Source organism: Anabrus simplex, chromosome 1, assembly GCF_040414725.1.
Source record: "Anabrus simplex isolate iqAnaSimp1 chromosome 1, ASM4041472v1, whole genome shotgun sequence".
NCBI lineage: Eukaryota > Metazoa > Arthropoda > Insecta > Orthoptera > Tettigoniidae > Anabrus > Anabrus simplex.
This window is the reverse complement of record NC_090265.1, coordinates 1,760,163,012-1,760,235,100: the sequence shown is the minus strand read 5'-3', so window position 1 is coordinate 1,760,235,100 and position 72,089 is coordinate 1,760,163,012.

Sequence of the window (72,089 nt, the reverse complement as noted above, 5' to 3'; positions counted from 1 at the left end):
TAAGGTACAGCAAAGAAACATACTACACTGGGATTATATCTCCATACAGGGTTGGCGTCAGGAAGGACATCCGGCCTGTAAAACTAGGCCAAGTGAATATCTGTACCTACACCAAAATATTGAGAACAATGCTATGGAGATAAAACATTTTTTGTTAATTTAAGCCTAAACTCATAAAAGGTTTTTTGCGACGGTAGGATGGGTAAAGGGCTACGATTGGAAAGGTAGTGGCCGAGGCCTCAATTAGGGTAGAGCCTTCGAATTTGCCTGATGTAAACATGGGAAAACCGGGCGAGTTGGCCGTGCGGTCAAGGGCACGCGGCTGTGAGCTTGCATCCGGGAGATAGTCGGTTCGAATCCCACTGTCGGCAGCCCTAAAGATGGTTTTCCGTGGTTTCCCATTTTCACACCAGGAAAATGCTGGGGCTGTACTTTAATTAAGGCCATGGCCGCTTCCTTCCAACTCCTAAGACTTTCCTATCCCATCGTCGCCATAAGACCTATCTGTGTCGGTGCGACGTAAAGCAACTAACAAAAAATGGGAAACAACGGAAAATCATCTTCAGAGCTGCCGCCGGTGGGAAGAAGAAGGAAGAATCCGCTGTATTAGCTGCGACATGCCCCCAACTTTTCGTATATTTTAATTGTGTTCGACAAATATACAGAAAAGTATTCACCTTCGGGAATGACTGCCTTCTGTTATTGCTCATTTTTGCTGATATACAGAGGAAGTCCAGTTTCACAAGGACCAAAAGACGTGCAATAATCGCCGGCAACAGCGCGTCTCTGAATTGCAGGTGCCTTTAAGGCAGAAAAAACCGCGATTCGGCTTCGCTTCGTGTATCCTGGTGGTTCGAGACATTCACCTTCACATCATAGCAGTCCTCTCTCGTCATGAGAGTAGTACACCACTACAGATGACGAAGAATGTTTCGTTTTGACGTAGACATACGTTTATCGACAACGGGTACATGGAAAAGAAAATTTTAAGGCGCTTTTAGTATTTGGGTAAAACGCGTATATCACAGAAAGTATTTAGCTAACAATTATGTTCAATATCTCAATAGACAGATATAATAGGAAGCAACCTGTTTTAAAAAAAGAAAATCTGAAAGGTTGTTTTCGTAAAATAGCGCTTCAAAATAAGACAAATTTGTGCTAAATATCTGACGTCACGCGCCTACTATGTTATAAGATGGCGCTTTGTTGACTCGCACGCTCGCTGTAGTTTAGTTGTCCTTGTGAATACATTGTGATCAGTTCTGTGGAATAATAAATTTAATAATGGAAAAAAAATATTTGAATTCGTCGAAAAAGCGCAAAGGAAGGTACGATTATGAAACCTTCAAAACTCTGCGGTCGTTAACACAGTCTACCGTCAGTCTTTTATTATGCTTCGAATTCCTTTCAAATGTATTCATAATACATAACACTCTCCACTTCATCCCAGGCTTTGAATATTAAATGTTTATTTGAATATGTATTTGTCTTACAACACAGGCCTACGCTCAACTTTTTATGAAACGATCCATAACAAAATTACACAACGCCTAAAACAAGAATCAATAGACTGAGAACCGAGTGTTATGACAGACATGATGGCAATAACCCGTCACACACACGGAGACTGCCGAGGGAAGCACACCCGCAGGCGATTTCAGCTCATTGTTTCTATTTCTCACGCCACAGCCGGCGAATCTCCCACCAAAAACAAGACTCAGCCGCCAGATGTCATCGTCGGCAATTATAGCGCGTATTGTGGTCCGTGTGAAACCGCCCGAAGGTTCTCGTTCGGAACGCGCCTACTTATCAAGTCCATGTGACGTCACGAGGAAAAACAGGCCATACCTCGATCTTGTCGTCGATACTGCTCGATTCCTGATACTGGAGGCCACTCTGTAGCCTAGTTTGCTGCACGTTACGATGAGTCACACATTCACAATGCATAGTACGGAAAAAATTATTGATTCGGAACTGCAATTTAGTGGTCAAGGTTATAAACGAACAAACAACTACTTTAGGCGCGGATTTAAGTGATTTCTAAAATAATGTGATAATTAATGTCTTGTACAACATCTGTGTCACCGATCTATTAGGCTCTGTCAGCAGAGGATTTTTTCCACAATAAGACTTCATTTAATATAAAATCATAAAGAAATCGTAGAATAGCTGTAACGTTCATTGGTGTGTATAACACCAGTTGTGGAGATGGGAGAGGAAGGGGTGCGGGGAATGTTAACTGCCTGTGACTAAATATTATTTAAAAAATGCAATTTGTATAAAACCTGTTGTCTTATCGGCTGATTATTTCCTTTAACTTATTTAATTATTTGCATTTGTACCCGTTATTCACGCGGGAATTTGCAGTGGATTACACGTTACCTTCAGAAATTAATGCGAATTAACATGGCCCTATTCACACATGTTAACATGATATTTTCCTAAGAAAGCGCGCGGCAGTAACGTATATAATGAAGATGAACAAAGTCGAGAACGAATGTTGACGATTACCTAATTTATTGTACGGTACAGTTCCACGTCTGAAGTTGTGCGAAATTCTCCATGGTTCTCAGGTTGTGTATTGCGTCTTCGAACACTGGCGTGTCTCTATGACATTGATGATACCTTCCTTAATACCTGTCCTATCCAACAGATTAAAATGGCTCTTTACTTTTCCCAATGCTCTCCCTGAAGTGACATGCACGACATGTCTCTTTGGACTTGGACTAAAAATCCAATTTTTCGTAATCATCTGCCTTATTATCCGTCGAACGATAAATAGGTACTTGTCTTAAAGGAACGGATTTAACATATTCTTGATCATTTGTTGTATGGAGTCTTTTGATAGACCTAATTTTAACGAAAATATTTGAGATTAATCTTCCCTTAATTACCAGCTCCATGTGATTACCATGACATCATATGCATCGGATAACACAATTCTGAGTAGAAACGTGAAATAAGTCCAGTAGTGCTTCACTTTTAGAAATATACAAACAGATAGATAACCACACAGACAGACCGACAGGCAGGCACCAAAGGATAAAGTTCTATCTTATAGGTTATTAACTCGGTGTTCAGATACATTATGAGGGGGTAAATTTAATCCCTTGGTAGCTGAATGCATTTTATGGATCCCTCAGATAACTGTACGTCTGCGAGGATGCCCGTCAATGGCTGCAGAGCATGAAGCCCGTAGAAAATAGTAATTTTCTCCGTCATTTGAAGAGTAAGCGAAATTATATACATAACAAAATGTATTTACAATGAAGGAGTATTTAACATATAGTCTACAGATTTTACATATAATCAATAATGTAAGAGAAAATTGAAAGAGTACTCATTCAGCTTAGAAAAAAGAGAATAGAAGCTTTTGAAATGTGGTGTTACAGGAGAATTCTGAAGGTGAGATGGGTGGGTCGAACCACGAAGGAAGATATATTGAATCGAATTAGTGAGAAGACAATTTTGGAAATTTTATGAGAAAAAGAGATAGAATATTAGGACACATCTTAAGACACTCATGGCTTGTACAGTTCGTTTTTGAGGGAAGTGTATGTGATGGTAGCAGTAGTCCAAGGCATGAGTATGACGAACACATTAGAGCAGATGTAGGATGCAGCAGTTATGTAGAAAAGAAAAAGGTTAGCTCAAGATAAGCCGGAATGGAATGCTGCATCAAAACAGTCCATGGACTGATGACTCAAACGACAACAACAACGACAACATTATTATTCCATTGGTGGAAAGTTTTAATTATTGCATAGTATTAAATATAAATTTCAAGAATCTATTATTGCTGCATTTAAGTGTAGAGCGTGAACTCCCACGTTACTACGAAGACTGACACTGTGGGGAAGACAGCTTCTGACTGCTGGGGTGCAGCATTCAACCAGCCAGTAATAATAATAATAATAATAATAATGATAATAATAATAATGATAATAATAATAATAATAATAATAATAATAATAATAATAATAATAATAATAATAATAATAATAATAATAATAATAATAATAATAATAATATAAGAACGTGACGGGACCAAACAGAACGAAGAAGGCTCTTAATAACGTGAAACCAATCCCTTGTTAGCTGAAAACCATTTTGGTTAACCTTCGTAGCCCATAGTTGGCTCATTCGAAGAAGGAAAGAAAGAAAGGAAGAAAGAAGGAAAGAAAGAATGATAATCATTTTATTGGCTTTATGTCCCACTAACTACTTCTACAGTTTTCGGAGACAACGAGGTGCCGAAATTTAGTCCCATATCAGTTATTTTACGCGCCAGTAAAGGGGCTGACGTATTTAAGCACCTTCAAGTACCATCGAATTGAGTCAGAATCGCACCTGCCAAGTTGGGTGAGAAGTCCAGCGCCTCAAACGCCTGAGCCACTCAGCCCGGCCCAGTAAATCATAACAAGCGAATAATGTTTCGTTAGTTGACGATACTAGAGGTTTCGATAATGCTAACATTGGAACTGTCATTCCGCGGAGTAACTTGCCAAGTTCTATTATATACGTTTTCAATCTTTTTGAGATCTTTGAGCAGCAAGACAACTTCATAGCGAGATAAGACACTGTATTTTACGTTTATTATTACTTCAAGAGTGATTCTGCTGTTGAAATAATTTCCACTACCGTACTGCTGTAAGTCCGGTTTATTCATTCATGAATAATATGAAAGAACTTGTAGTAATCATTTTTGACTGAGTCATGATGCTTATGTTATCATTTTTTATATTTCGTGCAGATGGTCGACAATGCAGTTCCTTCAACATCACGAGGTCCACGCAATAAATGGCGCGCTTCGACAGAAGAAATGGCGCCTTGGCAGTTGGCAATTTTGCAATGATGAAGACATTGTGGCGTAAAATTGTATAATAGGGAAGTGTAAATGTGAATATAATTATGTTTATAATCATCCTTGTGCAATTGTTTGTTATCTTCGGTAAAAAATGCACACACTACCGGACGAGTTGTCCGTGCTGTTGGGGGCGCGCAGCTGTGAGCTTGAATCCAGGAGATAGTGGGTAAGAACGCCACTGTCGACAGCCCTGAAGATGGTTTTTCGTGGCTTCCCGTTTTCACAACAAGCAAATGCTGGGGCTGTACCTTAATTAAAGCCACGGCCGCTTCCTTCCCATCCCTAAGCCTTCCCTATCCCATCGTCGCCAAAAGACCTATCTGTGTCGGTGCGACGTAAAGCAAATAGAAAATAAAAATAAAAATAATAATAATAATAATAATAATAATAATAATAATAATAATATAATAATAATGCACAGTAATCTACTCACGCACATGGCGCGTGAACCGCCCGATGACCAGTATTACTTCTCGATTTCGAGCACCGTGCGGGTCACGTATCAGGCGCGTGGGTTGGATAAGTTGATAGATTGACGTACCGACGTTCAAAAATTCAAATGATTACAATTTTGAAAGAGTTCCATACAAACATCTTGCTCATGTTGATGGGTATGGCATGCTCTACAAATACGCATTATTTTTTGACATTTATTATCTTACACAAAGTTAAGATCTTCATAGATATTACATAAACTGATCAGCATTTCAAATCTGAATGCAAGAATGAACAGCCTGTGTCGTGAATAACCTAGCTACTGCGCCGTGTGTGTATTCCTGAGGGTGAATAAGGAACGAGTTCACGCAGATGGTTTGGGAGATATCTCAGCTCAAGTCCTCTCATCTTGACTCGCGCTATACGACAGCCGTGCATGCGTTATCATGAAGATGGCTCCATCTCTCAAGTGCTTACACTACACGCCTCGTCGTCGTGTCTCTTAAAGCTGAACTGGAGCCTAACGAGGGCTCCGCCAAACGAAATGCGAAAGTAACGAGCTTGTAGATTGACGAGCCTGTTGATATTCTGTTCACAGCCACAAAACTTCCATTTTTTCGAGGAAACCGAGAAACCGAAAGGTGAATTTTAATTTATAGAAATCCACTTGAATTGACTGAGATTCGAACCATGGTTATGTCAATGGGCTATCACGACCATTCTTCTTCCTTTCCTGTCGCTTTTTCCACACTTGTAGGGACGCGGGTGCGAAATGCGCCGCACATGTGGACTTGGCCCTGTTTTATGGCCGGATGCCTTTCCTGATGCCAAACCTGCGTGTTGCTGTGGTGGTTGGTAGTATGGTGTGTTGTCCCCGAGCCAGATGAATTAATCAAACGCGATTAAAGTCCCCGACCCGGCCGGAAATCGAGCTCGGGAGCCTCTGAACCGAAGGCCTCAGCGCTGACCATTCAGCCAAGGATTCGGACAATCGGTTATCACGACATTTAGGAACAATATAGGCCTATAAATATTGACCAAGTTACTTTACACACTTAATAAGAGAGGGAGCACTAAAACTAAGCAATATTGATGCTCATAAATTTAGTTTCCTTCTTTAGAATTTGCTTTACGTCGCAACCACACAGATACGTCTTATGGCGACGATGGGATAACACCAGTCTAGGAATGGGAAGGAAGCGCCTTGGACTTCATTAAGATGCAGCCCCAGCATTTGCCTGGTGTGTTAATGGGAACCCACGCAAAACCACCACCAGGGCATAAATTTATATCCCCAAAATGATTTAAAATATTCCTAATTAAATCAAATTACTCCATTTTTGCCACGCTTGTAAATTAATCTCCTTATTCGAAGACGATCTAGTATATAAAGGTATGGTTTACATTAGGGATGGGACAAACGGAGCAAAAGACGACTTCGCTTGGTTGACCAGAGTGCAGAACCCCACTCCTTGATTTGCAGCAATAGTGCTGTCTCTCTCTTTCCGCACGCCTGTCTCGCGCGCTCACCCTGTCTCCCTCTTTCTTACTTGCTCCGTAGCACTCCAAATCCGAGCTGAGTTGAACCGAGTTGAGCCGAGCATAACCGAGTAGCCGAGAGACGAAGCGTTGGTCCGAGCCGAGCCGAGCGGGACCGATGCACTGTTCACAGGAACTCTGCACCACTGTTTGCACACGTGAGATTTTGGGCGTTTCAGGGGCCCTGTATTACGGTATTAAGGTATAAGGGGCGGTCAATTTCCGTTCCACGGCCGTACAATCTTGAATCGGGATCCCAATCAGCCAAAATCGCCGCCAGCATTGAGGCACTCATTCCAGCGTCGCACCAGGTTGAAGATCCCCGTGTAGTAAAACACCGTGCCCTGCTGCGTGAAGAAGTCCGTAACCGCTTGCTGCACTTCCTCGTCCGATAGGACGCGTCAAGCCTTCAAGGACTCTGAGGGGACCGAAGGCGTGATAATCCTATGGAGAGGGATCAGGAGTATAGGTTAAGCTCCGATCCGCCCTAATCGCCACATCTACCGCCCGCTTGGTGTTATCCTTAATGGATGAGACTGGCCTCCTAGATCGGCAGGTGTCTTGTGTCGAAACGCGACCGGCCCGGAACTAGGTGCACCCTCCCCAACGGCGATTTTTGTCAAACATGCTACCCCATACAAATTCTTCATTCTCCGAGGGATGTCCACCGGTCCTTGTTGTTCGGCAGCCAAGAGCAAAAAAACAGCACATTAGTCCTGTTTGGACGTATTTGGTAATAACGTTGCCATAGTTCACGAGGCCGCGTTTAACGCACGCACCTCGGTTCAAAACGACTGCCACACAAATTCGTTTGTCTACGGAAACTTATATAAGATATATAAATTTAACATAATACAAGTCGCAGTTCATCTTTTGGGATAACTCTTGTTGTAAAGCTACCTTCTGTACGTTGCAGCCCCTAGCTGCACCTCACAATATATCCACACAGAAGCACTGTTTCTCCATCTCACTTTCTTCAATCCCACTGTTCCTTTAACCACATCTTCACTCACATCCTTAACTAGTACATTTCTTTATTTTTGCGAAGACCTACTTACGTTCCCAGAACTCATTTTACAATTTGCTTTACGTCGCACCGACACAGATAGGTCTTATCCTGACGATGGGACAGAAAGGCGCTAAGAGTGGGAAGGCATGGACCGTGGCCTTGATTTGCCTGGTGTTGAAATGGGAAACCACGGAATACTATCTTCAGGGCTACTGACAATGGAATTCGAACCCACTGCCTACGTCAAGGCCTCTCAAACGCCCAAAACCTCACGCGTGTAAATCGAGGCGCAAGAGCTCCGCGCACTGTGCATCGGTCGCGCTCGGCTTCGTTCGGACCAACGCTTCGTCTCTGGACTACTCGGCTAAGCTCGGCTAAGCTCGGCTCTACTCGACGCAACTCAGCTCGGATTTGGAGCACTACGGAGCAAGTGTGGAACAGGGAGACAGGGGGAGCGAGCAAGACAGGCGTGAGGAAAGAGAGAGTAAGCGCTATTGCTCCAAATCGAGGAGTGGGGGGTCTGCACTCTGGTCAACCAAGCGAAGTCGTCTTTTGCACCGTGCACCAAGCGCATGCACCCTGAAAGGCCCTGACCTACGTTATCAAAACAGTGCAGCCAGTCGCTGACCCGGAACTACTACTTCGAAATATTCATTTGTTATCACATGTTTAAATTTGATTTCGCTATATAGCACGCTTAAGAGATAGTGAGATAGTAAAACACAGAAAAGCATATCTTTCTGTAATACTAGTAAAATTTACGAAGTCCAACTTCTTGGCTGAATGCTCAGCGTTGAGGCCTTCTGTTCAGAGTGTTCTGGGTTCGATTCTGGACAAGGTCGGGGATTCTAATCAAATCTAATTAATTATTCTGGCTCGGAGACTGGATGTTTGTGCTTGTTCCAACACATTCCTCTTCATATTCGGACAACACACTCCACTATTAACCACCGCAGGAATACGCGGTAGTTTCTGAATCTCTCCATATATAGGATTGGCGTCGGAAAGGGCATCCTGCTGTAAAACAGTGCCAGATCCATATTTGTGACAAAGTTCGCACCGCAACCCCACAAATGTGGGAAAAGTTGTGGAAGAATAACAAGAATAAATATGAGAATTAAAAAGGCTGCCTCCTTAGCTGAATGGTCAGCGTTGAGGCCTTCGGTTCAGAGGGTCCGGTGATGAATTGCCGGCTGGGTCGGGGATTTTAATAGTGTCTGATTAATTCCTCTTGTTAAGGAACCAGGTGTTTGTGTTCGTCCTAATACACATCTCTTCACGCACAACATATCACTCTAACAAGGACTAGAGGTAGCAGAATTAGCGTCAGGAAGGACATCCGGCCGTAAATCTGTACAACATACATTTCAAGTGCCGGACCCAATATATTGTTAGAAGATTACTAATACGAAGTTGTAGGCGAAGAAGAAAACCTCGAAGGTATGAAAATTAGTTTAGATTTATGAAATCAAATATCTTCAATAACATTTTTTTAACTAATTCTGATTAGGTACTTTATTTTGACACTATCTCATGCGTATTGTACTTCAAAACGTGATTTCGACACAGCCTGGAACGATTTTCTTTTAACGTCGATATTGTTAGGGTTCGAGGTCTCTCTAGAATTAGCGTAAGCAATTTATCTTCGACAAAATTCCAACACAGTAACCAGGCAACCAGGGTACGTGATATGGAGGAACGACTTCATTTTGGTGGACGGAGATGAATGATTTGGAAGATGTTGATGTCGTCTATTAGACCTATAAAGAGGGCGGCTCCTTGGCTAAATAGTCAGCGTTCTAGCCTTTGCTCTAACGGGTCTCGGGTTCAATTCCCAGCGGAGTTTGGAATTTTAACACTCATTCGTTAATTCCGATGGCTCGTGTCCTGGATGTATGTGTGCCATCTTACTTAACTTACCGCTTGGCGCTATAGCCCCTGTAGGGCCTTGGAGTCCTGGACAATCTCAACCCGCCCTTATCTGTTGACTGCTTCGGTTCTCTATCTTCTACCCCGCCCCCCATCCTTCTCAAATCCTCTTCCGTTGCATTGGTAGTACCTGCGGGAGGTGTGTGTGACGCCTTCATCATTACATTTCATTCTAGGCACCGCCCCTCCTTACAGACGCGCAGGAAGCCTATACGTTGTCAGCTCGAAATACCTGAACCAAGCCACTCCGAAGGCCACACGCCTTTATTTATTATTATAACCTACAAAAAGAGGTTGTAAATAAAACAAGGGAGAATCATGTTAACGGGACAACATAAAATAAAATTCTGAACACTGCCGAGAAAAAAAGAAAAATATTTATATATTTCGAATTACCGGAACTCTTGACCTCCCCGGTGCGTGGATTCAAGTGATGCATTCATTATCTGCGTGTGGCTTCATGCCAAATGGTTAGTGTGCTGGGCTTTGCTGACAGCGGTCCCGAGATCGATTCCCGGCAGAGGCGGGAATTTTAAACCACAGTGGTTAATTTCGCTGGCACGGGACCTGTCTGTATTACGTCTTCATCATAATTTCATCCTCATCACGACGCGCAGGCTGCCTACGGGAAAACCTGCACCTGGCGAGCCGAACACGACACTCCCGGCACTAAAAGCCGTACGCCATTTCATTATGTGTACCCCTACATGTCGTAAGAGGCTACTAAGAGGGGAGTAACCAAATAATCGGTACTCTCTCGTCTTCTATGCCGTAAAATATATCAGTAGTAGGGCAAGGGGGATTGAGGGACAATGGGAGCTGAGTCATAATTTTCCCGCGAGGTCACTGACCCCGGCCTAGGCCATTGACAACATGACGTCAATACCAAATGTCCGCGACGACGCATTGTTTACAAACAAGGCCACGTGCTTGACCAAGTGCTTTTGACAGTTGTCAAGATGACAGCCGTCATCTTGACGGACACTAACATCACTTTTTTAGACAAAAGAACGTCGCTAACCTGCCATCTTAACCACATGGAAGGCGCGGAATTTAAAAACCACGTGCTTTTGATAGCTGCAATCTTGAGAGGTCCTATCCACGTGGGCACGAATTTTGAACAAGTGAACGTTGCTAACCTCACTGCTACCATCTGAACAGGGCCTAAGGTCACTTCTGCCATATTAACGAAGTAGAGGGCGTGGAATTTGAAATCTACGTGCTTTTGAGAGCTGTCACGATGACAGCTGCCATCTTAACGGGTTATAAACACGTGGGCGCGGAATTTTGAGCACGTTAACGTCGCTAACCTAACTTCTACCATCTTAAGATGGCCTAACCTTACTGCTTCCATCTTAACGAAATGGAGAGCGCGGAATTTAAATCCATGTGCTTTTGGCAGCTATCAAAATAACAGCTGCCATCTTGACGGGTTCCAACCACGTGGGCGCGGAATTTTGAACAAGTTAACGTGGCTAAACTCACTGCTACTATCTTGAAAGGGCCTTACCTCACTGCTGCCATCTTAACTACGTGCGGGCGCGGAATTTGAACACCTGTCAAGATGATAGATGCTATCCTGACGAGTCCTAACCACGTGCACTTCCTTTGACGCGGATTTGAGCAACCCTAACATCACCGTTGTTATCTTGACCGGACATAGCCACATGCATCCTTTTTGTATGCGGAATTTTTGAAAAGGGGAACGATCTGTTAATTTTGACGGAGCTTAACCAGGTGCGCAGGTGCGGAACGACTAGGGACCTAACTACACAGAACCTAGTATTATGACAAGATGCCCTTCTCGACACTACGTTAGAGGGTCCTAGTATTCAGGCTAGCTGCCCTTCTCGACATACCCCTTCCTCGACACAATATCGTAGATGCTATTATCTTCACGGGTCAGAGCCAGCGACCTAACTAGAGAGGAAGGCTAGCTGTCCTTCTCGAGATGTGCCTTACCTCACATAATGGGGCCTAAAGATTCTAGATTTAAGGCTAGCTGTCCTTCTCGACAGCGTAACGTTACCTAGGTAAGCTCAATCCCTCCTCCTCCTCTTTACAGTTAGAGAGGTCAGCTCAATTCCCCTCCACCTCTTCCTCCCTGCTCTTCCTCTCACGTACAGAGGCCAGCTCAATCCCTCCTCCTCCTCCACTTCTCGACAGCGTAAAGTTACGGAGGTCAGCTCCATCCCCCTTCCTCCTCTGACAGTTACAGAGGTCAGCTCAATCCTTCCTCCTCCTCCTCCTCACACTTTTATGGACAGATGCCCTTCCCCTCGGAGGAAGCCTAACTACACCGTCGCTAAGACTTTACGTCTCTATCCGACGCATGAAGAATATCTCTAACACATGCAACAGAAAAGAAATATGTATGAAAGATATAGATTCGAACTCTGATCACTATGATTTAGTCACCGTAACAAGCAAATCATGAATTCGAACCCCCGTTCTCTTTGTTTATCGTTAGAATAAAAATCTATAATACATGGAATTCAACCCTAATTACTCTGATTAAATAAATAATGGCGTATGGCCTCCGGAGGTGCCTGGTGCAGGTCTTCTTCTCGTAGACGGCCTATTAGGCGACCTGCATGTCTGTGAAGATGAGGGCCCTACCTAGGATGATTTCTAATGCTGAATACGCCACACACACCCAGCCCCGAGCGATTGCAATTAACTAATTAAGGTTAAAATCCCCGACCCGGAAGGGAATCGAACCCAGGACCCTCTGAACCGAAGGCCAGTGCACTGATCATTCAGCCAATGGGTCGGACATTACTCTGATTAATAGTAGAATAAATGTACCAACACATAACCACTATAAAATAATCTCTTTCTATTACTGCAATGGATTCGAACACTGACCACTCTGTTGAATGTCAGATTAAAAAAATAATCTCATGAAAAACAATCATTGATTCCTACCCCCGTTCTCTCTGTTATGGAACCGAACCCTCATCACTCAGATTAATGGCAGAATAACAATACCAACACATAACCACTATAAAATAATCTCTTTCTATTACTGTAATGGATTCGAACACTGATCACTCTGTTGAATGTCAGGTTAAGAAAAGAAAATCTCTAGGAAAGAAAATCTATAAAATAAATCATGGATTCGAATGGCAGCAGTGAGGTTAGCGACGTTTACTTGATTAAACTCCCCGCCCACGTGGTTAGGACTTGTCATCTTAAAAGCTGTACAAAGCACATGGATTTGAAATTCCGCTCCCGCCTACGTGCTTAAGGTGGCAGCTGTGAGGTTAGGCCCTGTCAAGATGGCATCAATGAGTTTAGCGACGGACACTTGATTAAATTCAGCACCCACCTGGTTAGGACCTGTCATCTTGACAGCTGTCAAAAGTACGTGGATTTTAAATTCCGCGCCCTCTACGTGGTTAAGATGGCAGTAGTGATGTTAGGCCCCGTTAAGATTGTAGTACTGGGGTTAGCAACGTTCACTTATTCAAAATCCGTGCCCACGTGTTTAGGACCTGTCAATATGGCAGCTCTCAAAAGCACGTGGATTATAAATTCCGCGCCCCCTACGTGCTTAAGGTGATACCAGTAAGGTTAGACCCTGTCATGTTGGCAGAAGTCAGTTTAGCGATGTTCTCTTGTCCTAAAAAGTGACGTTAGTGTCCGTCAAGATGACGGCTGTCACCTTGACGGCTGTCAAAACGCATGTGGTTTTGTTTACAAACAATAGCACGTGGCCGGCCACGTAGTCATGACGTCATGGGGTCAATGACCCCGCGTGCTGACTCAGCAGAAAAAATGCTGACACCATGGTCCAGAACCCGCCTAGCCCTGCTACCTACGTATATCTTTTTTGTTTTCTTTGTAGCAGAATCAATAAATTTGACCATTTTGTTCTTGCATTGGTCCGTATTGACCAAGTTTATTATTTTATTTATTTATTTATTTATTTATTTATTTATTTATTATTATTTATTTATTATAAAATTCGTAGATTTACATAATTATTATTCGTATATGTTTCGAGAGCTGGTCTACTCTCTTCAGCAGCAAACTTGACGTCTCAAAATCTCAGAATATATGCAATGTTGTTTTGAGATGACAAGTTCCCTGATGAAGAGTGTTGGTAATCTCTCGAAACGTGTAGGAGTAATAGTTGTGTAAACTAACGAATTTTGTAATAAATATTGAAAGGGCCGACCCAAAAGCTAACCGTGGTATTTTTCATCCTTCATAGCAAACGGTCTTTTTCCTTTCACAGACATAAATAGTACGTAATTTAACGAATAATGAATGCCATAGGCTTACTACGCACCGTCCAGTATCCAAACCTGTTATTCCAATACGATAATCGGCCGCGCTTTAAACAACGTACGTACCACATTGGATATCGCAGGTGTGTGTTATTGTGAAGTTAAATGGGGAGCTTGAAGCTACTCACTCACACCTGCGCCGGAACATCACATTCTAAACACGAACCACACTAATACCAGGAGCTATATGTGGATGTCCTCTTAATGGGTCACTGATAGGTGTTCACCTTGTCCATCTGTCAGAAATGATCAGTATGGGCATGGAATACGGGATGACAAACCGTTGATTCCCAACCATTAGCTACTATCATGGATTATTTGACACTGACACTATTCGCCGTTCAAGTATGATCCGAAACATTTCATTGGCTAAATCACAAAGTACTGGAAGAAGTATTACACACTTATTACTATTTGACTCTTTGAAGACAGGTGCTGATATTTGTTAAGTGTTGTAGAAGACTCACCACTTTCCCTTGGAGTAAATCCGTGAGAAAATATCTACAGATTTTGAATGTTGGAAACATTACTTAGCAGACAAAGCACGGGTCCCCATGCTACGAAAAACGTAAAATACAATTTCCCTAATTGTGCCGAAAGTTGAAGGGATAAATAGCTCGGAGAGGTTTCAATAGCTCTATCAAACTAAAAGGAAATAATTTTCTGAAATCATTTCCCGCCTAGGTGCAGTTTCAAAAAATCATGCTAAAATCGCTTGTTCTTTCACTCGCTTTCTTTCTTTCTTTCTTTCTTTCTTAATCTGTTTAACTTCCAGGGTCGATATTTTCCTCGGAATCAGCAAGGGATTCCACCTCTAACGCCTGAAGGGCAATGTCCTGGAGCGTGAGCTTTGGGTCGGGGGATACAACTAGGGAGGAAGACCAGTACCTCGCCCAGGTGGCTTCGCCTGCTATGCTGAACAAGGGCCTTGTTGGGGGATGGAAAGATTGGAAGGAAGCGGCCGTGGCCTTAAGTTAGGTACCATCCCGGCATTTCCCTGGAGGAGAGGTGGGAAATCACGGAAAATTGCTCGTAGGAAGGCTGAGCTCGGAATTGAACGCACCTCTACTCTGTTGACTTCCCGAGGATGAGCGGACCCCGTTCCAGCCCTCGTATCACTTATCAAATTTCGTATCAGAGCCGGGAATCGAACCCGGGCCCCCGGGAGTAGCAGCGAATCACAGTAACCAGTACAACACAGAGACAGACTACTCGTTTTCTGACCGATTCAAATCCTTGCTAAATTAACTTGTTTGCGTAATTATTTCTGTGATGTGTTCCTTGGTAAAATACCCTCCGGCGATTTTTATTTCCTGAAAAATATCCACACCGAATGTAGTTATAAGGTCTTCAGTGAAACTCTGCACTGACTCACAATAGCGCTCGTAGTGGTGCTTAAGTTAACAATGCATTGACTCACAATAGCGCTCGTAGTGGTGCTTAAGTTGAACAATGCATTGACTCACAATAGCGCTCGTAGTGGTGCTTAAGTTGAACAATGCAATGACTCACAATAGCGCTCGTAGTGGTGCTTAAGATGAACAATGCATTGACTCACAATAGCGCTCGTAGTGGTGCGTAAGTTGAACAATGCATTGACTCACAATAGCGCTCGTAGTGGTGCGTAAGTTGAACAATGCATTGACTCACAATAGCGCTCGTAGTGGTGCGTAAGTTGAACAATGCATTGACTCACAATAGCGCTCGTAGTGGTGCTTAAGTTGAACAATGCATTGACTCACAATAGCGCTCGTAGTGGTAGAAAAGCCATGCCGCTAAACTAATTGACCGGATAACGATGATTAACAAACGATTGTAATTTTTGGGAGTAAATAAATAACATATTCTCATAGTTTATTACATTCACCTAAAATTCGTAGCTCATACTGCTAGGATGTTTTCAACAATTGCCTGAAGAACATACTTTATTGTGGGTGTGAGCAATAATTTTTAGGCCGTGAGACCAACTTGTGAAAGTAATACGCTTGCTCTGTCACTGTAGAAAGTTGTGTTATGCACTACTCTCATGTCTGTACTATCAATCACAACTGATCTGCATTTAGGGCAGTCGCCCAGGTGGCAGATTCCCTATCTGTGGTTTTCCTAGACTTTTCTTAAAAGATCGCAAAGAAATTGGAAAACTATTGAACATCGCCCTTGGTAAGTTATTCCAATCCCTAACTCCCCTTCCTATAAACGAATATTTGACACAATTTGTCCTCTTGAATTCCAACTTTATCTTCATATTGTGATCTTTTTTTTTGCTAGTTGCTTTACGTCGCACCGACACAGATAGGTCTTATGGCGACGATGGGAGAGGGAAGGGCTGGGAGTGGGAAGGAAGCGGCCGTGGCCTTAATTAAAGTACAGCCCCAGCATTTGCCTGCTGTGAAAATGGGAAACCACGGAAAACCTCTTTCAGGGCTGCCGACAGTGGGGTTCGAACCTACTATCTCCCGAATACTGGATACTGGCCGCACTTAAGCGACTACAGCTATCGAGCTCGGTATTGAGATCTTTTCTACTTTTAAAGACACCACTCAAACTTATTCGTCTACTGATGTTCTCCCACGCCATCTCAACACTGACAGCTCGGAACATACCACTTAATCGAGCAGCTCGTCTCCTTTCTCCCAAGTCTTCACAGCCAAAACTTTGCAACATCTGTAAACGCTACTCTCTTGTCGGAATCCACCAACAAAAAACGAGATGCTTTTCTTAGGATTTTTTCCAGTTCTTGAATCAAGAAATCCTGCTGAGGGTTCCATACACTGGAACGATACTCTAGTAGGGGTCTTACCAGCGACTTATATGCCCTCTCCTTTACATCCTTACTACAATCCATAAGAATTAATCAGAGGCGATTAAAATCCCCGACATGGCCGGAAATTGAACCCGTGACCCTCTGAAACGAAGGCGTCAACGCTGACCATTCAGCCAAGGAGGCGGACTAATTGCGTTCTTGTTTATTGAACTTAAAAATAATTTTCCAATCATATCACAGCGAAATTTACGCTAAAACATTTACAAATCTAGAACAAAATTGAAAGATATTAAAACAAAGATCTGAAACCCTGCCCCACCTTATTTTTTATATTATGATATTTATTTTTGAACATATATCTGCTATATCAGTCTTTTGAAAAGAACCTAGAAGAGGTAAACAACAAAACTACTCGAAAACTTGAAAAAAACATTTGTTGTCCAAACTCCACGTTCGTCCGAATGTACAATTTTACTCATCACGTTGTTGGCAACTATTTTTTTCTTTTCTGTTTTCATGTAAATATCTATAGGTTCACTAGGACACCGAAGAAGAGAATATGGCCAATAGCAAGTTTTACAGTCGTCTCACAGACCTCCAATATTAGTCGAGGGTTTATTCAGGTAGTCACAGGAATTCCCTGGTGTGAAAATAGGAGACCACATAAAAATTCTTTGATTGCCGACGGTGAGATTTGAACACACTATTTGCCGAATGCACGGTCACAGCTGCGTGACCCAAACAGCATATTCAGCCCGATCGGTCGGAATGAAAATCTAATAGCAATACTTTTTTCATTACCAATATACCTACATTATGTTTCTAAGTTACTTGATATTTGATAAGTGTTAATGTGTCGTCTATAGATGAATCTTCGATAGTGGGTTCGTAAAGCAGACTGTAACTAAAAAGAAAAGAAGAAGACGAATCTTCGTTTTCCTTTATTTCCAGCCTTCATCTCTAAAAATCATACCTCCAATTTTTTTTGTCGAACCGGATATCCGTCAGTGCACTGGAAACGCGCTTGAGAAGTAACGGCTCAGCCTTTTTTTATTATCACGTGGTATATCGATTTTATCCAGGCTGCCAGAGGAACCCGGACCTTCCACCACACCGCGTCGGCTCGGTGAAGCATATTGTGCTCATTGTGGCCGCGAGAGGAAATGAGGTAAAAACGGCTCATCATTAAAACACATACGCTGCATCAGATATATATGTACCGCACTCATATACTGAAAATGCGAGGCTAATGACGGCGAGTTCATTAAAAACGTTCGCAACTGACGATTTTCCGACAATAAAGCGATGTGCTTTGTCATCGTATCTTCGTGTACTCATTCTTATGATTTGCTCAAATTAATTTGAAGTTGCCGTGGTCTAAAGCTTAGTACAGTCCGTTCCCCAAGACTGTGGCACGCCTTTCTTTCCCCAGTGTCTTATAAATTTAAGACCGTTTCGAATTTTTACAATTTGATTCTTACGTAGCGCAGATATGTCTTATGGCGACTACGGGGCAGGAAAGGGCTTAGAGCAAGAAGGAAAGGACCGTAGCCTTACTTAAGGCATAGTCACAAAATTTGCCTCGTTTGAAAATAGGAAACCACGGAAAACCATCTTTAGTGCTGTCGACAGTGGGATTCGAACCCACTATCTCCCGAATGCAAGCTCACAGGTGCGCGACCGTAACCGCACGGCCAACTCGCTCGGTCAATGGATTGATGTGATATCGTGAGACCCGGGGAGGAGCCTGATGAAGGTCAGTCTAGTTGACCCCATGGACGACCTGCGCGTCTAGGTTTGTAGTGGTGATGATGAGGAGGATGAAGTGTTGTGCTCTAATATATGCTGTCTAAGTACAAAATCAACAAGGTCAATATAATAATTCATAAAACAAAGCTAATTAAATAAACCTTAATACTGTTATTCTCACGTAAACTCGCGTCCTCATCCCGAGGTGGTGCAGCTCTTTTCAGGCACACCCTCAATGGAGGTGAGCTGCCTGAACCAGTTCAATCACATACCAGCCCTCCTGCAATTCTTAAATTTCTGGCAGTGCCGGGAATCGAACCCGGGTCACCGAAGACGGCTGTTAATAACACTAACCGTTAAGCTGCTGGGACGGACATGAGGATGATTATGGTGTGGTATGGAAAGAGCGAAATCCTGCGTTGACACATAAGCTAACACCAAGAGCTCCGCTCATTCATTAACGTCTCCATCTGACGGACGAATCACCATCAACAGCGTATTATGCACTCACTCCATATGAACACTGCAGAGAGGTTTGAAATTGAATCCAGGCTTTTTTCACGCAATCTAGACATGAGAATAATGTATACCACCACCTCTCCTACCCCGTCTGCCAGCATTCTCACAGTGAATAGTGTTTCCACCAGCGACATTCGAATCGGCTAACCATGGTGTCAGACATTGAAGATTTGATGCCTTAACAAGCATGGCTATCATGCGGACAAACACTGAGGTGTTCAATGTCGAAGAGCCCTCTGCGGAGAAGAATGAACGCCACACTAGATCATCATACATGACGCTTAGGGAATCTTATATAAAGGAACCGGGAAGTGTGAAAGGTTTGAAAAAAAAACTCAGATGTTTAGTTACATAAATTTCAGTAACTAAACGAGGTATTCTTTTTCTTTCTTTCTTTCTTTCTTTCTTTCTTTCTTTCTTTCTTTCTTTCTTTCTTTCTTTCTTTCTTTCTTAATCTGCTTACCTTCCAGGGTTGGTTTTTTGTTCAGACTCAGCGAGGGATCCTATCTCTACTGCCTCCAGGGCAGTGCTTGGAGCTTTAGACTCTGAGCCGGGGAATACAACTGGGAAGAATGACCAGTACCTAGCCCAGGTGGCCTCACCTGCTATACTGAACAGGGGCCTTGCGGGGGATGGGAAGTTTGGAAGGGATAGACAAGGAAGAGGGAAGGAAGTGCCTGCGGTCTTAAGTTAGGTACCAGCCTGGCATATGCCGGGGGCAGAAGTGAGAAACCACGGAAAACCACTTCCAGGATGGCTCAGGTGGGAATCGAACCCACCTCTACTCAGTTGACCTCCAGAAGCTGAGTGGACCCCGTTCCAGTCCTCGTACCACTTTTCAAATTTGCTGGCAGAGCCGGGAATCGAACCCGGGACTCCGAGGGTGACAGCTAATCACGCTAACCATTAAACCACTGAGGCGGACTAAAAGAGGTATTTACTTGAATAATCTTTTAATATATTAAGAATACATTCATCATTATCTGGGTAGGATATGAAGCTTCTATGTGTAATATTTTGTGTCAGAAAGTGCATTATATAAAAAAATATTTTTTTAAAATATTGTTAAAAATTCCCTTAAATGGTGTAACTTCCTTTCTGACAAAATACTCAGACCAGACTCAAGGAGCTTCTGAAGTTAAATTATTGTCCGATTGCTTACAGTAGTTGAGAAATTTCTTTTCTTATATCCTACTTGAAAACTGGATTTTTTGTACAATTTTCAATGCTTTTCAAGATGGCTTCCATTAACTAAACAATATATATGATTAAATTTGCTTCCAAAAGCAGATCTATATAGTGTGTAAGAGACCACAAGGTGTCAAATAGTTTCTGAGGAAAAGGTACAGAAAGTTTTGAAAAAATATGACTTACGGAAAATCCAAAAGGAATGTTTGATTGGCAGCTGGCATCTAATGATATTCAACGTTCAGAGTTACGTTTAAACCTAATTTTATTACCTCAAATATCAATTCAGCACAATAATTGATACACCAAATTCTTCAGGAAAAATTGGGTATTATCTCAAACTCAAAAATGAAAATTGACACTTTTGAGAATATCACACTTCCCGGTTCAATTAAAACCAGTATCTCTTTTGTAAGAGAAAAGGTGGGGGTACTCACTCTAACTTGTTCATAAACTGAACTTCACACTTTGTACATAACCATCTTCTTCTCATCCAAAATTCTGATTTTACTACTGCCCCACTCTGCAGAAATGTTCTCTTTCATCTATTTTTCCTGTCATAAGTTTTGAAATCGTGGACAACCTTACAACTTAGCAGTTTTTTTTTTCACATAAACCCACTCGATTAATTTTTCTCAGTACATGTCTAACAACATCATGGTTATAATAGTTTCACCTCTTGAACTGCAGTAAATCTGTCGGTACATGCGATGTTTTTTTCATGTTCATTTGGTTCATCCTTCACGCGATCAGGGTAAACTTCAATTGAATAGTCATGCTTTATTTCATTGCTCACCGGTAAAACTTACCTAACTTGTGAAGGACGTGCAGCCGTTGCTCCTACTAAATAACTATGGACTCGCTTACCTCGGCAGCTTTTCAGTGTATTTAAAAACAATGAAAGCAGTTCAATTAAAATACATACAGTATTAATACCAGGTTACCAATGACGGTTAGCTATTGAATACTTGTTTGCTGCTACGTTGATGTTAACGGCATTTCGTGCAATACAGATACTGTTAGACTGTCTTGACAAGAACAGATGCTTTGCTTAATTGTGATAAAACCAATATACCCTACTCAACTGTAATGTAATCCAGTTGCCAGAAATGTGGAAGGAAGATTAGTCTGCCTCTGCGGTGCAGTGATTAGCGTGATTAGCTGCCTCCATCGGAGGCCCGGGTTCGATTCCAGGCTGTGCCTCGAAATTTGAAAAGTGGTACGAGGGATGGAATGGGGTCCACTCAGCCTCGGGAAGTCAGCTGAGTAGAGGGGTGTTCGATTCTAACTTTGGCCATAATCGAAGTGGTTTTCCGTGGATTCCCATTCTCATCCCGGCAAATTCCGGGATGGTACCAACTTGAAACCACGGTGGCTTATTTCCCTCTTCCTTGCCTATTTATTCCGATCTTCCCATTTCCCAACAAGGTCCCCGTTGAACATAGCCGGTAAGGCCGCCCGGGCAAGGTACTGGTCCTCCTTTGCAGTAGTATCCCCGACCAATATGTCACGCTCCAGGACACTTCCCTTGAAGCGGTAGAGGTGGGATACCTCGATTTGTTCGAGGAAAGAATGAAAGAAAGGAGACGAAGGTTATATTTTTCTTTTTATTTAATAGGCAACTGACGGCACGAAATTTTTAATAGGATAATATTGATAATTTAAGAAGGCATTATGTATGTTGAAACGATACGAAATCGGACAGACAAGCTTGATTTTAAGCCATAAGACGACGCTTCGTAGGAAATGCGATCTGAATATTTCGAACAATATCTAACACATTACATGCTTCTTTCCATGGCGGTAAAACGTACCGTTGTGAACCGCTACATAAAAATCACTGTTTAAAGCGATAGATCACCTATATTTTAACCTCACAGTAACGTAACCGTAGAACTGGATGTTCCCTGCAGAGTTTATTACAATACCAGTGGCAGTATTTTTAAGCTCTTGCACTCCATTTCCAGAGACTAAAGTTAAAAATTTATGTTCAATACACTTCAAAAATGACTAAGAACTTCAAATGCAATTGGAGTGTACCTTGCCAAGCACAGCGAAACATTGCTTGATATTTTATTGAAGGCTGCTGATCATAACTGAGAGCGCCCATTTTCATAATGGAAACTGTCCATGAGATTTATTGTAACTGCACCATATTTAATACAGTTTTTCTGTATTTCACATCGGCAAAACAAAGGAAACATCTAGTATCCTTTATTATCAAGCTTGAATTTGGGGAGAAATATTTTAGCGTAAGTTCTATGTAATGGAAATATTCATTCAGTGAAGGAAATAGGGAAAAAGAAATGAATGAATGAATTAAGGATAGAAGGAAGGAAGGGAAAAAAGAAGGAAGGAAAAAGCTACGAATTGCACATTGTCTATATGATGGAAGGAACAAAAACTATGGCACATACAAAATTGCAAACCCCAAGGTATTTGATGGCTTTCCAGACGGCTGGTAGACACTGGAGTATGACGTGATCGACATGACAACTTCCTCTGGCGTATTTTGACACGGATGTGCTTTTAGTCTGGGGGTGTTCCCGATTTCACTGTAACAATGGAATCCATTGTTTGTCTAAGTATTGTCATTTCCCCACTGTGCGCTTTATTGCTGTAACTAAGAGTATGAACTAAACTCCGCTCTAATCGCCAGACCAGAATTAAAACCTTTCAATTGGAGGGAGAACGAATCCAGGCCCTTGGAATGAGAGACAGGCACGTTACTTCTACAGCAAAGCGCTGAGTAATGTCGGAAGATAAATTGGCATCAATTGGAAGATTACGTAGACGCTCGTAGTCGGAAAAGAAATCAACTGGAGGATTAAAACGGTCCGAGTAGACCTAATAATTTAACAGGGGATGGTACTTGAACGGCCATCTCCTGTCCCGTGCAATATATTCGGAGTGTTAAATCTGGCTTCAGGAGAAATGCAGGAACACGTGAAGCAATCCTGACTTTACGTCTGATCTTAGAGGATCGAAATAATGTATACAAAACCACACACATGACGTTCTTAGATATAGAAAACAGAAATTCGATAATGTTGATGGGACCAAACTATTTGTATTCTGAAATTGATCAGGATCAAATACCGAGAACGAAGAATTATATACAATCTGTATAAAAATCAGTCTGCAGGGTTAAGAATCGAGGGCTAATAAAAATATGCTGCAATCCAGAGAGGAGTGAGGCATGGTTGCAGTTTGTCCCCCCCTCCTTTTCCATGTTTATGTAGAACAGGTAGTAAAGGAAATCAAAGGGGATTTTGGGAAGGGAATCCCACTTCAAGGAAATGAAATACAAAGCCCTGAGATTTTCGGATGATAATTTTATTTTATCTGAGACTGCAGACGATTTGGAGAAATCGCCGAATGGTATGGACAGAGTCTTGGGTAAGGAGTACAAGATGAAAATAAATAAGTCCAAAACAAAATAATGGGGTGCAGTCGTACGAAGTCAGGTGATGCAGGAGATGTTACATTAGGAAACTTAAATGAAATAGGTAAATATTGCTACTTGAGTAGTAAAATAACTAACGATGGCAGAAGTAAGGAGGACAAAAAATGCAGACTAGCACAAGCAAATAAGGTCTTTTCTAAGAAAAAAATGTGCTTTGAACATTGATATAGGAATTAGAAATATATTTTTGAAGAATTTTATCTGGAGCGTGGCAATGTACGAAAGTGAAACATGGACGATAAACAGCTCAGTAGACGCTTTTGAAACATGGTGTTACAGAAGAATGCTGAAGTTGAGATGGATAGATAGAATCACGAATGAAGAGATACTGAATCAGAATGGTGAGAGGAGATCGATTTTGCTAAATTTGACCAGAAGAACAGATAGAATGACAGGACATATCGATGGCCTAGAATGAAAACCTCGTATCTCACAAAGTTCTTCCTGTCCATTATTTCCCTTAAGACTGGTTACGCCTCCCAGCCACACATGAATATGCAGTCCATCAGAACAATGTTCGTTGTGTTCTTTATTCCTATGCCGACGTGTGAAGAAAAATGAACCTTACCGTACCGTACTACAGGAAAGTATGTCTGCGTGACGTATTTACTAATTCCTAGAGTATAATTTTTATAAGGTTCATTTTCCTTTACGTGTCGGCATTGGAAAATAAACCCAACGAACATTGTTCTGATGGACTGCATACCCAGATGTGGCTGGGAGGCGTGACCAGTCTTAAGGGAAATAATGGATAGGAAGAACTTTTTGATATACGAGGTTTTCATTCTAGGTCATCGATATCTGAAGACACCCAGGACTTGTTCAGTTGATTTTTGAGGAAAGGTAGGCGGTAGGAACGGTAGGGGTAGACCACGGTATGAATACGACAAGCTGATTAGAGCAGATATAGGATGTTATTTAGCACAGGATAGGGTGGCAGGGAGCGCTGCATCAAACCACTCTATGGACTTATGAGTCCAACAACAACAATATATATCGAGAATAATAGGTAACTTCCAACTTCGTTTGCATATTCTGCTTATTCTGTGTAAAACATCGTTCCTTTAGTGTTCACTTTTCCATTTTCCTTTACGATAAAGGCTAAGCATCAACCTAGTTTCTCTGATCCACGAAGCTCTGAGCTTATAGTGTGGGAATATAAAAAAATCAACTGAAATTAAGCTTGTACTCGGTAAACTTTTGTGAACCAACGAAACAAACCGCAGTGTGGAAACAACTTGTCCTCCTGAACTGGACTATAAATAAAAGAACAGGGTGTTTAGAATGGAAGCCAGGAACAAAAGCCTTTCATTATATTTGACCATTGCAAACTTTTCCCTCAGAATGTGAGTTCCTCATCAAACCTTAGTAATATGAAATGAATTAGAGAATAGTTCACAAAACGTATTACAATAGAGAAATGATAATTTCACAAAGGCCTGTGGCAAATCAGGAATACTACTACTACTACTATTAATAATAATAATAATAATAATAATAATAATAATAATAATAATAATAAAATCAATATGCTAGTATAAAGCAAGCATTATCCGCCACAACTGTGCCCGCGATTGTTTTAAATGTAATTAATGAAGAATTACTCATCAATGCCACCAATAATTAATACTAGAAGAAGTACCCATTCTTCGTACGGGTTATCAGAAACTGGCTTTAGTTATTCATACTATCGGTGTGACTGACTTCATTAGATATTTATATCACTGGTGTATTACTTAAGTACGTAGAAATTATTCGTCATGTGTGGAATTATAGTGTATCTTCGCCTTTTCTTCATGGGGGCCTCTAAATATTAGTTCTTAATTAGCGTCGACCTCTAAGATCTTTTGCTACCATGTTTCTCCTTCATTCCCACCTAGATATACCTGATCCCTTCACAAATCTGCAGGCTTTGTGTTAGTACACTTTCGCCAGATAGTACCACAAATATAAATATTATTGAATGTGTTTGTTTGATCCGACATTTCATAACTATTACAAATATGATAAGGGAAATACGCGACACATAAAAGAAACTACTATAATTATCGAGAATTATAATTGTCAGGGCTTGTCACTCATATAATGAATCTGAGTATAAATGTTGAGAATTCTTTTTAAGTCATGGGCGCACTATCTTGACAATTGTGTACAGTATATAGGTTGTTTTCATGGTTACAATGATCGTAAAAGTGGACCAAAATATCGGCACTAAAAACATCAGTGATCCTACTAATCCATGATTGATAGAAAATATTTTAAGCTATAGGTAACAGACTCCGCAAAATGCTGATCTAGATCCACGAATGCCTTGCACGTGGGCTTGTCCTTCTTGATTCGATCTTCTAAGATCAGACGTAAAGTCAGGATTGCTTCACGTGTTCCTACATTTCTTCTGAAGCCAGATTGATCTTCTCCCAACTCAGCTTCAACTTGTTTTTCCATTCTTCTGTAAATAATACGTGTTAAAATTTTGCAGGCATGAGATACTAAACTTTTGGTACGGTAGTTTTCACACCAGTCAGCACCGGTTTTCTTGGGAATGGGTATAACAACATTCTGCCGAAAATCAGATGGGACTTCTCCTGTCTCATACATCTTGCACACTAAATGAAATAACCTTGCCATGCTGGTTTCTCCTAAGGCAGTCAGTAATTCAGAGGGAATGTCATCAATTCCAGGTGCCTTGTTCCTATTTAGGTCACTCACAGCTCTGTCAAACTCTGACTTCAAAACTGGGTCTCCCATTTCATCAGCATCAACAGCCTCTTCATGTTCTAGAACCAAACTATCTACATCTTTACCTTGATACAACTGTTGGATATGCTCCTGCCATCTTTCTGATTTGTCTTCTTTCCTTAGAAGTGGCTTTCCATTTGAGCTCTTAATATTCATACACATAGATTTCCTTTCTCCAAAGGTTTCCTTGATTTTCCTGTATACAGCATCTACCTTTCCCAGGACCATACAGCCTTCGACATCCTTGCACTTCTCCTTCAGCCATTCTTCCTTAGCTACCTTGCTCTTTCTATCCACTCGATTCTTTAATCGCCTGTATTCTTTTCTGCCCTCTTCATTTCTAGCATTATTGTATTTCCGTCGTTCAACAATCAGGTCTAGTATCCCCTGAGTTATCCACTGATTCTTAGTTGATCTATTCTTCCTTCCTAACATTTCTTCAGCAGCCCTACTGACTTCATTTTCCATGACTCTCCACTCTTCCTCTATAGTGTTTCCTTCAGCCTTTCCATTTAGTCCTTTTGCAACATGTTCCTTGAAACAATCCCTCACACTATTTTCTTTCAACTTGTCTACATCCCATCTTTTTGCATTCTTTCCTTTCTTCAATTTCTTCAACTTCAGATGGCATTTCATGACCAACAAGTTGTGGTCAGAGTCCACGTCTGCTCCTGGGAAAGTTTTGCAATCCAGCACCTGGTTTCTGAATCTCTGCCTAATCATAATGGAGTCTATTTGATACCTTCCAGTGTCTCCAGGTCTCGTCCACGTGTACAGCCGTCGTTTGTGGTGTTTGAACCAAGTATTGACAAGGACTAAATTATGATCAGTGCAGAATTCAACCAGCCGACTTCCTCTTTCGTTCCTTTGTTCCAATCCAAATTCTCCTACTGTATTACCTTCTCTTCCTTGGCCTACCACTGCATTCCAGTCTCCCATCACAATTAGATTCTCGTCACCTTTTACATATTGTATTAAATCTTCTATCTCCTCATATATTCTTTCGATTTCTTCATCATCCGCTGAACTACTAGGCATATAGACCTGCACTATTGTGGTGGGCATTGGTTTGGTGTCTATCTTGACGACAATAATTATTTCACTATGCTGGTCATAGTAGCTTAACCGCTGCCCTATTTTCTTATTCATCATTAAACCAACTCCTGCATTTCACCAGTTTGATTTTGTGTTGAGAATTCGGTAGTCGCCTGACCAAAAATTTTGTTCTTTCTGCCAACGTACTTCACTTATACCAACTACATCTAACTTTAGCCTATCCATCTCCATTTTCAGATTCTCTAACCTACCACAACGATTCAAACTTCTAACATTCCACGCTCCGACTCGCAGAATGTCAGTATCCATCTTCCTGATCATCGCCCCCTCTCGTGTAGTCCCCACCCGGAGATCCGAATGGGGTACTAGTTTGCCTCCGGAATACTTTACCCGGGAGGAAACCATCATCAGTACATCATTCATACAGAGAGAGCCGCATGTCCTCGGGAGGTAGTTACGGCTGTAGTTTCCCGTTGCTTTCAGCCGTGTAGCAGTATCAACACCGCTATGCCATGTTGAGTATTATTACAAGGCCGTATCAGTCAATCATCTAGACTGCCGCCCTTGCAACTACCGAAAGGCTGCTACCCCCCTTTCGATCAACCATTAGTTAGTCTGTTTTCTCAAGAGATACCCATCCGATATGGTTGCACCTGAGGCTCGGCTATCTGCATCATTGGGACACGCAAGCCTCCCCACCGCGGCAAGGTCACATGGTTCGCAGAGGAGTGTGAGTTATGGATATAATAAAGCGGTAAGAGAGGAGAAATTTGGGCGCAGTGATTCTTAGGTAAACAGATAAGAAAGTGACTAATGGTGTTATTACTTAATCTATTCTAGGGCGGTTATAACCTACAACGATATTCTGCCAATATCCCGCAGATAGGCCGATTGACGCCTCTCTTGCCCTCTACTCAAGGAACAACCACGAATTTAAAAGCATGAGGAAAACGGCTATACTTTACTTCCCTGCTGGCATGCAGAGACGTTGCCATGGTAACCTGTAGGTTCGTTGTCGGTCTGTCGGTCACTCAATGCAGAGCATGATACCCGCAGAAAATAGTAAATTTCTTTGTCATGTGAAGAGTAAAATAAATTATGAACATAAAAAAAGTTGTTTATAATGAAGAGACGTTTCATGTACGGTCCACGGAGTTTATAGAAAATCAATAGTATAAGAAAAAATGGAGGAAAACCGTTCTAGTTTTCCTATAAGCCCCCCTTCTATTCAAAGATTTTAAAATGATATGCATATCAAAACCTTCCCCGGGATGAGTATACTCTAATTATGAAGTTTGGTTGAGATCTATCCAGCCGTTTCGACGTGATGGTGGAACAGACAAACAGACATGAAAAGTAAAAACCACCGATTCGGTCTTGAGTTGACCTAAAACGGATAAATATCTGATAAATTGGCAAAACAAAAGTAATTACAGACAGCGGAACCCCTACAACTTTATTTATATTGATATACTAGCAAGATACCCGTGCTTCGCTACGGTATTATACTGAAATTTATAATTGAATGCTTATTGTTTTATATATAATCCGCCGAAATTCGCGATCTGAACGGTTATCTGAGAGAATCCGCCAAAATTCGCGATCTGACTCGTTTTCTAATAGATTACGGCAAGTTCCCTCCCATTTTACTATCTTTCTTTCCAGCAATCGATTTCGTACTTCCCGGGCTAGGTCCAGGTATTCCACCCGGTCAGTTGGGTCCCTAAATCTTTGCCATCTTTTCCTATAAGAATTTTTAATATGGATCAAATCCTTGAGGAGATCCGGCGTGGTGTCCTCTTGGGTGCCTTGGCGGTACTGAACCCGCGGCTGGACTGCATTCTTAGTCATTACCCGTCCAAGACCCGTTTCCAGCGCGGTCTGCACATTTGACGACGGTCCAGAACATTTTTATTTTTATTATTATTATTATTATTATTATTATTATTATTATTATTATTATTATTATTATTATTATTATTATTATTATTATTATAGATGTTCTGGATCCCACAGCAAGATGCAAGACCGCTACTTGGCGGTAAATTACATCTGCTGCCACTGTCATTGTTGTGACCAGCACCATTGTCGCGCGTAGCCAAGTGTGCGGGATTTCTGGTGATACGAATGACATATTCCGTGCATTAAGACCTTATTATAAAGGTGAACAATTGGACGGTCAATCTCATTCCTATCGTTTGTTTCAAAGGCGTTTAAATTTTTATTTATATGCCATGAGAATGTACTGTAATCTAAGAACGTTCTCCGAAGAATAAGATGGCTCTTGAAAACGAACCCAGGAAAGATAAAAAATGATCGGTTTATGATCAGAATAAGTACATCGGAAATCTACAGCCTGTTTCCAGTCATTCGACAGGGTCAGGAATGGAATGAATAAAGCCCCCAACTGGCGGCGGCAATAGGAACTGTGCCGGCTGCCGAAGCCTGTCGCACTCCTCTGGGGCAATGGATAATTAATGATAAATGAAATGAAATGATATTGGACAGTGTTGCTGGAATGAATGATGACAGGGAAAACCGGAGTATCCGGAGAAAACCCTGTCCCGCCTCCGTTTTGTCCAGCACGAATGTCCCATGGAGTGACCGGGATTTGAACCACATAACCCAGCTGTGAGAGGCAGGCGCGCTGCCACATGAGCAACGGAGGCTCCTTATAAGTACATTATGAACAGTAAAATCAACTATTCTCACCTCCTTTTACACCCCACCGCCGTAAGTTTATTTACCCCCCCCCCCCCTAACAAAAATAACAGAAAGGCATGTTTCTTTATGTTTAAAGGGGATTCCAAATACCAATGTTCACGTCTGTTACCTTCAGTTTTGAGATATAAGTATCCCCATAAAAATAATTCACTTTTTCCACTTCCTTTCACACTCCTACCCTCCCGCCCCCCCCCTAAAGAAAACGCGTTTTTCTTTGTTTTTAAAGGAGATCCAAATACCAATTTTCACGTCTGTAACAACTTTAGTTTTTATTAGACGTAAGTATTCTCATACAATTAAGTCAATTAATTTTTCAATTCTTTCACCCCCCCCCCCTTCATTGGATTTTTCGAGAATACGTGTTTCTTTACTTTAAAGCAGAATCCAAATATCAAATTTCACGTCTGTAACATCTTCATTTTTGAGATATCAGTAGCTTAATTTAAATAATGGCATTCAACCCATTATTCACCCTTTTACACCCCTCCTATTGGGATTTTCCGAAAACAAAAAATACATGTTTCTTTACTTTTAAAGGAGGTTTTGAATACCATTTTTTACATCTGTAAACTTTTCAAGTTTTAAGATGTAGATACACTCATTTTAAAAATTCACCCCCCTTTACACCCCCCATATTTGGATTTTCCAAAAACGAAAAAATACCTGTTTCTTTATTTTTATAGTAGATCCCAAATACCAATTTTCAGGTCTGTAATATATTCAGTTTCTGAGATATAAGTATCCTCATTAAATGCATTCAACCCATTTTTCACCCCTTTCCACTTTTCCTATTGGGATTTTCCGAAAACAAAAAAATACGTGTTTCTTTATTTTTAATGAAGATTCTAAATACCAATTTTTACATCTGTAAACTTTCAAAGTTTTGAGATATAGATGTACTGATTTTAAAATTTCACCCCCCTTTTCACACTCCCATTAATTGGATTTTCCAAAAACAAAAAATACGTGTTTCTTTATTTTTAAAAGAGATCAAAAGTACCAATTTTCAGGTCTGTAATACCTTCAGTTTCTGAGATATAAGTACCGGTATCCTGATTAAAGGCATTCAGCCCCCTTTTCACCCTTTTTCACCCCTCCCATTGGGATTTTCTGAAAACAAAAATATACGTATTTTCTTATTTTTAAAGAAGATTCTAAATACCAATTTTTACATTTGTAAACTTTTAAAGTTTTTAAATATAGATTCACTCATTTTAAATTTTCACCCCCCTTTTCACCCCCTTAACGACGGAATATCCAAAAATCCTCTCTTAGCGAGCACCTACATCTTAATGTGAATGTATCCCCAAAATTTCATTTCATTATGTCCAGTAGTTTTGGCTCGGCGATGATGAATCAGTCAGTCAGTCAGTCAGTCAGTCAGTCAGTCAGTCAGTCAGTCAGTCAGTCAGTCAGTCAGTCAGTCAGTCAGTCAGTCAGTCAGTCAGTCAGTCAGTCAGTCAGTCAGTCAGGACAAGCTATTTTATATATATAGATAAGAAGAATCTTTTGGAGCAAAAATAAGCTGTATTTTATTTCTTCGCAGAGATAATCGGAAATTATGATAAATTTCGGATATACCGTTTATCAACAATTTGAAACCATTGTGAGCCGAATTTCCAAAGATGCCGATATAATACTTTAGGAATATATATGAAGAATATTTTAGTGCAATAACTACATGTTATTTTATAATCTCTGTCTCCATAATCTCAGTCATTTTTGGACATTTTCTTCTCATCCGCTATGGCAAAGGGGGATCAACCTTGTCTTATACGGCATCCAGAGTGTCACGGTTCATCTCATCGATCCCGAAAACTATGGATTCGGCACTTATTTCGATTAATTTTATATGACACCCTCTTCCCGTTCCCACACAGTGTTTGTGGAAAGGTACTCGATGAAACATGGCGGCGTGGTCACATCCTGCTATATACAACTATGGTCATGAACCTCCTAGTAAGAAAGATACTTCAGAATATATGGTGACGTGTTCCCATCTTCCTTTATACAGCATTTCCTATCATATCATTATGATACCGAGTAAGTAGTTGTCACCCATCGTCAATCTGTCCATCAAGGTCACTCCAAAAAAATTTCATTTTGCTTTATGTCGCACCTATACAGATAGGTTTTATAGCGACGATGGGATAGGAAAGGGCTAGGAGTGGGAAGGAAGCGGCCGTAGCCTTAAATAAAGTACAGCCCCAGAATTTGCCTGGTGTGAAAATGGGAAACCACACAAAACCATTTTCAAGGGTGCCGAAGGTGTGGTTCGAAGTCACTATCTCCCGGATGCAAGCTCACACCTCCGCCCCTCTAACCGTATGGCAACCTCGCCCGGTACCCAAATATTGGCGTGGCTTTGTAATTACATAAAATTACTCATCATTAAAAGTTACCTATTGGATTTTGTACAAACCTCTTTCTGAACTCTCTCAGGAGTACTAAGAACAAAATTTGAAACGTTCAGCGAAATCTGTCTAGTAGTTTTTGAGTCCATTAAAGACGAACAAACAAATATTCAAAAACATTAAGTGTCTTTAGGCATTTACAATTGTGAAATTACCAGCGTTTCGCCCCAGTGTAGTAGTGGGCTCATCAGTTGGATTGCTGCAACTTTGCAATACGCTGGCGGCTAGTGCGCTGTCGAGACATCCTACACCTTTCACTCCTGAAGGAGGGAGGCGGGCCTCCTAGACGGTGACGCCATCTCTCAGACAAGGAGATTTGTATCTGGGAAGGACATGTGCGGAGAAGGTGAGAGGGTTAGGGGACGTGTCCTATACTAATAACCGTCCGGCATTCGTCTTGGAGCAGGAGAATGGGAAACCACGGAAATCCATTCTCAGGACAGCTGACGGTGGGAACCAGCCCCTAGACACCGCTGCAAGTCTCCTATATAGGAATATGCAGTGACGATGCACTAGGAGATACATGTGCCTCCCCATGTACAAATGCCAGTCTGTGACATTTTTATCAATACAAATCATTACCTAATTACATCGATTGAAAATCTTAAAGCTCTTTAGGCCTTAAGGCCCAAGTGCACCGTTCTGAAAGCCGTAGCCGTGAGCTTTCCCTCCATCGCATCGCGCGCACAAGCTGTTCTGCGCCTTAAGTGAGTACCGTCGCTACCTTAGTGGCCAAAAGTCATGCGAAGACACTGAATGAGACGCTGATAATGAGAGGCTCCTCCGCGAGCCCTCATAATGGCAGCTATATCCCCGGACATCGACTCTGCAAGACGTTCTGGAAGGATCAGGACCCTCACATCTTGCACTGCTACCCACAATTTTTCTTGTGTAGTTGGTGCGCGGATCATGGAGCGTAGACCAGCATCGACAGCATCCCACAAATGCTCGATTGAATTAAGATCGGGGTATCTGGAGGTTCAGTCCACGGGAGTGCTCCTCCAACCACCTGCGTGCTACTACAGAGCGGTGACATGGCGAATTTTCATGTTGAAACATGGCATCTCCATCAGGGTACTCTAGGGCTAGAAAGGGATGCAGATGGTCTGTAAGAATGTCCACATAACGTGCACCTGTCAGCGCTACCTCCAGCCGGACCATGAGAATTGCAACCATGAGAACGCCGCCCAGACTTGAACTGAGCCACCTCTCACCTGGACACAACCTTGCTGATACGCAGGTTCTATAGCTTCATGGGGCATACGCTAAACTCTCACGCGCACATCAGCACGATACAGTTGGGACCGGGATTCACGCGGCCACTGTGCCATGGTCCATTCCCGATATTCGCGGGCCCATCCAGGTCGTTGAACTCTGTGTCAAGTTCTCAGAAAAGGGACACTAGTTAGTTGTCATCTGGTGAAACCTATGCAGTGTACTTACCTCTTTACAGTCCTGGTAGGAATGGGTTCCAGACTCCCAACATTCAACTGGGCGGTAATCTGACTCACAAGGGGGCATTCCCTACATGTCAGCACTGATTCCGCTCAAATTTATAGAACATGCAGGGCTTGGCCAGAAATGAAAGTACCCAAAATGGGAACTCCAGATGGCCAAGCGTATAGAAAATAAAAATTTTGACGCGGCTCTCGCATCGTACAAGCCACTTACGTTAGTGCGCACGCAGAGCAGTTGTTGGCGGAGCGATAAGAGCTTGGACATATAAATCGATTGTCGTGGGTTCGACTCCCAGTGTCGTGAATATTTTTCTCAACTTTATATTACCGGTATTCATTTATTTTAATTGTATTTATTTTTTATATGCAAAAGGCATATAGGACTTCATTTTCTCAATGAGCGCACAGTTGTAGACAATTTGGAGTTGCTTACTTTCCCGGGGGGTTTAAACAGAAATTCTTATCTTTTCTCCTTTATTGTGCCATAAACGTGAATAGTCGTTTCTCTGTAAGATTCATTTTCACCTGACAAGTGAAGGTTGCTCCTGGCAGCTGTACACAAACAATAGATTCTTGGCGCAGGAAGGAAAAAAATCGGACAATGAAATCCCAAATTTTTACTTTTTCTATGCCTTTTGTATATAAATAAAATGAATTATGCACCTCTTTGCATAATTAAAAAGTGAATAATATGAAACTTGACAGAAAAACCAACCTCTCCTCACGGGGGTCGAACCCACGACCATCGAATTACTACGCCAACTACTGCTCGGCAGAGTCCTGCAGAGAGGCCCAGCCCATGAGCTGCTTCAGCAGTACACTGCAATGGGCTTTGAAAGGCTTGAACAAACGAAGCCCGTGACGTCATCGCATGGGCCGGTCTGGGCCAGCGCTCTGTCATTCGTACGCGGTGAGCCAAGGACAGCGCTGTGGTAGTTCTATGGGCTAACTGCTTCAAAGTGTACAGTGTACTGCGTGTCAGCGGAGTGCGTTGCATTACGGTCGAGTGGAGCCGATTAAATTTGCTGTGGTTTTCAGTTTGACTTCTCCGTCTATCCTGTTATCGGAAACGAATGTGAACTGTAATTCCAAAAGAAAAGAAATCGTGGCAAAAAAGTCGTGAAATAAAAAAAGAAGCAACAAGCGAACTAAAAACCGCACAATACAAGACTTCTGAACCGGATCTTAAACTTAAAAGTCGTATTTGGTTGGTATTCAAGCCTGCAGTTGACGGTGATGGGAAAGACGTTAATTTTGTGCGCTATGCGATCTGCGGTGAACTTAATGTACACACTAGCAGTTACTCGCGGCTTCTCGCGTGGATTTCGTAATTTGATAAAAGTTATCGTTCCTCGGTACTGTACTAAGACATTATCTGAAAATCCCTGAACTATAAAACCTCACTGGAAAATTGAGTTTCATTTATCCCAGAAACTCTTTGTAAACAAAGTTTGTGGTATTGCCTTTTGGGGCTGAGATGACCATGCGACATAGAACTGTACACTTGAGAACGTCTTCTTTATTTTTAAAGGAGATTACAAATACGTACTTCCACATCTGCAACATCTTCAGGTTTTGAGATATAAGTATCCGCATAAAAAGAATTCAACCCTTTTATGAGCCCTTTCTCCACCCCACCTACGTGGATTTTCCAAAAACAAAAAGAGAGACATGTCTCTTTATTTTTAAAAGAGATTATAGATACCACTTCACATCATTAACATGTTAATTTTTTGAGATAAATTGTAGATATGCTCAGGGATTATGTATACAAATTTTGGTTGGCAGCTATGCCCAAACGTACACGCATAATCGCGCTGCTGTAGAAACCTGGAGCTGGCGTTGCCATGGTTACGGCAGTTCATTTCCTTATCCGATTCCGAGAGCAGGGGTAGTGTGGTGCCAATATCTCCATAACGGTCGATTTTAGGGCCTTAAAACATAGTTTTCGGGCCCCTAGGGCTTACCGAGATTTGTTCTTTGGGTCAAGGGGCTTAAAATGAGCTTGGTCTCGTCCTTGCACGACAAATTCGATATTTCGCCTATATTAGCCTATTATTTTTATGCCTCCCCTGTTGCCCCCACCTCGAATTGTTTTGAAAATAAAATACAGCCCATGTCCCGCAGGGATAATGTATATTTACATTAGTAAAATGATTTTTAGAATCGGTCCAGTAGTTGTTGAGGTTACCCTCCAGATATACACAAACTAAAAAAAATTCGCGCACTCTCTTTATTATGTTAGTGTAGATTAAATGAGTCGGACTGTTTTTTTCTTTTTTATGATTAGATAAGAAACTTACGATGAACGAGGTGTGCTTGAATGACGAGCATGCTAATGTTTCCATGTCATCAGACTCCACGTCCGGCTCCATGGCTAAATGGTTAGCGTGCTGGCCTTTGGTCACAGGGGTCCCGGGTTCGATTCCCGGCCGGGTCTGGAATTTTAACCATAATTGTTAATTTCGCTGACACGGGTGCTGGGTGTATGTGTCGTCTTCATCATCATTTCATCCTCATCACGACGCGCAGGTCGCCTACAGGAGTCAAATCAAAAGACCTGCATCTGGCGAGCCGAACATTTCCTTGGACACTCCCGGCACTAAAAGCCATACACCATTTCATCAGACTCCACGACTATGCCACAACCTGCCAAGGTAATGAAATTTTCTTCGTGGACTTGCGTTCATGATGCTCCTATTCCAGCAGATGAGCTGGAAAGATATTTAAAGCGAAATTGTGGAATGCAAGAAGATAGATATAGCGTCTTATTGGAGAACAAATGGACGAAACTATCCAAACTTGCACCAGATCGCTAAGAAAGTAATATGTATGCAACCATCATGTTCAGCTTCAGAGATAAATTGCAGTTCAGCGGGCTTCATTCTCAACGCACGACGGTCTCTTCTACAATCAGGCAATGCTCATGCTCTTCTTTTCATTCACAGTAATTCCATTCCACCACATTAACAATGACCAATAAACTACGCACACTAAGTAAAAGCTATGTTCAGGATTGTTTTCGTTGTTGGCAAATTGCACGTCATTTCTGTTTATATTTTATTTTGAGGTAAACGCGAACGAAGTCCTATGAATATGCTTCGTGTTATTTAGATTCATTTTCAATTAACTTGATGTCAATTGCAAACGAATATTAGTTTATAACACAGTTTCTGTTTGTTTTCATTTATTATTATTATTATTATTATTATTATTATTATTATTATTATTATTATTATTATTATTATTATTACAGTGCAGGAGAAATCTCTACTATTTAACTTCAAAATGTGATTAGCCTACTTTAAAGTATGTTATTAGCGTACGAGAATTCGTAGAGTGAATGATCCGAATAGTAGTGTGACGTGAATATTTCGTTGTGCACGGAGCACATGTTATTGTGGAGAACTACTCAAGGTTATTCTACTGGGCCCGCCCAGAGCGGTGGACAGCGGTGGGCCAGTACGCTGCCGAGTCAGAAGAGAACGGCACTGCACGGGCTGGGCTGCCGGAGCCCGTGGGTTTAAAGTGCTGCGCGGTGGGCCTGGCAGCAGGACTAACGTAAGTGGCTTATACGGTGTGAGAGCCGCGTCAACATTATTATTTTTATTTTTATTTTCTATACGCTTGGCCATCTGGAGTTCTCAGTTCGGGTACCTTCATATCTAGCCAAACCCTGCATGTTCTATAAATTTGAGCGAAATCGGTGGTGATGAGTGAGGAATGCCCCCTTGTCAGAGTAGCCCAGTATGGTTCTACGGCGGCGATGTAATGTCCACTTGTTAAACACCTGTTATCTATCCGTGCGGCGCTTTACGTGGGTGGGAATATTTCACCTGCGATATTGAAGATCCACCCTCGACAGTCTTGACCTCGTAAATCCGAATTCATGTGTAATTTCCGCAATGCTATGAACCATATGCCGTGGGACGATGATCATCCCACGTTCAAAGTCGGTTAACTCGCGACGTGTTACCATCTTTTTTTTTTGCTAGTTGTTTTACGTCGCACCGACACAGATAGGTCTTACGGCAACGATGGGACAGGAAAGGGCCAGGAGTGGGAAGGAAGCGGCCGTGGCCTTAATTAAGGTACAGCCCCATCATTTACCTGGTGTGAAAATGGGAAACCACGTGTTACCATCTTCACGACAATGGTGTCTGTGACAGCTAGCCGCAACGCTCAGGAGTCATACATGGCAATTTTCTAATGCGACACTCCTTCCCGTGACTTTTCACCACTCAGTGTGTAAGATATTCCCATCATATTTGTACATTATGTGCCCATAATTCTCAGGATACCCCTTCCTGTTTTATCAGAGAGACCAGATGACATTTAGCTACTATTACAGCGTAGAATTTTCGTAGAAATTATGATATTTTAGAGCTGAAATTTGATTCCTTTTTTCCTAAAACTTGGTGAAAAGTTGTTGCTGACTTGTCAGTTGAATTGATTTGGAACGAAACCGTCGCTCTGCTTCATCCCAAAGATGTTCTTTGGGTTAGGTTTGGGGGTTTGAGAAGGTCACTTTAGCATATCCGCCTGATTTTCTTCGTGCCTTAACGCAATGGTGTTTGCCTTGTGGACAGGAGCTTTATCTAATCACAAACTGTTGTCAAAGTGTCGGAAGCATGCTTTTGCTTAAAATGTTTTCATGCACATCTGCTTTCGTTGTGCCATCGGCAAGAAATAATGGCGGGAGCCAAAACCAAGAAAAACATGCCCAGACCACAATATCGCCTCCACCGAATATCACTGTCGCCACAATAGGCTCAGGAATGCACAATCGGCCAGGCATCCGCCAGGCCCACGCGCACCCATCTGAGTGACTCAGCTTATACCATGATTCCACTGCTCGACTGACCAATGGCGACGTTGTTTATACCACTCTAAACGACGTCGCGCATTCGTTCGTGTGATCAATGACTTCGTGCAACAGCACGACATTGAAAAGAGAGCTATATCGGCTCCGATGGATATTTCTGTCACTCGCCTCTGTCCTCGACCTGCAACAGAAGTCCTTTGCGATAGTCGACAAGAATGACTGACGTCTGGTTCGTACGCTTTAGAGTTCGGCGCTCCATATGGCCGGGCGCACATTGAGAAACAGTTGGCCGCAGAGCAGGGAAGAGCGGAGCAGGACAGCGCCAAGCTTACGAAACTGCGAAGTACACGAGAGCACACATTGCCACGCAGTGTCTCGTCGGTTTCCAGAAAGAACATGTTTTCTTTAGACTCTGTGGCTTTGGGTCATCCAGTATAAAGAGACTTTTTTTTCCTTTTTCTTCAAGCATTCGTGATTTTTCTCATTTTGAGAGTCATCTTCACAGTCCTTGTTCTGATGACCACGCGCTTGTTCACCTTAAGACAATCGCAACAAAAATAATCACCATCGCCAGTTTACAACACTAAACAATATTTCTAAGTTAGCGATGTTCGGCTTTCATATCCACTAAGCAAGGAAAATCTAAATTCATGATTTTTTAAAAATATTTTTACGTCGCACCGACACAGATAGATCTTATGGCGACGATGGGATAGGAATGGGCTAGGAATGGGAAGGAAGCGACCATAGCCTTAATTAAGGTACAGCCACCCCTCCCACCAGCATTTGCCTGCGTGAAAGTGGGAAACCACGAAAAACCATATTCAGTGTTGCCGACAGTGGGGTTCGAACCCACTATCTCCCTAATGCAAGCTCATAGCAAGGCGATCCTAACTGCACGACCAACTTGCTTGGTAAATTCATTGAGAGGATCAGAGAGGGAGAGAGGGAGAACATTTATTTACAAATGTACTGCTAGATTTTCATCTAGTTGTCACAAGACACAATATACTAAAATCAATAAATATTGACAATCTGTTGTGAACGCGTTTGCATGTCTATTTGACAAGTCATTATAAACTATTTTCCGTACTTATTTTTTCACATAAATGTGATGGTGGATGATGGCGACGGAGTCGACAAGTGTGATCTCCATTCTCAACATTAGATCTTGATGTTAAATACCCAATGTTGTGAGAATTTGAGCCACGAATTGTTTCATAGATATTTGAGGAGTCGCTAGCGAGCTTCAGCCGAAGCAAGTCACTCCGAGCTCTTACCTCTCGCTTGTGTTGACAGTGTAGCATAACGTGTATTGTGGTCGTTCTTCAGTGTGTTTGTGTAATTAAACTTCGTGTGCTTTCACGCTACGAACTTACACTTCTCTCAACATGGCTAATGGAATAAACCCTGATACGGGGACTATTATTAAAAGAAAGTTTATTAACATATTATTCGTAGTCAGCGGACATGGATTCAACGCAACCAATTCAACCCAGTCAACAAGTCAACACAAACCAGCCTTTAGTGAAAGTTTCCTCAAATCTACAGCAACAAGCAGCTTCACAGCAGCAGCATTCACAACGACGGGAAAAACATCCTGTAAGTTCAGAACTTATTAATCAACGTTCTATGTCTTCAACCTCATCACGACCTCTTTTACAACCAAGTAAACTTGCGGAACATAAACGTGCGCACGAAGCACTTGCTTCTCCCGATCCCCCGTTACAACAGGACGATGGTTTTCAGACCCCCAGTAAAAAGTTAACTGTATCCGCTGCCAGATTAAACAATAAGTACATGGTAGATCTCACAGCCGTTCATAATAAGTATGCTCCTCTTGAACGCATGGAGCAGCGACAATGCAGGCGACAATGTTGCCCAATTAACACCTAAAGTTAACGTGCCACCAATCTTTCTCCACGAAGTAAATAATTATAAGCAAATTATTAGAGACTTGAATACTGTAATCAGCAGTGATTACACAACACAACAGCGCGGCAAAGTTCTCAAGATAAATACTACCACTATCAGCGATTATTGTTCCGTCACCAAATTTCTAGAAGAATCCGAACTTCCATTTCATACCTTCCAGGACCCTACCACCAAAAAACTTGAAGTTATCATTCGTGATGTCCCATACTCTGTTACTGACTCGGAACTCCACTCAGAGTTACAAGAGCTTAACTTCCCAGTACGCAAAGTTACTCGGCTTCTTTTCAAAGATAAGCAGCCCATACCCCTCTGCGCCGTTGAATTGGACAACACGGAAGATGCAAAAAGAATTTTTGACTTGACACACATTCAGCGTGTCATTATTTTGGTCGAACTTCGTCGCGAACCACAAGACATCTCACAGTGTACCCGATGTCAACGGTTTGGTCACACTAAAAACTTCTGCAAGTTAAGTCCACGCTGCGTCAAATGCCCTAATAATCATCACTATTCAGCATGCAATAAACCACGACAAGTACCTCCAACGTGTGTCAACTGCGGCCAAGATCACGCTGCAAATTACAAAGGCTGCCCATATTATCTCAATATGAAGAACAAACTCAGTCGTGCAAGTACTTCTCCTCCAACACCGATGTTCACCAGAACCCAGCCCAACATTATCGCCCCCACACCACCAGCTAATAATGCTACGGACTTTCCTCCGCTACCATCTCGACCTTCGCTCGTTCGAACCCCTAACCCCTCAGCAAGGCAACGCCCGTTTTCTCAACCTTCTCCGCAAAACCCAGTATATTCAGCTCAGAATCCACCGCAAAATTCTTCTCAACCTGCATCGTCTTCCAGCCTTGTCCAACAGATTATAGCCTTTCTTACGCCTTTCATCCCCCAAATCAAATCATTTATCATGAAATTACTCTCAGAACTCCTTAACAATGGTTGTTAGTGCCAATCCTCTGTTTTCCCATCTCACATTTCTCAACTGGAATGCTAACGGTTTGAAGGTCAAACGTGCCTCCTTCTTGGAGTTCATGTCCCGCCATAATATAGATGTAGCATGCATTTCTGAAAATCATCTCGTTGAACATGAACGTTTTACAGCACCTGGTTTCAACATCTACCGATGTCATCGCCAAGCTCCTGTTGCCTCTGGTGGAGTGGCAGTCATCATAAAGAAAAGACTTAAACATTATCCGATATTCTTACCACAGTTAACCACTATCGAAGCTTGTGCTGTTAAAATTGAATTACGCAATGGAACCCCTTTGACAGTCATAGCAGCCTATAAACCCCCTTCAGCTCGACTCCACGTTGAAGATATAAGATTATTGTTTCAAGACCAGTTACCAACCATCCTAATGGGAGATCTTAACAGCAAGAACGAGATTTGGGGCTGTCGTGTAACAACTCCCAATGGTATACAGCTGTTAGCAGCAACTGAACTTCATGCCATCCACGTCGCTGCTCCAGACGAACCGACTCATTACCCATCTAACTTCAATCACCAGCCGGACATTCTCGACATAGCCCTAATCAAAAACGTCGCCTTCCCCATTTATATGAGACCAGTGGCTGAAATGGATTCGAACCATTGTCCAGTAATTACATCCTTTTCTGCTGAAACTTTCGTTCAACAACCACGTACTCTTACTCATGTTTATATTAATTGGGACATTTATCACCACCAGCTTGACTCCTGTCTTCAACCAAATATGCCCCTCAAGACTAGAGAAGATCTTGACAATGCCATTTGTCACTTCACCACCATTATAACTACTTCACTCAAAGCAGCTACTGTGCCCCAAAGGAGGCCGCTACAGCCACCTCTTCACTCAACATTTCCCCTCAGAATTTTAAGATTCATCAAGGCTATACATAAAATGCGACGTCTGTGGCAGGCTCAGCGCCTACCTTGGCAACATCATAGATTAAACCAGCTTATCAGATTAGTACGCACCACTTTAGATAATCACCGTTATGCTTCGTACCAGCATCATCTCTCTGGTCTGTCGCCTGATGATTGTACACTCTGGAAGGAAACCAAACGAATACTGCATGAACCAAGCCTTATTCCTCCTCTGAAAGCATCTGATACCCACTATTTGAGTGATTCTGAAAAATGTGATATACTTGCAGATGTTTTTGAAGCTTCCTTCATTCATTTCCAACATTCTGCCCTACAGTTCCAGAAAGAATCAAATTTACCTCACCGAGAGAAATTCGAAATCTGATCAAGAACCTGCCCGTCAAGAAAGCTGCTGGACATGATCTCATCCCGAACATAACCTTGAAACACTTCACTCGAAAAGCACTATCATTCGTTGCATCTATATTCAATGCTCTTCTTCGTCTTGAATACTTTCCCGACACATGGAAGCATTCAGAAATAATTGCAATTCACAAACCTGGGAAACCTTCGACACTACCCACGAGTTACCGACCAATTATTTGAGAAAATCATCCTTAAACGTCTAAATAATTTCTTAGAGGACACATCTCTCCTTCCACATCACCAGTTTGGCTTCCGTCAACGGCATTCGACAACTCATCAGCTACTACGTCTTACGGAACACATTGCGCAAGGTTTCGAGCTCAAACATCACACTCTTGCAGCGTTCTTAGATTTTACAAAGGTATTTGATAAAGTTTGGCATAAAGGCCTATTGTACAAATTGCACACAATCGGAATTCCACATTATATATACAGCATCATCTACAGCTTCTTGAGTTAGCGTATCTTTCGCGTACGTATCAATTCCACGTATTCAACACCTCGGCTCATTAACGCCGGAGTCCCACAAGGTTCTATTCTTGGTGCAACCCTCTTCAACATTTATACCCATGATATTCCATCGCCTCCCTTCGTCAACGTCGCAATGTATGCAGATGATACTGCTGTCTTCACATCCCACCATGACATTTTAACTGCCACTCGTCGACTGCAAGCCTCTCTGCAAACTATATCAACGTGGTTAGATGACTGGAGAATTTTACTGAATGTACCAAAATGTGAAACCATGATCTTTACTCTTCGACTTCCACCTCTCCCACCACCAATCTTCCTAAATGGAACAGCCATCCAATGGACGCCTAACGACAAGGCCGTGAAGTACCTGGGAGTATTCCTTGACCGTCGCTTATCATGGAAATACCATATAAATCAGAAATTAAATCTAAGTTATGCACGACTAAGAAGACTATATCCGTTCCTAAACAGGAAATCTTCCCTCAAATTTGAATGTGGATTACTTCTCTACAAATCACTGCTCCGTCCTTTATTCACCTACGCCTGTCCAGTCTGGGGAGGGGTGGCTTGAACCACTATCAGACGTCTGCAATCATTCCAAAACAAAGTTCTCCGTATCATCACCAACGCTCCTTGGTACGTCCGAAACAAACAGTTACATCGTGAACTTCAGTTAGACACTTTGGAACACGTGATTTCAATGCACGCCAAGAAGTTCTTCAAGAAACTCCAAAATGTGCCTGGTGCTGTGTTCTTCGCCCTTGGAAAACGATCCACACTTCCACGACGGATTAAAAGTAGACTTCCTCAAGATCTTTTACTTTCGCCAAGAGAAGAATCTGAAGATGAACAGTGAGTGTTTGTGTTTTTCAAAAATAAAATACATCAACGTGAACGAATTTCCACTCGAGTGCTATTGTTGCTCAGTGCTTCTTTTATTCAACTGCCCATTCACTTCTCAATGATATATTAGTATAACAATTACCAAGAAAATAAGAGTTAACTTGCCTAGAAAAACTGGAACATCTCTTTGTGTTAGTGACCAATTGCTTTTTTTTTAATTTTATTATCCGTGTGTGTATCTTTTCCAGCACTTTATTACAAACTCTCCTCACTTATTCTAGTTACAGAAGGGCCTACAGGAGGTCGACTTCAAATCTCGTCCTTAGTAAGTGATTATTTTTGCCTTGTTTTGTTCTGTACTAAGATTTTTGTTTGTTGTTTGTTTGATTGTTTTTTTATTTTATCTCTTGTCATCAGTAATCTGATATAGCATGTATTTATGCTGAACGATTAAATACTACATTAAAAAAGGATATTTGAGGTTTACATTTTAGGCCTTCCTCTAAACTACCTTGTTACCCAGCGTGAATACAATTATTTATAGCTTAGACTGTAGTTCCTTATTCCCCGAATTTACATACCGATTTTCATTAAATTATGTTCAGTCATTTTTTCACGATGCGTGAACATACATACGTACATAGATGACGAAATTAAAATTGAACATTGCCTTGAAGTCCACATGATTCACATAGTACCTACAGAACAAGGTGAGAACGAACGGCTGTGGTAATTTTCTCCTCCATTTCGTAACTAACTCGTGACACGTGCGCAGGAAACTGTGTTTCGAAGACTGCGCGTGGTAGGCGGAAGTAGGTGCAGAACCGGCCTTCTCTGCTCTGTCCTGCCCTGTCTGTCAACTTGCGATGGTGCAATGATTTGTGTGGATTACAAAATTTTGCTCTGCGCTGCGCTGCTTTAGCTGCTTCGCCTGCGTCCCAATGTGCGCCCGGCCAATAAGCTAATTCTTAGGCCTGCAAGAGCGACGACTGTGTTCAATGCTTCCCTGACATTTCCACTTCACAATTACATCACTACCAGTGCACCTGGTGGTCCCTGTACTCTTCCTGCATGTGAGGGGTAGTAGAGAAGCTCCCTGTAGTTCGGCCTGTCGTTACTAAGATCGGTTCTCTGTGGTCTCTAATGGAATCTGCAGTTCCTATATGTCTGATTTTACTGAGGTGATCCACTTGGTCTTGGAGCCTTTCCTCTGATTGTCACTGTGAGCCTGCAGGGTTTCAGGTGGATCATGTGCCCGTAGAAGTTCATTCGCCTTTTCGTAGTACACAGGAAGACGTTATTTTACACACATGGCATCCTTCTTAAAATATATATAAAATAGTGCAATGATTCTGAAATATCTGTGACGTTATTTTTCGCCTAACACTAGGCAGAATTATTCTGTTTATAAATTGGCGTGTTTACAACTGAACATGTATTGATCAAAGGTTCATTAAGAGGCTACCATAACTAACATCGAAAAAAAAAACACCTTGGACCCTTCGTAATGTTTCACTTAAGTGGTCTTTTATAATCACATACAAGATTACTTTTCTATTCAGGGTTAGGTAAAGGAAGAGACAAATGTAATACATAATACATAGAACATTTAAGATATGCATATCAGAAGGAAAAGGCATCACAACATGTGACTTTGTCCCCAAATGTCATTGCTAAATGCCGGTTACATATTGTAAAAATCCAAGGATGAGACTGAGACAGGTCAGTGAAGGTAACAAATTTGTTCTAACCATTACCCGAATACACAATGTACTTTAGACACTGTAGGTCCCAGCTCGCCTGATGGCCAAGACCATTAAAATGTTAGGTCTACGGTCTGATCCCCCAGTTAGCGCATGCGGGTCCCGTTGGTTGAAGCATTGTCACCATCAGAATGTTGGTCGGAAGGGGATGGGGTGGGATAGGTGGAGGTACACAATTCCTAATCAAGGGAAACAAATGAAAATCCACAGCCTGTTTCCAGTCATTCGACCGGGTCAGGAATGGAATGAATGCAGCTCCCATCTAGCGGTGAGAATAAGAATTGTGCCGGCTGCCGAAGCCTGTTGCACTCCTCTGGTGCAATGATTAATGAATGACAGACGAAATAAAATGATATTGGAGAGTGTTGCTGGAATGAAATTCGACAAGGAAAACTGGAGTACCGGAGTAAAACCTGTCCCGCCTCAACATTGTCCAGCACAAATCTCACATGAAGTGACCGGGATTGGAACCACGGAAACCCAGCAGTGAGAGGCCGACACGCTGACGCCTAAGCCACGGAGGCTCTCCTAATCAAGTGATTGTGTGAAAATATGCCTGGAATCAATTCCAAAATTTTCCGCAGTGTTTATATCGAGTGGGAGCATTCGTCCGTTTGAAGATAACGTTAAGGCTTGAGAAGTCCACTTTGTGTATTTTGCAAGAGTTGGGTATATGCCGACACCATATTTCACGCTCTCCCTGCCTCATTATAATCATCAATACATTTTGGCTTTTTATTTTTTGAGCTAAAGCTCACTGTGGTGCAATACATTCTAATATTATCATGGCTACAGAGATTTACAAAGTAAATTAATACACTCCAGTAATAGAAGTTTGTTACATCAAATTAGTTAATAATAAAAAATGGTTACATCAATATAGATCTAAGCTCTACATATCACATAAAGGTACGTTAGTATCATAAAATATTAATATATCCTCTAAATATAATCATGTGTGTATGTTTTGTTTCATATAATTGAATTGTTTCATAATAATGCACTGTAAGATTAAACAAGCAGACACACAAACTACTAAATATACAAGAAGGAAAATGTAACAGTCAGTTTCAAAATGTATTAAATCTACATTTTTTCTACTTAAGATAATTAACTTCTTTTTGAATGTTTTTATTGAAGAGGCGATTTTTTAATATCTTCCGGCAGTTTATTGTAGAGACTAACAGAATAATGCCATATGGAATTACCTCCATACTTATTTGAATGGATAATAGTGCAGTGGATGTTATTATCATTTCTTGTATTACAATTGTGAAATACTGCATTTCTTTTACATGATGTATCTGAGTGTGGCAAATTACGAATGATTTTATATATCATAACCGTTGAAAATTTCTGTCGTAGGCTGTCGTGTGAGAGAACATTACATAGTCTGTACAATTGTTCAGTAGGGGTTCACAGAGGCAATTTTGAAAGTGTTCTCAATGCTGTTTTATGCAGTATAACAACTCTAGTGAATAATTCTTTAGTATAACATGCCTATTTATGGATCATATAAATAATATGGCTCTCAATTAGCGCTTGGAATACTTTTCAATAAATCATGAGAAACTTTGTGTTTCAGTCTATTTAGAATATCAATAGCTGGGATCATTTTGTCACAGGTAGATTCAACATGATTCTTCCACGTTAGTGATTCGTCAATAATTAGTCCAAGAAATGTAGCAGCCTTTACTATATGTATTGATTGCCCAAAAACGTCAAATGTAAATAATTATTTTTAGGTTTATGAAATAAAATATAATTGCTTTTTGTCAGATTGATTGTAAATCGATATTTACAGAACCATAATTCCATGAAATTTGCAGCATGCTGCATATTTTGTTAATTTTTTGTTGCCTGCTTATAAATAATGGTATATAACTATGGTGCCGGCCCCCGTGGTGTAGGGTTAGCGTGCCTGCCTCTTACCCGGAGGCCCCGGATTAGATTCCCGGCCAGGACAGGGATTTTTACCTGGACCTGAGGGTTGGTTCGAGGTTCACTCAACCTACGTGATTAGAATTAATGAGCTATCTGACGGTAAGATAGCGGCCCCGGTCTAGAAAGCCAAGAATAACGGCCGAGGGGATTCGTCGTGCTGACCACATGATACCTCGTAATCTGCAGGCCTTCGGGCTGAGCAGCGGTTGCTTGGTAGGCCAAGGCCCTTCAAGGGCTGTAGTGCCATGAGGTTTGGTTTTATAACTATGGTCTTAATACTGAAAGAAAAATTCTGACAATTCTTGGAGTGGGGTCCGTTTACTGCCTGTCTGGGTGCGAATAATGGTGGAGGGGGTTCCGTTTACTGCCTGCCTGGGTGCGAATAATGGGGCAGGGGGTATGGTTGCCATGGAAACGTGGGCGAACCAACTGCAGTTGCCATGGAGATAAACCTGCGGCTGGGTCTAGTTGCTGTACAGAATATAGAGGAAACAGCAACATGGTTCAACCCGGAAGAGGAATTGAATATCATATGTCATGTTCCACATTCCTGAGAGTTCCAGAGATTAATATATTGGAATATAGCAAGAGGACAAAATAAAAGTGGTCCTGCAAATATTTTCAGTACCACTGACATGTGATTGAACTTTGGTAATGAACATCACAGAAGGAAATGGCCTCGTCTTAAGATATTACTTCTGAGTTACGTACAACAGAACACAGTGGTCTGAACGAACGAACGAACTTGTGAGCCGGAAGCGAATGGATTGAGAAAGGAGTGAAGAAATGTGGCAACGTCGTTTACAGGCACGTGCAATGCTCCTCCCTCCAGTCCTAACTGTCAGAATACTTCTTTCAATATTACCGGTATAGAGCGTGGTTATATTCCTGGCATAGAAGTATGTCTACTAACATTTATTTTGTTTCTCTCTCTTATTACCGATAGGGTAGTGCACATATAAAGCATTCACAGCTACCGTTGAATCTGGGCTAATGCATCTTTGCTACCATAATATATCGCTGAAAATGGGAAACCACGGAAAATGGTTTTCCGTGGTTTCCCATTTTCACACCAGGCAAATGCTGGGGCTGTACCTTAATTAAGGCCACGGCCGCTTCCTTCCAACTCCTAAGCCTTTCCTATCCCATCGTCGCCATAAGACCTATCTGTGTCGGTGCGACGTAAAGCCCCTAGCAAAAAAAATATATATATCGCTGTTGCTTTCTCATTGTCCGTGCACCAATAGGCCGAATGACTCGATTAAATGTATTCTGGTCTTGGTACATCAGAGCATGTGATGGATTCCCTTTGATTTGTTAACCACTCACAAGCGGAACAGAGTGTACTCATAAGCCACTCCAGGGCACGTGTATTTTAGAATACATAAATTTTAGAATACAGGCGTAATCGATTGTTACAGCCAAACACTCTAGAACAATACACAAGAACAAAGCACACAAATTCCTTTTTGGAAGTGCCAGTTTCCAAATGCTGCAATTTAGTTTAAAGGTTGGTGTATTGTTTATAAACATATGTCAACATATGTGATTGCTGCCTGGGAGACTGATTACCTCGGATAGAGTAAGGGTATTTCATCCGCCTTGACAAAGAATACTGCAATGCATTCGAAACGTCGGCAAACTGTACGTTATGTACAGAAAACAACAACACTGGTCAACCGGAAGAGGAACAAAATAACATCGTCGCTGCCGGGACAAAACCTCCTATGTGAAATATTTTAGCTTAGAACTTTGGCCGGTAAGGTTGTCATCTAAGGTGCAATATTGTGTGAATGTGGTCAAGGCATTCTCGCTCTTCATAATGTATGTGCTGCGGGTTAGTATATCTCCAACAATATTATTACATAGGTGGTTTTGTTCCGACAACAACGATGTGTCAAGTTCCACGTTTTTTAGAGTTCCACAGATTAATATATTGGAATATACCGGGAGGACAAACTAAAAGTGGCCCTAAAAATATTTACAGTACCACTGACAGGTGATTGACCCTTGATAATGAACATCACAGGAGATGCTGGGAGTGGCCTGATCTTAAGAAATTAAATACTGAGGACAGAAAAGTCCTAGCTCCACTTCACTCAGAAACCACTGGCAGAACTTAACACGCGAAGGTTTATCTGGAATGTTGTAAGGATGCGGATGTAGGTGCTTTTTGACCATGTTTCGACACTACGATCTCTTAATTCCCACTTGCATGGATAAGCTCTGTTGAGATTCGTCGTACTTCGTTGCATACAAAAGAATGTTTTCTGATGTTCGAACTCTTTCCGGATAGTTTCGGTTTTTATTTGATTTTCAAGCCTTTTTGCCACTAACTCTTTCACTGCAGACTTTCCTGGAGGTTTTTTCCAAAGCAGTTAAAATTTTTTTTTTTAATTTTCTTTATGTCGCACCGTCACAGATAGGACTTATGGCGACGAAAGGATAGAAAATGCCTAGGAGTGGTAAGGAAGCAGTCGTGGTCTTAATTAATTAATGGGAAACCACGAAAAACCATCTTCAGGACTAATAACGTCAATGAGGTTCGAACACGCTATCTCCCGGATTCAAGCTCACAGCTGCACGCCCCTAACCGCACGGCCAACTTCAAAACTCTTGCGCAAACTGTTCCGCGCAGGTTTTCCACGAAACGTGCTTCGCATAACTTTCGACAATGAACACGCGCTGTTTTAACTTGAGCACCATTTTGGGTTGCATTCAACTTTCTCATACGTAATGACACAGCGACGTACTCGGGAGATACGGGAGATGCGCACGTGAAGACATGTTAAAGCAACTGTTCGGTGTATCGAAATCAAGCTTTCCAGCATTTCTTGTAATGGGCACAACCATGGGTGAAATATTGACCCCGATAACACGTACATCGTTGATAATTACTTCATTCGTCAGGATATTAACACTCATAAACCTTCAAACAAGTAGAAAACCTCTACCATTTTTGCAGTGGCCGTGGTTATTTTCGTGCCTAGTTCGCAGGTCTTTCTCTGGCGCACTATTACTCGCACAAATGACTTGAAAATCGTTGAGTTCATTTTCATCCCTAAAATGACCTTTTCACTGAAACTCGCATCTGTACTTTTCATGTTCTGTACCACAGAAAGTTCCTTTTGTTTGTTCGTCTGGGTGATAAAAGTGTTTTCTCGGGACTGTTTGACCATTATATCCACCTTGAAGGAGAAAATTTCATATTGTTTATCCTGTATCATGCTTCATTATTCCCCATTCCACCCCATAAGTAATCTTTGGAACAATCAATTCCGGGTTTACTGAAATTTTCTATGTTACTTTCCTTCTCGTCCGCCTCTGTGGCGTAGTGGTTAGTGTGATTAACTGCCATCCCGGGAGGCCCGGATTCGATTCCCGGCTCTGACATGAAATTTGAAAAGTAATACGAGGTGCTGGAACGGGGTTCGCTCAGCCTCGGGAGGTCAAATGAGTAGAGGTGGGTTCGATTCCCACCTCAGCCATCCTGGATGTGGCTTCCGACTTCTCCTCCAGGCAAATGCCGGGATGGTACCTACTGTAACTTAAGGCCGCGGCCGATTCCTTCCCTCCTCCTTGTCTATCCCTTCCAATCTTCCCATCCCCCGCCAAGGCCCCTGTTCAGCATAGCAGGTGAGGCAGCCTGGGCGAGGTACTGGTCATCCTCCTCAGTTGTATCCTCGACCCTTGGTCTGAAGTTCCAGGACACTGCCCTTGAGGCGGTAGAGGTAGGATCCCTCGCTGAGTCCGAGGGAGAAACCAACCCTGGAGGGTAAACAGATTACGAACTAACGAACGGACGAACGAACGAACGAACGAACGAACGAACTTTTCTTCTATACGTCAGATGAAACGAGCCTCCACTCATTACTTTAATGTGATGTGCTTTAATTTAACGAAGCGTGCATATGATATTCTTAACAGAAGAAATGGGTCTGTTTATTAATTCTAATATATCTTCGAATAATATTATCCTCCGGAAATTGCTTACTATAATTTTCCCTTCTACTTCAGTCGTTTCCTTATTTATTCGTCCTCCCGAGCAGTCCTGGTTGGCTTGTAAAAAATTGAAGAATTTTACAAAGTAAACTTTAATGAGGGAAAATACTAGATCTAGATAGTAAATAATACAATCTCAAAAATTATATAAGAATAAATTTATATAAGGATAAGGTACTAGATAATTAGAGAAAAATTGTGTTGTTTGGATCGGCTTGGCACGCTTGACATTCAGAATATTTGAATAATTTGCATATAAATATAGGAGAATAATTAATGTATTTCAAACTAGAAACTCTTCATTTTTCAAATCTCGAGCGGGCAAATGGTTAGGGTAGCGCAGTTCTGAAATAGTGGGTTCGAATCCCACCGTTGGTAGTCATGAAGGTGCTTTTCTTGCCTTCCCATTTTCACACCAGGCCAATGGAGCTGTACCTTCATTAATGTCCCGGCCGCTTCCTTTCCAATCTTGCGTCATTCAAAACTTTCAAAGTGTTACTGCGACGTTAAACCGCTAGGAAAGGAAATCGTCCCATTTCAGTTCAAGTCTGCAAAACATGTTTTATCTGATGAAAGCAAGTTGACTGCTTCCCTCTTACTCCTCATGAAAAGTTTTAAAGTGCTTTCTTTTTTCTACATCACACCGATACAGACCGGTCTTATGGTGATGATCGGATAGAACAGGTCTACAGGGCACGACTTGATATTAAGTGATCATGTTCTTGAGTTATAGCCCCAGTGTATGCTTGATGTGAAAATGGGGAACCACGGGAAACCATATTCAGAGCTTCCTACTGAAGGGTTAGAACCCACCTTCGTCCGAATGTAAGCGTACAGCTACGTGACCAAAACTGCATTGCCAGTTCGCTCGGTACGTGCGGTTCACTGCGAGAAAGCCGTGACATTTAGTTGTCTAGACGTACACATGTTTGTTGTCAAAGCTGGCATGACTTAAGTTGATTGTAAACGAAAAAAATCTATCAATATGACAATAGTCAGACTTTTTGAGTCACTTTATAATACATTATTTGCACCATCCCACACTTTCTCTTATCCATACAAAGTTTCTCATTAGCTGCTGATATCACGCGTTCGAAGTGGAAGTTGTGTAGTGCTTTCAGCGATATCAGCAAGCTTTCACGCCCCCCCCCCCCCCCAGTGAGACCGGTTCCTCGTCAGGTGGTAGAGAACTAACTCCCTGGAGTCCCAAAATGAATTACTAACACGGAATCGTAGATTAGCGGTCACTTGGGTAGCCAAACGGAGTTGGAGGACACCATCTGTAAGAAAACGCAAATACAGTAGTTGGCCTGCACTCTCCGTGAGTTCCGTGATCCGAACAGCAGGAGTATGATAGGACGGGATAATGGGTTTAAAGAAATTGTTGAGGAATGCGAAAACAGGTTTGTACATTTAAGGGTGGTAAGGAATGGTAAAGACCCACCTTATTATAATAGAGAAATAAAGAGACTAAGAAGGAGGTGCAGACTGGAAAGAAATAGAGTTAGAAATGGCTGTGGAAGTAAGGAGAAATTGAAGGAACTTAATAGAAAATTGAATCTAGCAAAGAAGGCAGCTAAGGATAACATGATGGCAAGCATAATTGGCAGTCATACAAATTTTAGTGAAAAATGGAAGGCTATGTATAGGTATTTTAAGGCAGAAACAGGTTCCAAGAAGGACATTCCAGGAATAATTAATGAACAAGGGGAGTGTGTATGTGAGGATCTTCAAAAGGCAGAAGTATTCAGTCAGCAGTATGTAAAGATTGTTGGTTACAAGGATAACGTCGAGATAGAGGAAGAGACTAAGGCCAAAGAAGTAATAAAATTTACATATCATAACAATGACATTTACAATAAGATACAAAAGTTGAAAACTAGAAAAGTGGCTGGAATTGATCAGATTTCTGGGGATATACTAAAGACAATGGGTTGGGATATAGTACCATATCTGAAGTACTTATTTGATTATTGTTTGGCCGAAGGAGCTATACCAGATGAATGGAGAGTTGCTATAGTAGCCCCTGTGTATAAAGGAAAGGGTGATAGACATAAAGCTGAAAATTACAGGCCAGTAAGTTTGACATGCATTGTATGTAAGCTTTGGGAAGGCATTCTTTCTGATTATATTAGACATGTTTGTGAAATTAATAACTGGTTCGATAGAAGGCAATTCGGTTTTAGGAAAGGTTATTCCACTGAAGCTCAACTTGTAGGATTCCAGCAAGATATAGCAGATATCTTGGATTCTGGAGGTCAAATGGACTGTATCGCGATTGACATGTCTAAAGCATTTGATAGGGTGGATCATGGGAGACTACTGGCAAAAATGAGTGCAATTGGACTAGACAAAAGAGTGACTGAATGGGTTGCTATATTTCTAGAAAATAGATCTCAGAGAGTTAGAGTAGGTGCAGCTTTGTCTGACCCTGTAATAGTTGAGAGGGGAGTTCCTCAGGGCAGTGTTATCGGACCTTTATGTTTTCTTATATATATAAATGATATGAGTAAAGGAGTGGACTCGGAGGTAAGGCTTTTTACGGATGATGTTATTCTCTATAGAGTGATAAATAAGTTACAAGATTGTGAGCAACTGCAACGTGACCTCGAAAATATTGTGAGATGACAGCAGGCAATGGTATGTTGATAAACGGGGCTAAAAGTCAGGTTGTGAGTTTCACAAATAGGAAAAGTCCTCTCAGTTTTAATTACTGCGTTGATGGGGTGAAAGTTCCTTTTGGGGATCATTGTAAGTATCTAGGTGTTAATATAAGGTAAGATCTTCACTGGGGTAATCACATAAATGGGATTGTAAATAAAGGGTACCGATCTCTGCACATGGTTATGAGGGTGTTTAGGGGTTGTAGTAAGGATGTAAAGGAGAGTGCATATAAGTCTCTGGTAAGACCACAACTAGAGTATGGTTCCAGTGTATGGGACCCTCACCAGGATTACCTGATTCAAGAACTGGAAAAAATCTAAAGAAAAGCAGCTCGATTTGTTCTGGGTGATTTCCGACAAAAGAGTAGCGTTACAAAAATGTTGCAATGTTTGGGTTGGGAAGAATTGAGAGAAAGAAGAAGAGCTGCTCGACTAAGTGGTATGTTCCGAGCTGTCAGCGGAGAGATGGCGTGGAATGACATTAGTAGACGAATAGGTTTCAATGGCGTTTATAAAAGTAGGAAAGATCACAATATGAAGATAAAGTTGGAATTCAAGAGGACAAACTGGGGCAAATATTCATTTATAGGAAGGGGAGTTAGGGATTGGAATAACTTACCAAGGGAGATGTTCAATAAATTTCCAATTTCTTTGAAATCATTTCGGAAAAGGCTAGGAAAGCAACAGATAGGGAATCTGCCACCTGGGCGACTGCCCTAAATGCAGATCAGTATTGATTGATTGATTGATTGATTGATTGATTGATTGATAATGATGAAGATGAGCAAACAAAATATGGCTTCCGATTGAGATAGCTAAATAGAATTCGGGAAACTCAATCGACAAAATCTACCAGTGTTTCGTCCCAGTGCGTTATGGAACCATCAGTTGGATACCGCACCTTCCCAAAGTACTGGCCGGTTAGCCCGCCGGTACCGACCGACTGCAAGATATCCTGCGATAAGCACAATACAGTGCCGACGTAATAAGGGAGAATTACATCTCCACTTGCTATACAGTATATGCCCTCCCGGCTAGCATGACCAAGATTTTTTGACGATTGAGTTTCCTGAATTTTATTTACCAGTTATATGCATAAGTATTTTCCGGTTTCACTAAGAGATGACGCCAGAGAACAGTACACAGCGTCTAAATTTGACACATATGCCAGTTTTCCCGTCTGAGATTGAAATGGCGTATGGCTTTTAGTGCCGGGAGTGTCCGAGGACAAGTTCGGATCGCCAGAAGCAGATATTTTTATTTGACTCCCGTAGGCGACCTAAGCATGTTGATGACGATGAAATGATGATGACGACACATACACCCAGCCCCCGTGCCACCGAAAATAACCAATTATGGTTTAAATTCCCGAATCTGCCGGGAATCGAACCAGCGACCCTGTGACCAAAGGCCAGCACGCTAACCATTTATCCATGAAGCCGAACCGTCTGACATTAACCTACCAACACACACAAGTTGAGTCCGCCAAACACTAGCGTCTGTGTTGTATCGTTCAGTGATCATGTCGACATTTGTACATGAAAAGGAACATTTGCTGCACACATTGCTTTTCTTATGTATTCGAAAGAAAGAAGCTGCGGAAAGTCACCGTTTGCTGGTAGAAACATGGTCAACATTCTCCATCGATTATAATATGTGAGAAACGATTTCAACAAATAGCTTAGGCAAGATGACTAAGCTTTTTGTCTGGTGGGACCAGAGCGGTATTGTGTATTATGAACTCGTGAAGCCAACACACAACGCTATCACCAACCAGTAATTAATTTAATTCACGCCTTGATCGAAAGACGACCGGAATAGCCCAGACGACATTGCAAAGTGATTTTGTTCAAGACAATGCGCCGTCTCACACAGCAAAACCAGTGAAAGTCACCTTGAAATCGCTTGGATGGGACATCCGTCCGCTCCCGCCGTACTGCACCTTGAAATCGCTCGGATGGGACATCCTTCCGCTCGATCCATGTTGCCCCAACCTGGCACCTCTTAGCATCAATGGGGCACGCACTAGCAGAGCAGCACTTCAGCAATTTCGAGCAGTTGGTAAATGGTTCGACAAATGTTATGACGCAAAAGCAGTTTTACTGGCATGGTATTCATAACTTACCTGAAAGATGGGCGAGGTGTGTAGAAGCCGATGGCCTATATCGTGAATGAACAAAACATGAATTTAGCTTGAAAATTGCGTGTTTTATTTACCACAAAACTGGCAAGAACTTATGCATAAAACTGGTATGATGATGATGTCTCCTACATTTTGTACGATTACCAACCCGCCAATGATAGGTACAACAGCTACTGTTCAACATTTTATGTATCAAGTTAATTTTAAGAATATTCTCTTATATGGAAATGAAATCATAAAGAAACTATGCGGAACAACACGGGACTCTAATGTTTCAACTACGCTCTTCTGCTAGTGTCTCATTCTATCTGTACCTGAATTGTGTGTCCCTGTGTGGTTAAACAGCCCTCACATAAGGCAGATGGATGCTAAGATCAGTTAAGCAACACGATTGATGCCCGGTACCATTAAATGTACCGCCACTCAAAGCCGTCCATCCCTCCACCTCATCTCCGCAGGTGTAATGTTCTGGTCCAAGAATACCGCCAGATACTCCAAAATCAGAATCTTCCTACTCATGCTGACATATATGATGCTACCGAGCTCGATAGCTGCAGTCGCTTATGTGCGGCCAGTATCCAGTATTCGGGAGAGTGGGTTCGAACCACATTATCGGCAGCCCTGAAGATGGTTTTCCGTGGTTTCCCATTTTCACACCAGGCAAATGCTGGGGCCGTACCTTAAGTAAGGCCACGGCCGCTTCCTCCCCACTCCTAGCCCTTTCCTGTCCAATTGTCGCTATAAGACCTATCTGTGTCGGTGGGACGTAAAGCAACTTGCAATATATATATGATGCTTGTCTAACCATACTTAGTTCAAAACAACCCCCTGTGAAGACAGCTGCGAAGCTAATCAGTGAAAACTTCGGTATAGTGTGAGAGTGGCCCCAAAATTGGAATACTTACGCTCGTCATGAGTTTCAAGACATTCCATCTCACCTCTGAATTCCTGGATTTGACCTACCCCACGGGATATGGACAAAGCTAAAACCGGATCAGGACCAACTCTGGAGTTTGTGCGGAATCTCTCTTTAAGTGGAACAAGCTACCTTCTCCGAAGTACGACTGTGGAGCCGATAGACGATGGGACAGGAAAAGCTTATGAATAGGAAGAAAGCGGCCGTGGCCTTAATTAAGGGAAAGCCCCATCATTTGCCTGGTGTGAAAATGGGAAACCACGGAAAACCAGGTCTGCCGACAGTGGGATTGGAACCCACTACCTCTCGGGATGCGAACTCACAGCTGCGCGCCCTTAACCGCATGGCCAACTCGTCCAGTTTTTCCTTGTTCAAAGTGTTGGAGGAGTTTATCTTCTACTACAGGGGGCATGATAACCTAAGTATCTCAACTCATGGCTTCCCATCCGCAAGGCTAAGTCTGGTACCCGGTCGATCCTGGGTTGAAACTTTTCGTCCCAAAATTCACGCGGTGTCGGGAAATGCATCCGGCTTTTAAATTCCCGGCCGAAACCATCTCCTCCAGCGTCCAAATAAATAATCAGGATGAGCTGAATAAAGTTTACTTTGTGTTTTATAGGACGCACTGACACAGGTTTTAGGGAGACGGAGGATTAGGAAAGCGCTTTTAGTGAGAATGAAGTAACCATTCCTTAATCAAGGCATTAACCAACTATTTGCATAGTGTCACTGCCATATTTCAACATAGACCCAAGCACTGTACTGGGTCTTCCTCCTGATTTTTAATACATTATCACACAACAGCGACACATAGTACGTATCTAATTTTTGTATTGTATGAAGGTGTCGGCCGTCCAAAACGAAGACGTTAATCAGGAAGTACATATCTAAAATAACTAGTCCTATAAATCGTAAAAAATGTACGAGAAAATATTTTATATTCTAGTTTTACCTATTAACCTGTCCAAGCAACAAAAATAAGTCATTTAAAGTGGCTACTTAAACCACAACTCAAACACAAGTACATTTGAAGTACAAACTTTATCTGTTTAGGAGTAGTTTGTTTTGGTGTAGTGGCTAGAAAACATTGAGCGATGCTAAGTCCAGTTTCGCACTTCTTGCACCACCATCTACAGTACATTCTTTTCACGGCACAGGTGAATAATCAGCCTGCGTCTCTTCGCCTTAACGAAAAAACAAACATACATACATACATACATTATCATTATAGACTAGTATGCCTTTCAGCGTTCAGTCTGCAAGCCTCTGTGAATTTACTAAACGTCGCCACAATCCTCGATTTGCAACTAGTGTTGTGGCCTCATTTAGTTCTATACCTCTTATCTTTAAATCGTTAGAAACTGAGTCTAACCATCGTCGTCTTGGTCTCCCTCTACTTCTCTTACCTCCATAACAGAGTCCATTATACTCCTCGGTAACCTATCCTCCTCCATTCGCCTCACCTGACCCCACCACCGAAGCCGGTTTATGCATACAGCTTCATCCATCGAGTTCATTCCTAAATTAGCCTTTATCTCCTCCTTCCGAGCACCCTCCTGCCATTGTTCCCACCTGTTTGTACCAGCAATCATTCTCGCTACTTTCATGTCTGTTACTTCTAACTTATGAATACGATATCCTGAGTCCACCCAGCTTTCGCTCCCGTAAAGCAAAGTTGGTCTGGAAACAGGCCGATGTAAAGATAGTTTCGTCTGGGAGCTGACTTCCTTCTTACAGAATATTGCTGATCGCAACTGCGACCTCGCTGCATTAGCTTTACTACATCTTGATTCAATCTCACTTCTATATTACCAACCTGGGAGAATACACAACCTAAATACTTGAAATTATCGACCTGCTCTAGCTTTGTGTCACCAATCTGACATTCAATTCTGTTGAATTTCTTACCTACTGACATCAAATTAGTCTTCGAGAGGCTAATTTTCATACCATAATCATTGCACCTATTTTCAAGTTCCAAGATATTAGACTGCAGGCTTTCGGCACAGTCTGCCATTAAGACCAAGTCGTCAGCATAGGCCAAACTGTTTACTACATTTCCACCTAACTGAATCCCTCCCTGCCATTTTATACCTTTCAGCAGATGATCCATGTAAACTACGAACAGCAAACGTGAAAGATTACAGCCTTGTCTATCTCCTGTAAGTACCCTGAACCAAGAACTCATTCTACCATCAATTCTCACTGAAGCCCAATTTTCAACATAAATGCCTTTGATTGATTTTAATAATCTACCTTTAATTCCATAGTTCCCCAGTATGGCGAACATCTTTTCCCTCGGTACAATGTCATATGCTTTCTCTAGATCTACGAAACATAAACACAACTGCCTATTCCTCTCGTAGCATTTTTCAATTACCTGGTGCATACTGAAAATCTGATCGTGACAGCCTCTCTGTGGTCTGAAACCATACTGGTTTTCATCCAACTTCCTCTCAACGATTGATCGCACCCTCCCTTCCAAGATGCCAGTGAATACTTTGCCTGGTATGCTAATCAATGAGATACCTCGATAGTTGTTGCAATCCTTCCTGTTCCCTTGCTTATAGATAGGTGCAATTACTGCTTTTGTCCAATCTGAAGGTACCTTACCAACACTCCACTCTAATTTTACTACTCTATGAAGCCATTTCATCCCTGCCTTCCCACTATACTTCACCATTTCAGGTCGAATTTCATCTATTCCTGCTGCCTTATGACAATGGAGTTTATTTACTATCCTTTCCACTTCCTCAAGCATAATTTCACCAACATCATTTTCCTCCTCCCCATGAGCTTGACTGATTGCAACACCACCATGATGATTTCCTTTTACATTGAGAAGATGTTCAAAATATTCCCTCCACCTCTCCAGTGATTACCTGGGATCTGGGATCTATTATGAGTTCACCTGAATTACTCAAAACACTGTTCATTTCCTTTTTTCCTCCCTTCCTAATATTCTTTATTACTGTCCAGAAAGGTTTCCCTGCTGCTTGACCTAGCCTTTCCAGGTTATTACCAAAATCTTCCCATGACTTCTTTTTGGATTCAACAACTATTTGTTTCGCTCTGTTTCTTTCATCTACGCACCAATCCCTGTCTGCCTCGGCCCTTGTTTGGAGCCACTTCTGATAAGCCTTCTTTTTACGTTTACAGGCTGCTCTCACTTCATCATTCCACCAAGATGTTCGCCTTTTCCCATCTTTACACACAGTTGTTCCTAGGCATTCCCTTGCTGTTTCTACTACAGCATCCCTGTATGCCACCCATTCACTTTCTATATCCTGAACCTGCTTACAGTCTACTGTTCAAAACTTCTCACTAATCTTATCCATGTACTTCTGTCTAATTTCCTCGTCCTGGAGATTTTCTACCCTTATTCGTTTGCAGACAGATTTCACTTTCTCTACCCTAGGCCTAGAGATACTTAGTTCACTACAGATCAGATAGTGGTCTGTATCATCGAAAAATCCGCGAAAAACTCGTACATTCCTAACAGATTTCCTGAATTCAAAGTCTGTTAAGATATAGTCTATTATGGATCTGGTACCCCTAGCCTCCCATGTGTAGCGGTGAATAGCCTTACGCTTGAAGAATGTGTTCGTAACAGCTAAACCCATACTAGCACAGAAGTCCAGCAAACGATTCCCATTCCCATTAGCTTCCTTATCTTCCCCACATTTACCAATCACCTTTTCGTATCCTTCAGTTCTATTCCCAACTCTCGCATTGAAATCGCCCATTAGCACTATCCTATCCTTGCTGTTGACCCTGACCACACAGTCACTCAATGCTTCATAAAACTTGTCAACTTCATCCTCATCTGCACCCTCACATGGTGAATACACGGACACAATTCTTGTCCTAATTCCTCCCACTGACAAATCTACCCACATCATTCGCTCATTTAAGTGCCTAACAGAAACTATGTTGCGCGCAATGGTATTCCTGATAAATAGCCCTACCCCAGACTCTGCCCTTCCCTTTCTAACACCCGTCAAGTACACTTTATAATCTCCTATCTCTTCCTCATTATCTCCCCTTACCCGAGTATCACTTACTCCTAGGACATCCAGATGCATCCTCTTTGCTGACTCAGCCAGTTCTATTTTCTTTCTTCCATAAGCCACATTAATATTGATAGCTCCCCATCGAATTCCATTTCGTTCGCCAAGTTGTTTCCAAGGAGTCCCTCGCCTGTCAAATGGGAGTGGGACTCCATTACTCCCATAGGTCCGAGGCTTGCTTAAAGTGTTCTGAGCTCGGTAAATTCATGAAGCAGGATGCTGCCCTACTTGCACATAGTCCAAGTGAGGATCTCTCCTCTAACGGTTTATGGACCACCGGTGAATTGTATAGTCCTAGCCGCCTGAGCACAAGGAGGGCCACGACTCAGAGTATGTCTGAGATGCTCACTCCCATTCCATAGCAACTGGTATCCCGACTCTCAGGACCACTTACTAGGCCATTCAGCCGTTGCCCATGGTTCACGAACTAGGACGTGACCACAGTAACCCACAAACTTGAACCAAAAAACGAAAACGAAAAAATAGCCCAAATTTTGGGAGAGGTGAATTATTTCTAATGTTTGTATTCGGAGTAAAATAATGCAGCTGATAAACTACTACCTCCAAGCAAGGGACGGGAACCGTATGGGATACGTGCAGCTGCCAATAAACACGCGCAACAATCACGCCCGTATGGTATACGGGCACCGACCACAACCAGGAAAGCCGTGTGCCCGTATCGCATGCGGGGATAGTGTTAAAAGTGGTAAAAATGAGAACACGGTAAAACATTTCAGGGCTTCTGACAACAGAACTTTATCCCGCTATCTCCCGAACACACATGATCCTAAGTGTGTAGCCAACTTGCTCCACCCTAGAAATTAAGATTACCATATCACTTCTGTTATGAAATGAAAGAAAATATCAGCGACTTCTTAGTGGCGAGGAAGACTAGTCATCCTGATTGCCCTGATTAATTTCAAAAGAGCACTTTCCGGCATCACAAATATTTCTAGGAATTAATCCCGTTTGAGATAATATTTTCAACACAATTATTGTAATGCTATTTTCCGCATCGCTTTTGCCTATATTAAATTCACGAAATTATTTAACTCAGCGAACAACGAACGTAATATTGTACTTAGTCCGGGAATACTTTTGATAAGGTATTTTATAATTCTTGAAACTCAAATCTAGCAGTTAATTGGAATTTATGGGTCTGATTTCATTATATTAGATTCTCTGGAGGAATTCCATTTTTGATTGTTAATGCAATGGAAACGGAAGATATTTTAGGTGGTATGTATGTATTTGTGCAGATACTACTTGGTCGTCATGCTTTAGTCAGGAATCTTCAATCAACAGGCCACAGAATAATGGAATCTATATTAACTCGATGAGCCTGTACTATTGCTTGGCTGAAAGATAAATATATTTGTGTAAAATCTACGTGAAATATGACAATGGTCAAAGAATGTAAAGATATTACAATCATCAATTCAGGAAATGTTAAATGAGAATCTGAATACTGTGTTTATTTAGAGGTATCAGCCCTCTACCTTTCAATTCACATGTGCAGGAGAGGACTACATCCAAAATATAACAAAATCATGTGTTTACTACCTGTTCCTTGTTCGTCTAGTTTGGACCGTGTCGTTGTAGGGTTTGTCTACGTATCAGTACATTAGAGTATTATCCATTTCAGCTGCCATGGGAGAAAGATTAACTAACATCAGTCAGAAAGAGAATAATATAACACTGTCCAATTTAGAGTATGAACGTAATACTACCCTCTTAACTTGATATCTTCACAATGACTTAGGGTGATGCTACATTTAGATTAAACCCAGTTTAATCCGGAGGACTGGAGGCCAAGGCGCTGATCATTCTGGTAAGGAGTTGGAGTGAATACTCGCATCCTCGTATTCCACCAGGTGGTGTAGAATTTCTTAGCCGCACCTCCGAGAGAGTTAAGCTGCTTGTGTCCATTTTAACCCACATCTTAGCCGTCCTGCCGGTCTTAAATATCTGACAGTAGAAAAGAGTCGATGAATACGGACAGATCAAAACAACACTTAAATATAAATCATGTAAATTGAATGTCTATGTTTTTTTATAGATCTCTTAATAGAAAGAAAACAGAAGGTAAAATATGTTACGTCCTGAACAAGGATGGCAATCGCATATAAATAGTCAGACAGCCTGGTATATTGACAGAAGGCGTCTCTGAAGAGTCTTGAAGCAGTACGTAACGGAAGAAGAAGACAATTGGCTGTCACACCGGAGATTACGTTCTGTAAGTTACTGAGAGGAAGATAATTTACATATCCTTTCACATAACAGGACGTTCCGATCTCCGTTCCATATCTCAAGAGCATTCGCAGTTCTACAAGCTGTAAAGTAATCACTTAGTTCTGAAAATAAATGTTAACAGTACCAAGTACATGACCTTCAGTGAGCAAGTTCACCATAGTGCCAATAGATTATGAGTTGCCCTCGTCTCTGGCTTAGTGGTTAGTGTGAGTAGCTGCCATTCCCGGAGGCCTAGGTACGAGGACTGGGGTCCACACAGCCTCGGGAGTAGAGGGGTGTTCGATTCCCACGTCAGCCAACCTCCAAGTGGTTTTCTGTGGTTTCCCACTTCTTTTCAAGGCAAATGCCGGGATGGTATCTAACTTAAGGGAACGGCCGCTTCCTTTCCTCATCGTTGTATATACCTCCCAATCATCCCATCATCCACAAGACACCTGTTCAGCACAGCAGGTGTGGCCACCTGAAAGAAGGAACGGGTCCTCCTTCCCAGTTGTATCCACAACCTAATGCCTCACGCTCCAGGACACTGCTCTTGAGGTGGTAGCGGCTGGATATCTCGATGATTCCTAGGGAAAAACCAACCCTGGTTGGTAAACAGATTAAAAAAGGAAGGAAGGTTATGAGTTTGAATAGCTTCAGATATATTGCAGCCACTATCAGTAAATCTGCTAGATAATGAAAACAAAATAAATATGAGGATTGCATTGATATGAAGCAGCTTAACAAAAATGAAATTCTTCTGAAATACTGAAATTAAGACAAACGTTGGTTAAAGTAAATTTATGATGTGGTAGCATGGATCCTCAATTTTGGTTAGTTAAACATCCGGAAGCCTTTCAATAGTGGACTCATCGTACAATGTTACAAAGTTACTGGACTGATAATAAATGAACACGCGCTCAAACGGGCTAAAGTTTGTCGAACGCTCATCACCGTCTCTTTTTTTTTTCAGTCGCAAGAGATGACTAGAAGGCGAAATCCTTAGACAATATAGGTTGGCGACTACAGCTTAATTAGTTGAGTCTCACATTGTTTGCACTTACTTGTGCTGCGCTTCGCACTTCTTTTATTCCTTCCTGACCTTACTTCGCCAACTCTCGTCCTAATAATAATAATTAATAATAATAATCATCATAATAATTAGGTATTTTATAACGTCATTGGTTTACTTGCTATTTGCTTTACGTCGTACCGACACAGATAGGTTTTATGGCGACGATGGGACAGGGAAGGGCTAGGAGTGGGAAGGAAGCGGCCGTGGCCTTAATTAAGGTACAGCCCCAGCATTTGCCTGGTGTGAAAATGGGAAACCACGGAAAACCATGTTCAGGGCTGCCGACAGCGGTATTCGAACCTACTATCTTCCGAATACTGGATACTGGCCGCACTTAAGCGACTGCAGCTATCGAGCTCGGTCATTAGTTTTACATCGTCTTAACTACTCTTACGGGTTTCTGAGTCACCGAGGTATCGAAATCATATATTGTAGGAGTTCATGTACATGCCAGTAAATATGTAGACACGGGGCTGTCGTCTTTGGGCACCTTTAAATACCATTTGATCAAAACTGGCAACTTATGGTGAAAATATGTTGAGTGGGTCGCTCACGCTACCTCTATGGATGTCGCTACCTCTGGCAGCCGCAGTGCGCTTTGGAACAACTTGCTTACAGCTTCAGTCGCGAACTGTCTTCTTTTCCCAAGTAGACGAACATGTATTATATTCTCACCATTGATAAGGAGGGTTGCACATCATGGCATAGATCTCCCTCCAATTCCAGGACACTGTAATATGTTTATGACCAGATCAAATAATTGTTGTTTAAGGAGAGCAAAATGCAATAGGTAAAGCATATCATTGCCAGAGAATTGAAGAGTGATGTGTATTAACGGTTTATTTTGGGACTCCTTACAGGTTGGTAAACCGAGTGAGTTGCTGAGTGCTTTGGTCAGGTAGTTGACAGCTTACATTCGGGGGATAGTTGCTTCCAAACACATTGTCGGTAGCCTTGGAGATTTTTTCCGTAGTTTCCCATTTTCAACCCCATGGCACTACAGACCTTGAAGGACCTTGGCCTACCAAGCGACCGATGCTCAGCCCGAAGGCCTTCAGTTTACGAGGGGTCGTGTGGTCAGCACGACGGCTCCTCTCGGCCGTTTTTCTTGGTTTTCTAGACCGGGGCCGCTATCTCACCGTCAGATACCTTCACAATTCTAATCAGGTAGGTTGAGTGGACCTCGAACCAGCCCTCAGGTCCAGGTGAAATCCCTGACCTTGCCGGGAATCGAACCCGGGGCCTCCGGGTTAGGGGCAGACACGCTACCCCTCCTTATGCCACAGCCTATGCCAAGTTGTCTGTTTCCACCATTTCTTGTAGATCAAAACATGTATAGCCTTAGCTCTGGAAGCGAGCTGGAAGCCAGATGTCTATCACACCCTGCACATCGCTGAGTTAACGAGTTCTAAGTATTCCTTGTTTGGTGTGGAGAGGTTGCCAAACCACTTCCTTCCACACGCTCTTCAGTCTTTACCCTTTCTTCACGTCGCGTGCAGTAGACGACTTGGGAACACCAGCTTTAGCAGACGTAGTAAATCCTATTAGCCGCTAATAGACATCTGGTTGATGCTGGAGAATAGTGGTGTGAGGTAAGGCTGTCATGTTACGTCTACTAGTATAACTGGAGTCTGTCACAGGTGGGTCTGTACACCCCTGAGTCAGCAACGTGGAGAAGTACATGCCGAATGAGGGGAAGCGACCTATTGCACAAGTATTTCTAGTGTAGGAATAGTGCTTACGACGGGCAAGCTTTTACACCCGTGATCTAGTCTATCTTTCCTTCTTTCTTAATATGTTCATCCTCTAGGGTTGGTTCTTCCCCGGACTCAGTGAGGGATCCCACCACTACCACCTCAAGGAGAGTTTCTTGGTGCGTAAAACATTGGGTGGCTACAACTGTGGAGGAGGACCATTACCTCTCCTACGTGGCCTCAACTGCTATGCTGAAATGGGGACCTTGTGGGGGGGGGATGGGAAGTTTGGAAGGGATAGACAAGGAAGAAGGAAGGAAGCGACAGTGGCCATAAGTTACATTCCATCCTGGCATTTCCCTGGAGGAGAAGTGGGAAACCACGGAAAACCACTTCGAGGATGGCTGAGGTAGGAATAGGAACTCCCTCTACTCAATCGACCTCCCGAGGCTGAGTGGACACGGTTCCAGCCCTCGGACCTCTTTTCAAATTTCGTGGCAGAGCCGGTAATCGAACCCGAACCTCCGCAGGTGGCAAATAATCACGCTAACCATTACACCACACATGCGGTCGATCTAGTCTATACGAAACAAAATAATTTGAATGGCAGCGAGACACCGTGGCTTGCACGGTTCCAGTCAGTTCAGTGCTTTTGTTTTTGCAGCGATGTGGACATCGATAGCCACATCCATAGCGACCTCCTCAGCACGATTACACCCCAATGATCTCAGAAAACTAGGGTCCCATCGTCTCATCCCGTCAAGCCTTGTTCTCTTTCGACCCGAGCGGTGTAAATATAGCAGGACCCACGTCTCATTTTAACGCTTACCGGGCGAATTGGCCGTGTAGTTAGGGGCGCGCAACTGTGAGCTTGCATCCGTGAGATATTGGGTTCGAACCGGACTGTAGGCAGCCCTGAAGATGCTTTTCCGTGGTTTCCCACTTTGGCACCAAGCAAATGCGGGAGCTGTACCTTAATTAAATCTACGGGCACTTCCTTCCCACACCTAGCCGTTTCCTCTTCCATCGTCGCCATACGACCTATCTGTAGCGGTGCGACGCAAAGCAAATTCAAAATTCATTTTAACGCCATTCCTTACTCTTGTTCTTTTATTTCATGACTCCTTCCCACACACTCGGTCCACCAAAAGTTCTGCGGAGTCGAAACGACCACTCTTTCTTTTTTACTTGTTGCAATAAAGAGTTTTTTTCTCCTTGCCCCTTGAAACAAAATTAAAGAAACTTAGTACCACTTCCGCCACTTCTGTGGTGTAGTGGTTAGTGTGATTAGCTACCACCCCCGGAATCCCGGGTTCGATTCCCGGCTCTGCCACGAAATTTGAAAAGTGGTACGAGGGCTGGAACGGGGTCCACTCAGCCTCGGGAGGTCAAATGAGTAGAATTGGGTTCGATTCCCACCTCAGCAATCCTGGAAGTGGTTTTCCGTGGTTTCCCACTTCTCCTCCAGGTAAATGCCGGGATGGTACCTAACTTAAGGCCACGGCCGCTTTCTTCCCTCTTGCTTGTCTATTCCTTCCGATCTTCCCCTCCCCCCCGCAAGGCCCCCGTTCAGCATAGCGGGTGAGGCCGCCTGGGCGAGGCACTGGTCATCCTCCCCAGTTGTATCCCCCGACCCAGATTCTGAAACTCCAGGACACTGCCTTGAGGCGGTAGAGGTGGGATCCCTCGTTGAGTCCGAGGGAAAAACCGACCCTGGGGGGTAAACAGATTACGAACGAACGAACTACCACGCCCACTTATCCTAGGAGGCCTGTGACCTAGCTGTTAGGTCCCTTTAAACAACAAACACCATCATCATCATCGATTAGTCCTAGCGAAGACATGAGAATAAAGGGCGGGTTCTAGTATAGTTGAGCATGCCATGCCACATTCGAGCGATTGGGAAGATGTCCAGCATAAGAAGTTGTTTGCTAGTCCACTGCAGGATGAAAATACCATACTGAAAAGGGAAGAATTTCGTAAAATTTCAGACATTCTGGGAATGGTGGAGTAGAAGGAGAGAAGGAGTGTGCAAAGGAAGAGTGACGAGAAAATAGGAGGTAGTTTGCTAGGGGCTTTACGTCGCGCCGACACAGATAGGTCTTATGGCGACGATGGGATAGGAAAGGCCTAGGAGTTGGAAGGAAGCGGCCGTGGCCTTAATTAAGGTACAGCCCCAGCATTCGCCTGGTGTGGAAATTGGAAACCACGGAAAACCATTTTCAGGGCTGCCGATAGTGGGATTCGAACCTACTATCTCCCGGATGCAAGCTCACAGCCGCGCGCCACAACGCGCACGGCCAACTCGCCCGGTAGGAGGTAGTTTAAGTAAAAGGAACGCTACTCAGCCAGAAGGCTTGCAGAGTACGAGGAATCGTGTGGTCAGCACGACGCAACCTCTCGGCCGTTATTCTGGGCTTTCAAGACCGGGCCCGCCATCTCACCGTCAGATAGCTCCTCAATTCTAATCACGTAGATTGAGTGGACCTCGAACCAGCCCAAATTTAATCACCCAGAAGTGGAGGGGGGGGGGGAGGGAGGAAACGAAACGAAACTTCAAGTGTTGATAGGGTATGCGATGTTATTTCAGTGATTACAAAATTGAGTCAAATTTACAAACAACTTGGCAGTACTAGCCCACATATCAGTATGACGTTGCACCACTGCATGCACTGATTCGGTTGGGAGGGGTGTGTATCCTCTCCTGAGGCAAGCTGGCTCACAATTCTCGTAACAGGTCCTTCACATCCTGGGTTCTGGCACTGGGACGGAGTTGACATCCGAGCTGGTCCCACACATGTTCCATCGGGGACAGATCTGGGGATCTCGCTTGCTACGGGAGTACCTGAACAGCACGCAGACTGTTCATAGATACACATGCCGTGTGTGGACGAGCATTTTTCCTGTTGATAAATGGCACCACGATATGGTCGCATAAGAGGTAACATATGAGGACTCAGGATATCCGTGACGTACCGTTGTGCCTTCAGATTTTCCTGAATCACTACCAGCCGTGACCTGATGTTACACCCGATGGCTCCCCCCTCCATGACATCAGGAGTAACACCGCTATGCCCCCCCAAATCATTGGAAGAATGGGACCTCTCCCCAGGTCACCACCATATTAACTAATTTACATAATGTTCTGGTAATGTTTCTTTTCCTTGGTTGAACATCCTCAGGTGTTTCTTGATTTTTGAAAATTTTCCGCACCGAATGTAGTTATAAGGGCTTAAGCGCTCGTAGTGGTGCTTAGGTGAAACAATGTATCGACTCATATTAGCGCTCTTAGGGGTAGAAAAAAACAAACCCATAATGTAATCGACCGGATAAGGATGATTAAGGAAAGGATCGTAATTTTAGGAATAATATACTCTCATACGTTATTATATTTTACTTACCGTACCTAAAATTCGTAGCTCATAACGCTAGGATGTTTTCTACATTCAGTTTCTTGCCTGAATGGCTTGAAATGTGGATCATTTTACTAGGTTAGAGGTAAGCATATTCTCTAAAGGAAAAATAAATAACAGCAATTTTGAACCAGTGAATGTGTACATTTTCCGTTTAAACCAATATGAAGGATAATCCTGTCATGTCTCGTCTAGGAATAGTGTACTATGATATGTTCACCCTCGGCTCTCCTGCTGAGTGAACAGGAGATTGAAATCTCTGCAGTATTTACTTATTTTTCGCTGCTTACTACAAGTAACGAGCTGTTACTAAACTGAAGATTTATATCCCAGATTTGAACACAAATCGTGTGTTAGTTACGAGGCTATTAAAACTATAAGCCAAGTTCTACAGTAAGTAGCTCAACAGCCAGGTAACTTTCAACTTAAACTCACCGCATTCTCTGCAAAACTGCGGTCGACTATTTTCCGGAGTGTTATCTATTTAACAGATATTCCACTAAAAGATTAGGAGAGTTATGTGCTACTTCAGGCAATTTCTCTAACTCCCTAAAACTTGAGGCTAACAAGGATTATAAATCTGCATTAAATCCAACTTGCGTTACACCAGCGGCAAAATGAGTTTGAAAGTTAACATTCCAGCAAGGCACTGTGGACAGGTTGTACAGTCAAAAACAAATTTTACTACAATATTTTTCCCATTTCTGTGGAATAAGGATTAACATTAATTTCCTTATTGACGCCTGCAAATGTTGGTGGTCGTGGTGATTATCGTTTTAGGACGAAGTATAGCTCGTCACCCACCCTCACAAGAGTAGGACGAGGATGTCCGATCATTCGAAAGGTTGAAGTTATCAACTAAAAGCTTAATATTGAACCCTTGGGCCACTAGGCACAAATGTCATAGGTTCAATATGGCCCGCGGAGGGCGTGAAAATGAAAAATACCTTTGGCCTGGCGAACGTAATTCCACCGAGATCGCAAGAAAAAACAAGTGTTGGTCAAGTGAGGTCAGTTAGGATAGAAGACATTGAGCAGCCTGACATGCATAAATAACGGGGAGCAATGCCGGGACTCAGCGAATTACCTCGTGGTTGCCATCCCACGCTCCGATGTAGAAATTCCCTGGGGTCCCTTTTTAGTCGCTTTTTACGACGGGGCACACAACTTCTGGTCCCTGTGCGGTACTGTATATCGTGTACGTTGTCTCTCCACTTAACGGGATATGTGTGGTTTATCTGGTAATTATGAATGCCGTTCGGAATGACAGACTTTTGTAACTTTTGCGTTAACCTCCCTGCTTTGAATACCAGAACAATTTTTTCCGCACAACTTCCCCTTGTTAGCGTGAAACACTACGGCCATCTAGGGAGGTTTCGCAGAAAAAAATCAGTCCAGAAAAATTCGGCTTCACGCCAATAATTCTATCATATAGGAGTGTTTTCACTTGAGAGCAACGTGGACGATATAGGCTACTTATTGCGGTGCGCATACAACCAAGGTAATATTACTGACCCTGGTTTTGAAGAGAGGCCTTCAAGCAATTTTATTTTTAATTACGATACGATGAACTTGTCTTCGTCTTACCCAAGAGGTGTGGAAATATATCCACCCATAGGAATCGAACCGTAATACCTTCGTCTTCGTTCGAATGTGA